This window comes from Cornus florida, unplaced genomic scaffold (genome assembly GCF_030987335.1).
Source record: "Cornus florida cultivar Cherokee Brave unplaced genomic scaffold, ASM3098733v1 CherokeeBrave_3.0.0_Hap2_Chr09, whole genome shotgun sequence".
Classification (NCBI taxonomy): domain Eukaryota; kingdom Viridiplantae; phylum Streptophyta; class Magnoliopsida; order Cornales; family Cornaceae; genus Cornus; species Cornus florida.
Window position 1 is genome coordinate 68,698,071 of NW_026775579.1, and position 72,089 is coordinate 68,770,159.

Sequence of the window (72,089 nt, forward strand, 5' to 3'; positions counted from 1 at the left end):
TCGATCACCTGGAAACTTTTCAAGCTCTTATGCATTTACACGCTGTGCCAGATGAAATCATGTGCCGAGCTTTTTCCACTACACTTAAAGGATCAGCAAGAGTTTGGTTCAACAAGCTGAAGCCAGGAACCATCAACACTTTCGAAGAACTGAGTAAGCAGTTTGTGAGCCACTTCATTGCAGGTCAGAGGCATAGGAAGCCGGCTACCTACCTGTTTACCGTGGAGCAATAAAAGGAAGAGTCGATTCTGGAATACATCACTCGATTCAACGCAGAAATGTTGCAGGTAGAAGAGGTGGACGACAAGGTAGCTTTGACCGCTTTTATTGGAGGACTCTAAACCTCCAGATTCTTGTTCTCCTTATCAAAACAACCTCCCACCAGCATGATAGAGTTGCTGATCAAAGCGCAAAAACACATCAACGCTGAAGATGCCATGAGTGTACGGAAGGAAGGATAGGACAAGAAGAGGCCAGCCCCTCTCGCCAGGGATGAAAATAATACCAAATATAAGAAATCGTTCTTTAGCCAGAGCAATAGCACATATCATGAGAAGGACTCAGATGAGTATACCGACTGGAAATTGTCTCACGGCTGGAATTAGCCTTATTAAGTCATTCACAATAAAGACTAGGGACATCTTAGTTAATCATTTTAAATGAAGGGTAGCTCCCTCACGTATTATCTTGTTTTTAATAAGCCTTGAGGCAATGATGGTCTTTAAAAAAATTCATTTCAGTTGCCTTGACTCTTGGTCAATTATCTTTATACGTGCAGTATCCCCGTACTATAAGGGAGATAGTAAATGAGTGTCCTGTATTACAAGGACCTCGGCTGAGTGAATCCCGTAATCCGTATCCCCTTACTATAAGGGATAGTAAATGAGTGTCATGTATTACAGGGACCCGGGCTGAGTGAATTCCGTAATCCGTATCCCCGTACTATAAGGGATAGTAAATGAGTGTCCTGTATTACAAGGACCCGGGCTGAGTGAATACCATAATTCATATCCCCGTACTATAAGGGATAGTAAATGAGTGTCCTGTACTACAAGGATTCGGGCTGAATGAATCCCGTAATCCATATCCCCGGACTATAGGGGATAGTAGATGAGTATCCTGTATTATAAGGACCCGGGCTAAATGAATCCCGTAATCTATATTCCCGTAATATAAGGGATAATAAATGAGTATCATGTACTACAAGGACCCGAGCTGAATGAATCCCGTAATTAATATCTCCTTACGATAAGGGATAGTAAATAAAAATCCCTTACTAAAGGGGTGAGCTGAGTAAAGCTCGTAAAGTTCAATTCCCTTATTAAAGGAGTGATGACCTGAGTAAAGCTTGTACAATTTATTCCCTTACCAAGGGAATATTACCCTAAGGTACTAAAAATAGTACCCAAGGGCAGAGCACTCCAGTGGAAGATTACCCAAATGGTACTAAAAATAGTACCCGGGGTAGAATACCCAAGGGTACTAAAAATAGTACCCAAGGGAAGATTACCCAAGGGTACTAAAAATAGTACGCAGGGGCAGAGCACCCCAGGAGAAGATTACCAAAAGGTACTAAAAATAGTACCCAAGGGTACCAAAAATAGTACCCAGGGGCAGAGTACCCAAGGGTACCAAAAATAGTACCCAGGGGCAGAGTACCCAAGGGTACCAAAAATAGAACCCAAGGGAATAGTACCTAGAAAATATATATATATATATATATATATGTGTGTGTGTGTGTGTGTGTGTGTTACTGTTCATATGAACAGTACCTGCGGGAACTGTTCCTATGTAAGAAAAAAAAAAAAAAATTCTTCTGTTCATATGAACAGTACTCGCTGGAACTGTTCCCAAGGAAAAAAAAAAAAAAGAAACAGAAAAAAAAAAGAAAAAATATTCTACTGAACAGTACCCGCGGGCATTGTCGAGAACAGTGCCGAGGGCAAAAAAAAAAAAAAAAATCTTACATTCCCAAAGTTAAACGAGCAAGCTTAGGAATGGGGGGCAACTAATAGGGAAAAATAAACCTATCTTGACCTAACGATAGATGCAACCAAGTGTTGACCAGCCGCCAGATTTTTTCGGTGATCAACAATCATATTTTGGTATTAGGGGTAACGATTTCCATGTATAAGAATGATGACAAATCTTATGCAAGATAAGATTTCCATGGATAAGTTCCATAGGATGAGAATGATGAAATTCCCTTATCGAGAATAAGGGAAGCGACGATAAATAGGACGACGACTCGGGAATAAGGTACGATAAAAAACTATAATTAAATTCCTGCCTTCTTTTTAGACCTCCGGTGACTAACTTGACCGTCGGAGAGCTCTTGGCAGGCACCACACCGGTGCCGTCAAGGTTCATCGATCTTCTTCTCTCTTCCTTGCAGGAAAACGCTATCGTATCGGGCCGCGTGAATTTCACCCTCAACAGACATGATATATTGTTTAGCTTTTTTTTTTAGGGGCATGCCACAGTCTTTCAAGTTTTGACCCAAGGGGTTAGATAACGAAACTATCCTTGGTGCTGACCGAATTCATAATCGACCCTTTTGTGAATCAGGCGACTGCTAGAAGGCAAATATAACCCCTTCCTTCAGGTTCTTCATCGCCTCAATAAAGAGGACTTTCAGCCCTATAAGTAGAATGGATGAAATGAGTAAAACAAATTGCACAAGCATTCATCTATTCCAAAAGACTTAGAAAATAAAAGTAGAGGGGATTGAAACCAAGTGTCTAACTTTTATTTCATAAGTAGGATTATCATACAAGTGAAACAAGCATAATAATTGGATTCTAATACTACTCTTAAGCAAAAGAAGTGTAATACAATGAAAAGATTTAAAGTAAATTTGCAGAGAATGAAAGATATCGATAAAATGAAATTGTAGAAGTAGGAAATTTGTTTTGGTCGGTGATCTTTTGCACAAAGCCCCCATGGTGCTATTTATAGATGTATGGAGTAGCAGTTAAAAGAAGTTTACTTTTCAAATTCAAATATTATATCTGAATTAAAAAAATTTCTTTTGTCTTAATTTTATCCACAAACACCCTTTTGGCGCTTATCCAAATGAACATATTTTTTGGAATAAAAAAGACGTATTCTTGACTTTAGACAACAGTTTGAATAAGAGTCATAAGTGTTTGCATCAATCGTAAACAATCCTTTATTATTGCAGCCCATCATAAGAAATCACCTATCAATTAATTAATTCTAATTAATTGGAGTAAGAACTTTTGTCAAATTATTTGATGCCATGTGGCCCAATAAATATTTATTTTTAGTGTGCAAATATATATATATATATATATATATATATATATATATATATATATATATAGAATCTCATTCTAACCCTATTTTTTAATTATAAATTGTACTAATATATATATTTAATTCATTCCTTGTGTGTGTATATATATATATATGCACACACACATTCTACACACACACATGGAACATGAGATTTAGGTCCAGCCCACCCTATTCTTGGGCTACACACACATGGAACATGAGATTTAGGTCCAGCCCACCCTATTCTTGGGCTAGGACTCACTCAATCAAACATTTTCATACCATTGTCCATTTAGGTTCAAGGCCTCAAACCTCCGAGAGCTCAAACCAGGTTTAGCCGTTTAGGGCACACTCTTCATCCATCAGTCAAAACACTCTCAGAACCAGATAGAGAGAGAGAAAGTGATAGAGAGAGAAAGTCGAATCACTTCAAATCTATGAAGTTCCCACTGTATTGGTAAGTACTCATCCCTACACTCTTCGCTGTGATTGAAAGCATATATATATATATATATATATATATATATATATATATATATATATATATATATCACTGTGTTTCTTCAAGAAATGAGGACTATATATATTTGCAAAAGTCTTATCTCACTCTCTCTTAAGGACTCTTCACATCTCAACAAAACCCCAATCTCTATTTTCTCTCTCCTCTTCGTCTCCAGAAACCCCCATTGCGGTGGCCGATTACTTGATTGATAGACACAAATTTTCTCCTGAAATTGCTTCGGAAGTCTCTTCCGTCTTAAAGTATGTGAAAAGGCCTGAAGAGACCGATTCGATTCTGTCATTTTCTCCAGGAAAGTGGTTTTTCGGATACTCATCTCGAGCATGTCATCAAACGCGTGCCTCGACTTCTCTCTGCAAATCTTGAGCGCTCCATCAAACCCAAATTCAAGCTTCTTCGAGACTTGGGTTTTTCTTTTAGCGATGTTGTGGAAATCGTTTCGAATGAGCCAAAGTTTCTAACTAGTAGCGTTGATAATCGGCTTGGCCCGTCGATTTTAGCATTGAAGAGTGTTTTGGGTTCGAATATGGATGATGTTTTTAGGTTTTTAAAGAGATATGGGAGGATTTTGACTTATGATTTGGCGAAAACTATGATACCCAATATTGAATTTATTATGAAGAGCTGCGGTATAAAATAATATATATATATATATAATTATATATTCAAAATATAATTACTAGAACCTTGCACATTCATTTTTTTTTAATAAGAAACAGGTATATATAAATACAAAATTGCAAATAAAATAACAACAAATAACATGACCAATTTCAATAATTTCATCTTTGTTATAAGAAAAACATAGACTAGACAAAATAGAAAATAAATGAAAAAATAAAGTTGATCCAAATTCCAAACGAAGTTGTGCAGAAGAGACACAGTTATAATAGGCTAAATATGTGTATGAATAAATATATATACTTTCAGTCTTTCACAAAGTCTTGTTCATGTAACTTTAAAAAAAAAAAAAAATTTCATGTACAGAGATAATTAAAGAAGAGGAGAGGAAGTGAGATAAAATAAATTTACTGTGTAGTACTCTTGTCTGTAGTTCTTATTTTATTTTTTCAAAATTTTACTTTTAAACTTCTAAAAATTACATTAGTTACCCCATTTATCTTTAAAAAAAATTACAAAATATACCCCACCGTGTCTGAGCCGTGTCCCCCGCGTGTCCGAACTGTATCCACCCGTGTTTGAGCCATGTCCACCCCGTGTCCAATATTTCTGGACACTTCACAGAAGTGTCGGACACGTGTCCGGGCCTCGGACACGTGTCCGTGTCCGAAAAGTGTCCAACACCTGTACGAGACCCCTAGGAAGAGTGTCCATGCTTCATAGGTAGGCTGTAACGGTAAATTTCCTCTGTTTTTTGCTATAAATTCTTCTCTTTACAAAATTAATTTTTCACTAAAAGACTCAAATGGAATTGAACTTTCTTCTTCTTTTTTTTTTTGGATTATAAACCATTGTTGAAGCATAACAGAGAAAAATTTCACTCCAAGAATAAAAAAATTGAGAATAGTTTGAAGGGCGTGTTAACCGTGTTATGGCTATAGGTTGTTTAAGAGCTAACATTTAGGATAATATGTTTCAATTGAATTTAGTGGATTATGAAAAAAAAAAAAAAAAAGAGAGGAAGTTTTTGAGAGAGAAAAATGGTGACTTCTACCGATGAGTTTTCACAATTCTTTTTAATTTTTTTTGAGATTTTGTATTCGAATTTCGGACCGGAGAATGTTGATTGTGACCTTTTATATGGGATTTGTTGATGTGGATCAGATTTCGCATTGGAAACTATTTAATGTTCTTATTTTTCTCATAAACCAAACATAGGTAAGGTTTATTCATTCATAATTATTCAAAGTTCACTATTTTTCCCCTTTCAAGAGAGAAATCCTGCCCTGGGATTCTACTCTGTTCAATACAATAATTTTTATTGAACCTTCCAAACTATAGACGATTTTATTAAATTTAAGACGGGTCCCACTCTACTCCAAACGTAGACAGCCACATGGAGTCGTTACATGACTCAGTGTTTTTTTTCAGTGGAGTAAATAGCATTACTCATAAAGTTGAGTGTATGCTTTTGTGAAGTGAGACGGGAATGGAGTGTTTGGATAAAAGAATAAAAAATGTTTAAATCAATAGATAGGGTAAGGAGTTTCAGAAAAGGTGTTTGGTTAAGCCTACATGGGAAAAGGATAAAAAAGGTAGATTAGTCATTTTCTTTACTTATTTGGTATGGTCAGCGGACAATGTTTGACATGGAGTCTAATTGAATTTTTATAAATGTGGGGTCTTCTTAAAGTATTGACAAATCACAGGGGGTTTAAATGAATTAAACCCATGAAAATTTTGGTCAATTTTTCGGTCACAAAATTTTTAGAATTCTAGAAAGGGATGTGATATTAGCATTTCTTATTTTTTCAATTGTATTTACATTTTTTTTTTAAATAATAAGAAAATTTCCAAACTCATAATTATATTTTTTATTTTATAATACCATAACTATTCTTTTTAGTCAGCAAACTCATGTTGATTGTATAGCATGCATATAACATAAAGTTGATTGGTTTTATCAACATGCTCAACAATACAATACATAATAAAGAAAACAAAAGTAAAATAAAATAAAACTGTATTATAAAATAAAACCGTATTTAAAAATAAAAAATCATTCACTAACTAATTAATTATCAGAAACGAGCGTTTACCTTAACTTGAATTGTACAACCTCTATTTTTTTAAAAGAGAGGTGGAGTGTTTTAAGTTGCTAGAAAAATAAAATGAATATACATAAAAAAAATATATAATAAAAAAAATTGTAAGAACAATTTCAATAGTTTATGAACATTGTCTAAATTGTTATATTTTGCATTTATGAAGTACTTAGATTGATGGTGATGGTTGATTAATAGGGAGGAAACAATACATTGAATACTGAACACTATATATACACGAAAAAGTCCCAGCTGAAAACATAGGGAGCTCAGTTGCCTTGGCATGGCAACATTGCCATTCCAATAAAAATAAAAATAATAATAATAATAGAGGATTCAATGACACTTGGCTTATTAACAGATTCACAATTTGAGGAGTTATGTGTTTAATTTATCTTACCTAGCTACCCATATATAGAATTATTTCTGGGTATTAAATTGTTGAATGAGGGTGGATTCGAGCTACAGGATATGGTTTCATGAAATTACACGATTTTCTTAACTTAAATCAAGTTGATTTTACTTGAAAAAAAATTGACTCAACATATTACATTTGATACAAGCAGGAGAAGAACCCGACTCAGTATTTCAAAAGCAAGAAGGGAAAAGAGACTTGGAAAATTTGCGAAAGCAATGAAGAGAATTTTGGAAGGCATCAGTAAAAATCTAGAAAAGAACATGACACTCGTATTTATTGTTGAGATATTTTTTCAATCTTACAAAATAGAAGGATTTAAGTTCTGGTGACAAAAAATTATATGTATTATTTGTCGGGACAATGCATATATTACATCTTATCAAAATTTTGAGTATGGCCTTGAACGATTATATGATCTAAATAAAAAATATTAAAATCTTTTCCCTTTATCAAGTTTGCACAAGCTTGACCCTTAAAACACAATAACCAATCAATGCTCTACAAAGAGTAAAAAAAAAAAAAAGTCAAATAAAAAAACAACCACCTTTGACATTAGAATAATGTTTATATAATACATTTGTTTGGAGTTCACTTAATCACACATTTTTCTTATTTTTCCTCTTATCTAGGTTATATCGTTTGGGTTTCTAAAAATGCATAATTAATCATTTTTCTTAAGCTTAAAATTTTCAAGAGTAGTCAAATGAACTAGTATATTATTAATCAATGGATCTAATTTCGATGATATAAGCTCTTCTCAACTTTTGAAGGTCGAAAATTTGAACTTTGGTGGAGTTTTAAAAATATAATGGGTGCTTGTTTGCTTAAAGTTGAAAGGGAAGAAACAATAAACTAATATATTATTATTATTTTGGATAAGAGTTAAAAACTTTATAACACAATGAAAAAAGCTTCTATCTATATTTTTGCTAAGGAACACTGAGTGTAATTTGACTCTACTTACCCACTTTTCAAAGTAAAAGGTCAATAATTCACGTGAGCATGGATGTGTGAGCCCTCCCCCAAAACCATCTGACTTAGCGCTCTCTCTCTCTCTCTCTCTCTCTCTCTCTCTCTCTCAAAGTATCAAACATAAATCCTAACTGAATCCCACCAAAGTTCCAATTCTCTGCAATAAAGCATCGGTCCTCACTAACAAAAATTGTGGAATAATACCTAGGCCCTTATTAGTGAAGATGTATACTGTTCTCACTGTTGATGTGGATCAATAGTAAATGGAAACTTCCTATTTAATTATTAAATTAAGGATGGTGAGATGATGTATATATATACCACCATCTCTAATGTATGTTGTCCTCACTGCTGATGTGAACCAATAATACATGAATACTTCCTATTTAATTATTAAATAAAAGATGGTGAGATGATGTATATATACACCACCATCTTTGATTTAGTAATGAAAAAAAATATATTCATTTTTTTATTGGTGCACATCAGAGGTGAGGACGGTATATATCTTCACTAGTGAGGACCTAAGTATTATCCAAAATTGTAAATAGATGTTAGGGAGGTTTTTTTTAATTAATCATGGCATTACACCATAGGTTGCGGTTGGACACTTCCTCAACTTGATCTTTACTTGTATATATATATACACATATACAATACTTATACAACCTAATTTCCCTATAGGTCAAACATGATCTTAAAAGTTTTTTATTTATTTTTTTCCTTCCTTCCTATCCTATCAAAGACAGCAAAACAAAACAACAACAAAACCATTACATGGAGCACAAAGACAAATCCTTCAAAGCCAACTCAGTAATGTGATAAGGGAGAAAGGAAAGAAGACAATTAGAATTTAAATGCCCACGGGACAAAACTACAAGAGCATGAGCCACACAATTTGCAGTGCATCGAATATGAGTCATTGTAGCCGACAGAAAAAACTTCAACACTGTAACAATATCAAAAACCAAGGACGCAACTTCCATTGCAGCACCACCCTCACCCTTCATAACCATTACAAGCACTTTAGCATCAGATTCAAAGCATAAATGTGTCAGTTGAAGCAATTGAGCCCAAAAAATAGCACGGCGAAAACATACAGCTTTTGCCACCAAAGCCGAAGCAACCGGAAAAGACTGAAACACCATACTGAAAAGGATTGAGCCATTCGAGTTTCTAAACACTGCTCCGCCACTACCCATGGAGGAAACGACTGAAAAGCAAGCATCCACATTAGACTTAATATGGCCAGGTAAAGGAGGACTCCCAACAGAAGAGGAAGAAAGATTAGAAGTTGGACCACCCGTAATCCTCCTACACCTTATTCACAATTCAGCGAATTCCCAATATTGTTCCACTGCAATATGCAAAACTTGTAAAGGACTCCATTAGATCCTAAAAGTTGTTAATCAATCAAAAGCCTATATATATTTATCAATCGCAGTTTGCTTTTACATTACAATGGGCTGCCAATTCACATGTCACATCATTAACGATATTTTATCGTGAAAATTATTCATGACATTTAGGGTCGCGAGCAAAAAACACCTCTATAGTATAACCCTTATACGTTCTGAAAATCCATAACATTCAATTTTTGAGCAAATAAAGACTTGAATGCTGAAAAGACTGAAATGTCCGTCATAACTGAATCAAAAAATAGTAATGATTAAGGGTGCCCACGGTTTGGTTATGTAAGGTTCCTATTAGAACCGGTCACAACGGTTCCTTAAAAATGAAACCGGAACTGGAACCGTCATGTATGTAACTGAACCGAAATCGAACCGTGAGTACCGGTTCTGTTCCACGGTTCCTCACCTAGTTACTTTTTCCCTATTGTTCCCTTATTGACCGGAGAAGGTTGAGAAGCCGACTGACCGGAGAAGGCCGAGAAGCCGTCTCAGAAACAGAGTTACAGAGAACAGTTCGATTCTCACGGTCTTATGGTTCTTTTGTGCATCTCTAGTAATGATACTCTGACCGGCCCAAACGGCCAAAAAATATCCCAATCAGATGTGACGCCACGTTGGATACAGGTATGCATGATCTCTCTCTCCTCGATTCACTCTCTCCTCTATTGCGATTTCCGTTTCTACTCTCTCTATCTGCAAATTTGTGTAACCATGTTGAAAGAAAGATCTTTCAAGTGATGGTGTTCCTCCAAAATCAAAGAGCATTGTTAGGGCAAAAATAGTATATATATATATATATTTGCATCTGACTGTATGTTTCACTTTTGAAGGGTGAGAGTTTGTATTGATGGTGATGAGTTTACTATATATATATATATATATATATATATATATATATATATATCAACTATTACGATCTATTTCCACCTGCCGTAAAACTAAACAGAAGCGACTGAGCGACTTGTTGCTGCAATTTCTTGAACACCGTCGACTTCTCTAGCTTAATGACCTGATTACAATGATTACTCTTTTCCTTCTTTGATTACTCTCCGTCCAAAATCAGATGAAAAAAATGGAATTTTTAGAAATGAGTGTCGATCTTCAAGGGGATTTTGCAACGTCTTGTTTGCTTTCCAACCAAAACCCGCAAAAGCATCCAAAACCCACAAAATCTGGGATTCCGACTCCCAAGAGCTCAGCTTGGGTTATATCTGTGATTATTTCAAGTTTGGTTTTCTAGAAAAAAAAAAAAAAAAAGGTTTCTAGAAAAAATTTACTAAATTCATTTGACAAAGTGAACAAAGGCAGAGAATAAATTCAGTTGCTCAGAAAAAAAAAAAAAAAGAAAAAAAAAAAAGATAACGACGGATAGAGATTGATCTAAATGAGATAAATCACAGAGAAGAATGGAGGAGAGAGAATTGAAGAGGGTGAGGGAGCCACATCATCGGAGTAGTTAATTTTAGAATGACCTGGCAGTTTACACGTTGGATTCAGACCAGCTGTCGGCCTTAAGGGTCCGAAGATAAAAAAATAATTAAGTGTGAAATAATTAAAGTATTTTTTTATTTTATATTATTTTATTTTTTGGATAAAGTGATAAAAACACTCATGATATTTAAATTTTAGGCAAATATTACCCATAACCTTCTCTTTTTGAAGTATGTAAGTTCGTTAAGATTGAAAAAAAAAAACAAGAAAGAAAAAAAAAGAAGAAGCTTAATTGGTATAATATATATCAAAAAATCAATATAATATATATCAGAAGGCTTAATTAGTATAATATATATCAGAAAATCAGTTTAATATATATCAAAAAGTCACATTTAAGAAGTCACGTGCATGACTATATTAAGTAACAAACTCCCTATAATACCCTTTTGCTCTCCCCAAAATATTCTATATCATATTACATATAAACACTATTTTTCTTTTATTTTGGATAGGGCACTTTGGTCATTTTATTATTATTTTATTTTTTACTTTTTTTTTTTTTCTAAATATATAAGGGCACTTTAGTTTTTTAATTGCTCCATTGACAAAAGGCCCTTGATTTTTTATTTTTTTCATCTTCTTATATATAAGGGTATTATTAAAATAAAAAAAAATAAAAAATCATATTTTTAGAATTTTATATCTTAAAAATGTCATGTGCAATGCACATGATTAAATTTGTAGCAAAATAGTGATCTTAAGAGCTTATTTGATCATTTTGCACATGATTAAATTTGTAGCAAAACAGTAATCTCAAGAGCTTATTTGATCATTTTTTCAAACTTAATGCACTAATATATCACCAAAAAAAAAAAAAAAAAAAAAAAAAAAAAAAAAATTGAGTGATATTTACCCACCAAAATTTAAACATTGTGTTTTTTTTTCACTTTACCCCTAATGCTTATCATTTCACTTTTGTATATAACCGTTAATTTAATTTAATTTATTTTTTGTACGTAACCCAATATATATACACGTTAAGAAGTTGGAACTTAGGTCCAGTCCACCTTAATTCTTAGGCAGGGGCTCGCTCAATCAAACATTTCCATGTCACTGTCGATTTGGGTTTAGGGCCTCAAACCTCTTAGAACTCAAACTGGTTTAAGGCACTCTCTTTAGACCTGTCAATGGATCGGATTCGGATCGGATCAATCAAATCCATATCCTATTTGTTAAGCAAATGAATTATCGGATTTGGATCACTAATGGATGCTCGGACTGAATGTCCCAATCTATATCCTATTTAGCTCGGATTCGAAATCGGATTAAATTAATATTTACTAACATATATAAGTATAAAGAGTATGATTTTATTAGTATGTGTACTAAGAGATTTATTAGCATGTGGATGAAAACACCACAATATTTTTATATAACATTATTATAATTTTGGATTTTTGTTACCTTTAATACAATTCTAATAGGAGTATTGATATATATATGTGTAAAATTATTGATAAATAATTATATATATAATTATTTATATATATAATTTCAATCAGATCGGATCGGATTTTTATTAGATCAGATCAACATAATCCATATCCGATTTGTTAAGCTAACGGATTATTAGATTCGCATCGTAACCGGGTTATCGGATTTTTTGTTCAATCTATATCCAATTAATCGGATCGGATCCGGATTAGGATCCGCTCCATTGACAGGTCTAACTCTCTTCATCATTCAAACACTTTCAGAGAACCAGAGAGAGAGAGCGCGTGGGCAATGGAGATTGAGAAAGAGAGAGCGCGCGATAGAGAGAAAATTGAATCACTTCAAATCTGTGAAGATCCCCACTTTACAGGCATGTACTTATTCCTACACTCTTTTCTGTGATTGAAAACATATTATATTATATTACATCCCTTCGTTTCTTCAAGAAATGAGGACTATATATCTCTGCAAAAGTCTCATCTCACCCTCTATTAAGAACTCTTCAAATCTCAATAAAACCCCAATCTCTCTTTTCTCTCTCCTCTTCTTCTCTTCCTCTCCCAAAACCCCCATTGCAGTGGCCGATTACTCGATTGATAGACACAAATTTTCTCATGAAACTGCTTCGGAAGTCTCTTCCGTCGTAAAGTATGTGAAAAGGCCTGAAGACCGATTCGATTCTTTCATTTCTCCAGGAAAGTGGTTTTGCGGATACCCATTTCGAGCGTGTTATCAAACGCATGCCTAAAGTTCTCTCTGCAAATCTTGAGCGCACCATCAAACCCAAATTCAAGCTTTTTCGAGACTTGGGTTTTTTTTCTAGCGATGTTGTGGAAATCGTTTCGTCTGACCCAAAGACTTTAACTAGTTGCATTGATAATTGGCTTGGCCCGTCGATTTTAGCATTGAAGAGTGTTTTGGATTCGAATATGGATGATGTGTCTAGTGTTTTAAAGAGATCTGGGTGGTTTTCGAGGTCTGATTTGGCGAAAACTATGACACCAAATATTGAATTTATTATGAAGAGTTGTGGTTTGAGTTCGATACAAATTACCCAGTATGTGTATAAATGGCCAAGATTATTCATGTATAAACTGACGCAGATTAGAGAACATGTGAAGGGGGTTGATAAGATGGGCATTGTTAGGAAGTCTAAGATGTTTCTTTCTGGGATTCAGGCTATTTGTTCGATGTCTACAGAGAATTGGGAATTGAAATTGGAGGTGTTTAAGAGTTTGGGATTTTCGGAAGACGACATTCTTTCCGTTTTTAGGAGGGCGCCTCAATTATTTGCTCTTTCAGAGAGGAAAATTAAGGCGACAACGCAACTTTTACTTGGCACAGGCAAATGTGATATCTCATATGTTGCCTTGGCATGGCAACATTACCATTCCAATAAAAAAATGAAAAGAAAAAAATAATAAATAAAATATGAGTATTCAATGACACTTTGGAATTGGAATTGGGAGCTCCAATCCCAAATCTGTTGTTTGGATATTACAAAACAATTTGGGATGGAATTGCATTGTAATCCCAAGCATATCAAATCGTCAATTTGAATCCCACGGTTCAACAAAAAAATTTACAATACCAAAACAAACCCCAACACAACACCTCTCTCCCCCATGCTCACTTGACCCCACACTCCTGCAATATTAGAATTAGATAAATGAAAATTTTAATTATAAAATTTAATAGTATCTCGTTCTCTTGCTGGTATATACATGTGTATTATATATATATATATAGTATATATACACACATGTATAGTATTATAGAAAGTTGTTGGCAGCTTTTTTTTTTTTGGTCGCTGGCGGCCTATTTTTTTCACGCTGAATTTTTTAATACTGTACATATGTGTTTATATATATATACATACATACATACATACATACAGATGTACACATGTTTATATCTATATACCCTATAAAAGTGTATTCAATTTTGATTTTTTATATTCACTTATAATAATTTCTTTAATTAACAAAAATATTATATGCATTTCTTTTTTACACACTGTTTGTTTGTTTTTTTTTTTTTTTTTTTTCCAAAGAGTTCTTGTTTTAAACAATTTTTTAATTTTAATTTAAATCAATTTTACACGAATTCTGGATTTCTATAATAAAAAATCAACTTTAATTATATACCATACATTGAAAAAAATGGTAATTTCTATTTATTAAAAAAAAAATTGGTAATTTCTTGCAACGTAATTTCCAAAAGGCATCAACAGTTAAGATTCCTATTGTGAAGGGTTGTCTATCGCTTATATATACTTACGAGTCATATGATCTCAGGAAAAAAAAAAAAAACTCTTACATATTGTCTTCTTCTCTGCAAAGACCTTATTTTATTTTATTTTCAGGACTATATCGTAAGTTGTAATACCCCTAATTTTAAAAAGGATATAACTGGAATTTCTTTATTTATTTTATGTGCATTTTATTGATTTATTGATTAGTTGATTTATGTGCATTTTAAATATGATTTATCTGGCTATGTGTTTAAGGGTTTTTATTTGCTTAATTGATAATTGTGTTTGTTTAAATTCATTGTAATTGTTTTTAATTTAATTATTGGTTAATTTAAAGCATTTAATTATTTATTGACTTGAAATTTGGTATGTGTTTTGAGTGATTTATTTTATATTTATTTATTTATTTTCCAGTATTTGTTTTAAGTATAATTAATTAGTTGGTTATTTAATACAGATATAGTTATTATGAACGTGATTGTGTTGGGCACTTATTTAATACTAGGTTTGGGTGATATTTAAGTTAGGGTTTAATTTGTAGATATATAAGTGGTAGCCGATATAATGAGTGGTGGAATTAGGATTAGGGTTTGATAGAGCCTATATATATAGAACAATTTATATCTACAAGGGTTTTGAGAAAACCCTATTCACGTTATATCTGGAGAGGGGAAAACAGAGGTTCTGGAATTTGTTTTGAGAATAAACAGATGGGGGGATTTGAGAGATGAAGTAAGGGAATTGCTCGTGGTGAGCCAAGAAGTAACAGAGGTAAAAGGCCATGACCAGAGGAGGAAGGGAAGGTCTTGAGTTTGCCGGAATTTGCAGACGGAGGTTGAAAGGTTTCAAACCGAAACCTAAAGGCAAGTTTCAGACTATCTCTTTCCTGTAAACTTGTGTTCTGTGCATTCTTTATAGTCTCTAGGGTTAATTCAACTTTAAAACTAATGGTTGATGCATGTGTAACAGACTGTAATTTGTTGTGTTTAAAGAACTGGAGTCAGTTTTCTGCATACTGTGTTTGTGTATGAATGAGACTTTTGTAAATTAATTTATAGTGGAAGATGAAGAGTTTAAAGGACTTTAGGAACTTAGACGGAACGCTAGGAATGTAATTAAACTTTAAAACGATTATTTATGCATAAAGAACCAAGCTGAAATATGTTTTTACGTTTTTGTGTTTCTGAAATTGTTCTTTGCTTCAACTGCTGCGACAAGGATTTAAATTTCTGTAAATCAAATCCTAAGGGGATGTGAGGAGGTTCTAGGACTGTGTGGATGTAAATTGAACTCTAGGAAGTTTAAAAATCTGTATCAAAGGTGGGACGGATGGCTGGAATGGCACCGGAACCGAAGACGAAGGTCAGAGACGAAGGAGCAGGCTCTCAAGGAGAGAGAGCCGGCTCCCATGGGGGGGAGCCGGCTTCTTTGAACAGATACCCCTTTGGGGGTATTTTCGGCATTTTTCTGCCTTTCGGGCCTTAAACGAAATTTCTGGAAAATAAAGGGGGTTCTAAATACTTAAAAATTTACCTATTGGAATCTTTAAACAGTTGGTTTATGCTAGGGTTTAATTCTAAGGGGCATCATGAACATAAACATTATTAATATGTATGCTGTCTGGAAGAAAGGAAGGGAGATGGAAAGGCTGGTTGTTTACGCTAATTTAATGAACTGATATAACGGATATTGTTGGGATTTTATAGCAATGATATCTAGGATATATATGAGTCTCAAGAGGGTTGGTTGGGTTGTGATTGTGGTTGACATGCAATTTTAAATATATATAGTTGTATGCTGTAAGGAGTGGAGGAAGTTCTAACTACTGGGTTGTTTTCACCAGTTAAATGGGTTAGTATATTGTACCATTAGGGACTTATATGAGGTACAGTTTGACTTCTCTGTGTTATACTGTATCAAGCATAGGTTTTAAGTTGGAGGATTAAAAGACGTTATATGATGCAAACATAAATTTTTATGCCGTCAGGGGGTTAAGGAGGTTTGCATTACTAGTCTTTGTTTTAATGATTTAAATGAACTGGTATGGGGGTATGGTTTGGGTTGAATGGTATATTGTGCTCAGTTCATAAGTCTGATAATCATTATACTCTGCTATGGTTGTTAATTGATGAACTGATTTAGTTTCTGTTTTGTCAGTTGGATGGATGTGGATAATTTAAATTGTTTAACAGTAATATAACAATTTAACAGGAGTTTTATGATTATAATCATATACTGGATGCATAATAGGATTTTAATAATACCTGTTTTCTATTATGCTGGTTCATGGATATACTTAATGTTCTAATGAATGTGCATCACTGGTGGATCATTTGCATTATATGTACCGGTATGGGACGGTGACACATCAGGGATGGATTAGATCAAAAAGCTAAGTCCTATCCCTTCATACATAAGGAATGGATTAACTAAAACAGTTAAATCCTACATGGATGCATGTCCTGTCAACTAAAACAGTTGAACGACATAATGGATATTTGTTTTATCTTTCTGCACTAGGAATGAATTTATATATATATTTATGGTACCGTGATACGAGCTTGAGTCTCCTGATCACGGTTAGGGTGCGTATATTGCAAAGGTTGGGTAGCTAGATATAGCTAATGTTCCCTGGTAGGTCTAGGTACTTGGCCGCTGAAAAGCGTGTTTTATATGTCACCTTCTACTCAGGCTGAACTATGTTATAGGCTAGTGAGCATCATATAATGTGTATATATATATATGGACTATTGTAGATATTGCCGAGTTATCAAAGATGTATCTGCGTATTGGGTTTATGTACGGATTGTAGTAGATTGGAACTTGCATGTGGGCCTGACCCACTTCTATTTTTCAGGTATTCGCCAGTACCAGGCTGAGAGTTTGATCGTATTGATGCAGATACAGACACTCACTCATCCGGTTACATAGGATTTCCTTTCTATTTTGGTTTTGAATTTTAATTCTGTAAATTTATGTAAAGTTTTGGAATTAGAGGTCCACTAGGTGGATTCCCGAGTTGTACGGATTTAAATTATATTAAATTATTATTTAAGGTTTGAGGATTTTCATTTTAGTTTCTTTCAGCGCATTATTATTTTATTCTTAATTCAGTTTTATTCTTGCTTGGTTACATATTAATTGTTTGGTATCCCTCGGATCTGTGCTCGGACTTGATCACCCGTGACTCTAGAAACGAGGGGTATCTCATAAGTGCACTATACTTTTATATATATATATATATATATATATATATATAGAGAGAGAGAGAGAGAGGTTGCAATTCTTCTCTCCTCTAAAAACTTTTTATGTGTCCATGTATTTCTGATCTTTATTTACATCTACTTCTATATCACATTCTTATTGAAATATTTTAAAGTTCCTTTTACATATAACTTTTATTCAATATACTATAATTATTACATGAAAGAGTTTCTTTGTAAAACTATCTCTATCTTTCTATGTATATGCATTTTAGTCCAAGTCATTGTTTCATTAAATGGTGGTAGATTGTGCAGGTGTTCAATAAAGATGAAGCATATTAAGGCTTACACGGACATGACAGAGCGATTGTTAGTTAAAGTTATTATATATAAGAGTTATTTGATTTTTTGGGCATTATTTTTTGTGATGATATTCGTTTTTTTATTAATTAAGAATTAAAGTTACAATCAAACATGAAATTTAAGACGTGTCTAGGGTTTTAAAGTCATCTGGGTGTATTTTGACGCATGATTTGGTGAAAACTATGATACCCAATATTGAATTTGTAAAGAGTTGTGGTATTAGTTCGTTGCAAATAACTAAATTTGTCTATAATTACCTAAGATTTTTCTTGTATAAATTGACACGTTTTAGAGAATATGTCAATAGGGTTGATGAGATGGGTTTTGACATGAAGTCTAAGATGTTTCTTCATGCTATTCGGGTTTTTAGTTTGATGACTATTGGTGGTTAGAGGGAGGACCAAACGTTTAAAAATGCACTAAGAGTGTGAGTGTGTAATGTGGCTAAGTTTTAAATTTATAAAAGCCACTACTACCTCTAACTAAATATATAGTTAGGGTGAGTAGGGATCGTCCCAATGGATTATGGGCGTGTTTGCAATGGAAATAATGTATAGGGTTAGTAGGTCGAATGATCAAAAGATAGTTTGTTTGGTTGATTAAACTACAATGCAATTAGAATCAAAGCAAGTAAAAGTAACAATTTAGAAAGTAGGGAAAAAGATATAGATGAGAGGACTTGGAGTACTAGAGCTCACCACTAAGCTTGACTTCACTAGACACTAGCAATTGTATATTAATAGGGAAATTGAATTGTAACTTGTGTGTGTGTGTAGCATTAATTGAAACTAGGCATGGATGACAAATAAGTATAGATTGTCGAGCCAATTCAAATGGAAAGCACAATCTATCAAATGAGACCAAAATCCATTCAATGAAATCACAATTTATGCGCATACAACTATCTAGAAGCATACACCCTTTGTATTCATAAGTATGGAACACCAAGAAACAAGAATAGATTGCCCACCTATCTATGAATTTATAGCAACTACCCTACATCTACACTAAAGACATGGAAATTAAACTAAGTAAGCTAAATGTGTGGCACAATCCATTAAGAAACAAGAGTGAACCATTAAATAAAATACAAAAGTGTTCAATTAGGCACTATGTTTTGATCATCACTAGAATAGCTTCATCTATACACATAGACATGCATAAATTCCATTAAATCTAGAGAAAAGCACATGAATCATCCATTCTAGCATACATAAACATATGGTTAGAAATAGACAATTAATTGAAAGTATTAATCCATACACATCAAGTAGAAACCACAAGATATATATATAAATCCAAGATCAAAATATTTGTTACAAGTAAATCCCCAAAAATATACAAAGCACTAAGTCTAGGAAGCAAACTTAGGGGTTACTCTAGCCCCAAGTAGATGTCTAGCCACTCATTGAAGTAGTCATCCAACCCTCAATGGCTATCTCCATGGTAGGAATGACCTTCTTCTTGATGGAAACTCTAGAAGAATGGAAGAACTCCTAAAATGTGTAAAAGTTCTCTAATCTCTGGCCTCCTCTCCAATATATGAGATATGATATGTGTAGTGAAGATATGTTCTATAAATGGCTCAAAATCCTTATATAGGAGGCTCAAGTGTGACACCCAATGGTCTGGATTCGTGCACTAGGGTCCTTGCAATGATTGCACCACTAGCCAACTTTTAATGAGCTGAAATTTGTTTTATTTCGGACTTGAGAAGGTTCGATCGATCGAACTGTGTTGAGATCGATCGAACTGAGGTGAGATCCATCTAATGCTGCAGAGATCGATCATCCTTGGCGGCGCCTTTTTGAATAAAGACAGAACTCCGAGATATTTTGAAATATTTTGGGAAAAAGACAAGAGTGGTAGGTGGGATGGTAGGTGTGGATAAGATCAAACAATTTCGATCAATCTGAGAAAGGTTGGATCGATCGAAGATGGTAAGATCTTTTGGATAAGGACAATTACTTGGATCCATCTTGATGAGGTCAGATCGATCTTGCTCTGATCGATCGAAGGAATGTTGAGATCGATCGAACTTACTGTTTTTCCACACTTTGCTTCCACTTTACTCTTTTCTTCCATTCAGCTTAAGATTGCTTCTTTTAAGCTCTTATTTGGCTGAATTAACTTATTTTTGAAATAAGTACCTAAAAAGGGCAATAACATAAAATTAGTCTAAGACGAAAAAATAAGATAGATAAAGGTCCTAAAATACCTAAGCTTAAGGAGTTTAATTGCGCACTTTTCAGCGCTCATCAACTATAGAGACATGGTAGTTGAAATTGGAGCTCTTGAAAAGTTTGGGGTGTTTGGAAAATGACATTTTGTCAGTTTTTAGGAGAGGGCCTTATGTTTCTGCTAGGCCAGAGAGGAAAATTAAGGCCATAACACAGTTTTTGCTTAGCACGGGCAAATTTGATATCTCATATGTTGTTGTTAATCACCCAGAATTATTTGGTTTCAGTGTTGCAAATAGGCTTAGGCCACGGCTAAACGTTATGGAGGTTTTGGAAAGCAGGAATTTGCTTCTTAAAATGCCGAGTTTGAAGCATGCATTCCATTTGATTGATAAGTAGTTCTTTGAGAAATATGTACTCCCTTATCGAAGTTGGCGAATTATTTGTGGTTAACAAGGCAGAGATATAAGCTTAAGATCATGACATGCTTTGGGACTTCATGATTTAATACCTAGAGCTAGAGGCAGGCTAAGATGAGACTGAACCTTTTTCAGAAAAGCAATGACTTGGCGGCATAGAATGTTTGGTACTCTTTTGCGCATTCCGATGGTGTACTACTCTCAAAAATAGGGGTGACAAATTACGACACGACAATACGACACGAACACAATACGAGTTAAAAGGGTTTGGATTTAGCATAAACGGGTTTGGGTTATAAAAGAGTTGACACGATTAACCCGTTTAGTTAATCGTGTCGGGTTAGGGTTGAGGGGTTCAACTCGTGTAACCCGTTTATGACCCATTTAACTCAACATATTATTATAATCGTGAATATGACTTATGTAATATGTTACTTGTTTAAATCCAATTACTATAGATAGTTAAATCATTTCATCATAAACCTTGTCTATGCCTTATGATTTTTATTTTTATTTTGAAAATTTGGGTTAATTATAACAATTTTTTCCCATTATTTAGTATTTGATTAAATATTAAATGTCTCGTTTTGACAAACAGGTTATTAAACGGGTTAACACGTTTACCTATTTAATAAACAGGTTGGGTTAGTATTGAAGATTCTTGACACGATTATTAAATGGGTTGAGTTTGAGTTTACCTATTTAGTATAATACCCTTATATTGACACGACATGAATACGACCCACGAACACGAATTGCCACCCCTACTAAAAAAACATTAATTAATTTTTGTTTACAAAGGCTTGGCTTGTTTGCTATTTTGTTTTCTAATTCTATCACTATTATGTTATGAAATCTATTTACTCTGCTGAAAATAAAAACATTCATGTTTTATTGCAACCCCAACTTGGTTCATTTCGCATGTATAGAGCTAATAAATTTGAATTTGTGGCACTTAGTGTGGTTTGTTTCTATGTTGTCATTTTTTTATTTGGTGTCCATCCGAAAACTCCTCAAATCCTTCCCCTCCTCTTTAAGGGTGGGGAGGTACGGGGCTCGAATCCGTCCCCTTCTCTTTGAGGGCGGGGAGGTTATACCACTTGGGGTGAATGCCAAGATTTTTTCATAATTGCTTTTTGATAATTTTGGGAGTGTTCTTCTATTGAGAGTTATTTCAACATTAGATCATTTTAAAATTTGTAATTTATTAAATTTATATTTTATGTGTCATTTCAAAGATTATTATTAGCCTCTTAATTTTTATTTTTATTTATTTATTTTAACGGACCGATTGGATTACAAGAGGAAAGTGCAGAAATACAATCAATTTTCGAAGCCTTAAAAAGATCTGGAGGCCAAGGAGGACCATACAGAGTTATTACCTGCTCGATTTTGCAAGCGTTACTTGGGCCCTACCTTTTACCTGCTTGATTTTCTTTTCTTTCATTTTTACTTTCCATCATTAATTTTTGTCTTAACCAAATGGACCATTAGTGAAATGTATAAAAAGTACAACAATTGGGTACAAATCTTAACCACACTCGATTCGAATTCATTTTCCAATTACTAAATGTAATTCAATTTTGTAGTTGAAACTCATGACATTGAAGACAAGATTGTATCTAAACGGTGTTACTACTTGTGTCCATTTAGTTTTTCCTACTCGCGTCATTAAAATATAGTGACTTCAAAGGCTTGTTGGTAATATAATTTAAATTCTCAATTTAATGATGTTATAAAGTTACAATACGTACGAAATACATATCAGATTGATATTGTAGTTTTTTATATAGACGTGTTGCAAAATCTTGTAAAAATTGTGGGATAGATTCTCAATTTAACAATGTATAAAGTTGCAATACGTATGAACTACATATCACATAAATATTGTATTTTTTATATAGACGTGTTGCATAATCTTGTAAAAATTGTGGGATAGATTCTCAATTTAACGATGTTATAAAGTTGCAATACGTATGAAATACATATCATATAGATATTGAATTTTTTATATAGACGTGTTGCATAATCTTGTAAAAATTGTGGGATAGATGTTGCATTTTATGATATAACTGTATTGCACTGTGTTAGAACTATGTTGCAGGTTTTAAATAGTTTTGTTAAGACTAATATTTGAATTAGGTTAAAATTTTGGAGACTATTAGTGAAATGTATAAAAGTTACAACAATTGGGTACAAATCTTAACCACACTCGGTTCAAATTCATTTATCAATTACTAAATTTAATTCAATTTTGTAGCTGAAATTCATTTACATTGAAGTGAAGGTTGAGTCTAAACGGTGTTACTAGTTGTAAAATAAAGTGACGGTAAAGACTTGCTTTGATTTTTAAGAACATTTTTATTCACAGAAATTTTAAAAAATGGTGAATAGTACGTAAATTTGTTTGGATGCAGTTGAATCTGATGGTCAGAAAGTAGAGGTTCACTGATTTTTGTGGACTGATACATGCATCTGTTTGTTTGGAACTAAAATATTTTTCAAAAAATAATTTTTTTATTTTCTGGTGTTTGATTGTCGTAAATAATAATCTTAAAAATTTTGATAGATAAGGCAACTAAAATATTGAAGCTATTGATTACAATTTTACCGTGTTCTATCATAATCAATAATGTTATGACTAGGAGTACTGAATCGACTATTGAATTTGAAATTGAAATTTTTTTTTTAAATTCAGAACCCAATTCAATACTCCAAACCGAAAAGTAAATTGAAAACAAAATAATTAAGTTATTGTTCTTTTCCTTAATCCGTTTAAAGGGTTACAGTGCTTTTTTGAAAACAAAATAATTTGCAGACCTTTGTTTTTCAACAAAGAGACAAAGAGGGGAGAACGTGAGAAAGAAGCCAAAGAATTCTTTATTTTGTTCTCTAGAGAACTTAACAAGTGTTAAAAAATTATGTGAATATATCTTATCGGCGATAGTACGATGGATTGATGGTTGAATTTCACTGTATGTTAATCAGCCTACTAATTGTGGTTTGTGAACTTGAATGTCTAAACTTTTGCGAAGTAGTGTATAGCATAATGTCACAGGTCCCAATCCCGTAACACATAACCATTACGTCTATGGGTATTTTCAATAATTTCGGCCAACAACTGTTCGAGAATACAAAGCATATCCAATTGTAGGTGACCAAATAATGTGAATAGGTGTTAAGAACTTGATACTTAGGTCCAGCCCACCTAATTCTTGGGCTGGGACTCGCTCAATCAAACATTTTCACACCACTGTCCATTGGGGTTCAATGCCTCAGACCTCTGAGTGCTAAAACCAGGTTTAGGGCACACTCTTCATCATTCAAACACTTCAGAGAACCAGAGAGAGAGAGAGGGAGTGATACAGAGAGAGAGTCGAATCACTTTAAATCTATGAAGATCCCCACTTTACAGGCAAGTTCTCATCCCTACATTCTTTGCTGTGATTGAAAGCATATTATATATATATCTAAAATACATCACCGTGTTTCTTCAAGAAATGACTATATATATCTGCAAAAATCTCGTCTCACTCTCTCTTAAGAACTCTTCACATCTCAACAAAACCGCAATCTCTCTTTTCTCTCTCCTCTTCTTCTCTTCCTCTCCAGAAACCCCTATTGCGGTGGCCGATTACTTGATTGATAGACACAAATTTTCTCCTGAATCTGCTTCGAAAGTCTCTTCCGTCGTAAAGTATGTGAAAAGGCCCGAAGAGACCGATTCCATTCTTTCATTTCTCAAGGAAAGTGGTTTTGCGGAAACCCATCTCGAGCGTGTCATAAAAAACGCGCCTCAGCTTCTCTCTACAAATCTTGAGTGCACCATCAAACCCAAATTCAAGCTTTTTCGAGACTTGGGTTTTTCTTCTAGCGACGTTGTGGAATTTGTTTCGTCTAACCCTCGGATTCTAACTAGTAGCGTTGATAATCGGCTCGGCCCGTCGATTTTAGCATTGAAGAGTGTTTTGGGTTCGAATATGGATGATGTGTCTAGGATTTTAAAGAGATATGGGAGGCTTTTGACGCATGATTTGGCGAAAACTATGATGCCCAATATTGAATTTATTATGAAGAGCTGCAGTATGAGTTCGACACAAATTACCCGGTATGTGTATAAATGGCCAAGATTATTCACGTATAAACCGACGCAGATTAGAGAATATGTGAAGTGGGTTGATGAGATGGGCATTGACAGGAAGTCTAAGATGTTTTTTAAAGCGATTCGGGCTATTAGTTCGATGTCTATAGAGAATTGGGAATTGAAATTGGAGGTGTTTAAGAGTTTGAGATTTTCCGAAGACGACATTCTCTCAGTTTTTAGGAGGGCGCCTCTGGTGTTTACTCTGTCACAGAGGAAAATTAAGGCGAAAACACAGCTTTTGCTTAGCACGGGCAAATGTGATATCTCATATGTTGTTAATCACCCATTCTTACTTACTCTCAGTGTTGAGAATAGGCTTAAGCCACGGCTAAGAGTTCTGGAGGTTTTGGAAAGCAGGAATTTGTTTCTTAAAAAGCCGAGTTTGGCGACTGTATGCCCCCTCACTGATAAGAAGTTCTTTGAGAAATATGTACTCCCTTATTCAGATGAAGTTGGCGAATTATTCTAGGTTAACAAGGCCTAATTGACAGCAGAAATATGTGCTTAAGATCATGACATCCTTTGGGATTTAATACCTAGAGGCAGGCTGAGACTGAAATCTTTTTCCCGAAAAGCAAATCACTTGGCGGCATAGCATGGTAGGTACTCTTTTGCGCTACATATTCACATGTTTTTTTCTTGTATTCCTTTGGTGTACTACTCTGAAAAACATGGATTAATTTTTGTTTACAAGCCTTGGCTTGTTGGCTGTTCTGTTTTCTAATTCTATCTATTTTATCACTATTGTAATATGAAATTTATTTACTCTACTGAATGTAAAAACATTCGAGTTTTATTGGAACCCGAAGTTCGTTTATTTCGCATGTATGGAGCTAGCTAATATATTTGAATTTGTGACACTGTTTTCTAGTGTGGTTTGGGTCTAAGAATAAATGAAATGCTAGCCCACAATTGATTAAGAGCATAACTAGATTATTGCCCTGTTTTTAATCGGTGGCCGATTACTTGATTGATAGACACAAAATTGCGGTGGCCGATTATTTTATTGATAGACAAAATTTCTCCTGAAACTGCTTCGAAAGTCTCTTCCGTCGTAAAGTATGTGAAAAGGCCCGAAGAGACCGATTAGATTCTTTCATTTCTCCATTAAAGTGGTTTTTCAGATACCCATCTCGAGCGGTCATCAAACATGCGCCTTAAGTTCTCTCTGTAAATCTTGAGCGCACCATCAAACCCAAATTCAAGTTTTTACAAGACTACACGAATTGAAATTGGAGGTTTTTAATAGTTTGGGATTTTCTGAAGACGACATTCTTTCTGTTTTTAGGAGGGCGCCTGTGGTGTTTGCTCTGTCAGAGAGGAAAATTAACGAGATAACACAGCTTTTGCTTAGCACAGGCAAATGTGATATTTCATATGTTGTTAATTACCCAACCTTACTTACTTTCAGTGTTGAGAATAGGCTTAAGCCACGCCTAAGAGTTCTGGAGGTTTTGGAAAGCAGGAATTTGATTCTTAAAAGGCGCTTGTTGAGGTTGGAAAGCAGGAATTTGATTCTTAAAAGGTGCTTGTTGAGAATAGGCTTAAGCCACGGCCAAGTTTGACGAAATATGTACTCCCTTATTCAGATGAGGTTGGCGAACTATTCAAGGCGCTTGTTGAAAGCAGAAATATGTGCTTAAGATGATCACATCCTTTGGGACTTGATGATTTAATACCTAGAGGCAGGTTGAGACTGAAATCTTTTTCCCGGAAAGCAAATCACTTGACGGCATAGCATGGTAGGTACTCTTTTGCACTACTCTGAAAAACATGGATTAAATTTTTTCTTGTATTCATACGGTGTACTACTCTGAAAAACATGGATTAATTTTTGTTTACAAGACTTGGCTTATTGACTATTGTGTTATGAAATTTATTTACTCTACTGAAAGTAAAAAACATTCATGTTTGATTGCAACCCCAACTTGGTTCATCTGGCATGTATGGAGCTAATAAATTTCAATTTGTGACACTGTGTGGTTTGTCTATGTTGCCTTTTTTTATTTTGGTATCCACCCGTGAACCCCTGATATTGTTGCACTCATGTTCTAAATGTTTTAAAAGAATTCTAATTTATTTTTGGAATTAGAGGGGTATGCTTCACTTATTTAGTAGTCCTTCCGTTCCAATTTAAGTGTCGTAGTAATTTATAAGGGGACATGTGAGACATGCGTGGTCTACTTAAAAAATTACTAATTTGCCTTTATAAATTTTGATCGTTCAAAGTTTGAAATTTTAAACTCAAATGACATATATATTATTTGAGAAAAGAAAAATAAACATTTATTTTGAAACAGACAAAAGAGAAAAATATGACACTTATTTTGCAACACACAGGGACTCTGACCCTTCCTCTCCTATTTGAAGGTAGGGAGGTTAACAATTTGATGGGTTATATGTTTGATTCATCTTACCTGCCCTACGGTTGGGGCTTCCTATATATAGAATTATTTTTGGGTATTGAATTACACGATTTTCATAAAACTACACGATTTTTCCAATTTAAATCAAGTTGATTTTACAAGAAGAAGATTTGGCTCTTTGTTCAGGCTGTTTTTTTATTTATTTATATCGAATGTTTCTAATTGGTTATTTATGCATAGTACATATAAGTGAAATGTTCACTTTTTTATTTATACGATTTGTTGTAATGAATTGTCAGACCTATTTTTTTTAATCGGTTCATTTATGCATAAATAAAGAAGTGGGGCCCTCCACTTATAAACATTCGGTGTTACAAATCGGTACAAGTATCATTACTCTTATATATATATATATATACACACTTGAGCTCAATATGTCAATAACTTAATGAATGATAAATGGAAAGTTAAAAAATGAATGATAAAGTATATACCTAAATGCATGTTATTTAAAAATTAAAAATTAAATCTATTTTTCTTTCACCTCTTTGTCACAAATTGTTTCTTCTTCCTTACTATTTTATTTTATTTTATTTTTTTTAGATTCTAACTTGGTTATAAACACATTAGAGTATATTAGTGTCATAAGAAGTTGCACAATATTTTGTTTCTAGTTCTATTATAAAAACAAAAATTTATTGACATAATGAGAAGATTCACTACAAAACATTCTTTTATTTTATAAAATTTTATATATTTTTTTATAAATTAGTTATTTTTCTTAATATTTTCTTTAATACTGGTATTATTTTATGATCATCATATATATGTTTTTTGTAAGTAAAAAAGGCATGAAAGGCAGCTAATTATTAATTAATATGTAAAGTTACAGACATCAATCCACCACTATTATTACATGACAGCTCCATTTTGATTTGATCACAAACCAATTGCGGGAGACAACAAATTGAAATTTTTTATCATGGATATTAGGTTTTGAGATACCAGTCATCAACTCTAAACATATGAAGAGAAATGCTTTCAATCATTGGATGAATGTAGGGTTTGAAAGAAAAAAATTGTTTGCTTTTAAAGACTTATTTAAAATTCAATGATCATTTCTTGTCTCCCTCTAGAGGAGAGGTTAACTGAGGACATCTTCAGGCCTTGACTTCTGCAATTTTTTCTTCTCGCTCAAAAAGATTAGACAATGTCAATTTTAGTATTAAGTGATTGATGTAATTTTGTTACACATTTTTTTTTAAAAAAAAAAAAAGAAAACAAAAATTTCGTTTAGTGGTGAGATGTGATTTTCAGAGAACTATTTATATTTTTTTTGGTACTTATCTTTAATTATTGTAATTAGTGGTATTAGCAAATTTGGAAACTAGAAATCGTGACTATGGTTTTGTAATAAAAGGAAAGCATATAGGTGAGTTTGTAATGTAACCATTAGATTTAATATAATGATTGTACGTTGTAGAAAGTGTGAAAGAATTTTCTTATTCCACAAAGAGTAAGAGATCACTGCTTATACATCATATATTGAAACTATATACATTTAAAGAAATAAAATTACTCAAACTTAACTGAAAAAAAAAAAAAAAAAAGACACTCTAACTTGTAGGTTCAAATGTGTCCGAATCATAATTTGGAAAGTACAAAAAAAACTTTATAATTAATTATTATTTTGTTTATAACATCCAATTCTAATAAGGGGCTTTGTAGCCTCCGGTACTTTTTTACTTTTAAAAATAAAAGGTTGAAGTGGGTGTGTGAGTGTTTCTTGTTAATATATATATATATATATATATATATATATATATATATATATTCTAACCTTAACTCTATTTTATATGAATAAAATGTAGTTATAAAGATAAAAAGTTAAAACATTTTCTGTTGAATTTCGATTATTCGAATTCTACTATATTATTTGAATCCAGTTCTGATCTCATAATAATAACTATCTTGTTAATGCTCGGATCCAAGTAGCTTGGGTTAGGTCTACCAAAATCTTACCCCAAACTGAAATATCATATGGTGAAATATAAGTCCACATTGCCTCTTGGAAGAACCCCAACTGGTTCTAGGTCATGACATACTTTGGGACTCCATGATTTATTTACTCTGCTGAAAGTGAAAACATTCATGTTTTATTGCAACCCTAAGTTGGTTCATTTTTCATGTATAGAGCTAATAAATTTGATTTTGTGGCACTTAGTGTGGTTTGTGTCTATATTGTCCTTTTTTGATTTGGTGTTCATCCGTGTAAATTCCGGATATTTGCGTACTGGGCTCGAATCCTTCCCCTTCTCAAAGAGGGCGGGGAGGTTATACCGCTTAGGGTAGATGCCAAGATTTTTTCATTATTGCTTTTTGATATTTTTTGGAGTGTACTTCTATTGAGATTTATTTCGAACATTAAATCATTTTAAAATTTGTAATTTATTAAATTTATATTCTATGTTACATTTCATAGATTATTATTAGCCTCTTAAATTTTTTTATTTTTATTTTGTTTTAACGGACCAATTGGATTATAAGAGGAAAGTGCATAAATACAATGGGTCAGGTACAAAAAACCCTCTACTATGGATATGGTGCAAATAAGTCCATGTGCCCTCTATACTATGGATTTAGTGCAAATACTCCCTCGAGACTTCAAAAGACTATAATGCTCTCGTATCGGTAGAATGAATTAATATATAAAAATATAAGCCATATAAAATGACGGTTTTATCCCATGCTCTCTCCCTTTGAATTTCTCTTTCTAAATTGACTGCGCTATGTGCAGCTTTGAGCTTTGTCTGTGAGATAACTCCAACAAGGTGGTGATGGTTGTTTTGGGCAAAATAAGGATTAATTTGTCGATCTAGGCAGGCCTCCGGCGGTCCTGAAAGGAGCTGATAACTAAACAAAGCAGCTTGAAAGGTGGTTAGGAAAGCAGAGAAGCCATGGAGAAGAACCAACCAATTTTTTATTTTTATTTTTATTTTTTTAATTTCTCTCTCCATTAAGTTCATTAACCCTCAAATCAAACCTCTCTACCAAAGAGGGTGTGCTGAAGACAAGGCAATGCTCACAAGTCAAGCACGCCGGATGCCATTGATTGTACAAATCAACTTCGCCCTCACGCCGCCAGTAAATCAAAGAACACAAATATATATAAACACACACACACACACACATCAAATGTTCAATATTGCTTTAACATATTGCAATGCAAATCATAAATCTGACTTCGAGGATGGCCACCATTGGTTTAACAGACTTGCAAATCTGACTCCGACGATTTTAGATTCCGACGACGAAGTGGTGAAGACTCTGAGGATGATGCAACAACGAACACTCCAACGATGACAGTTGTCGTTGGTTGTGAAGTCGCCGTTTCTGATTGATTTTGTGGTCAGCTTCTACGTTTGTGGCTGATCAATTGGTTTTTTGCTGTTGCGGAGAGAGAGTTATAAAGGTCGCCGTATCCTCGCCGTCGAAGAGCCGCAGGTTGATGACTGCAATTGTGAAGACGGAGAGTGTTTGGTTACAGGAATTAGGTTAGCCCAAGCCTGGTTTACTAAAACCTATTTTACAGAAATCTAGTTCTAGCTTAACCCAGAGTGAGTTTTGTAATCGTTGGCCGCTTCATCGTCGCCGAACCATTTCTTCACTGTCGCCGTGCGCTCGATCTTGTCGCCTTGTGTTGTGGTTGCCATGGCTGTGCCTTATTGTGGCCTGCAGGTGTGCCACAGTTGCTGAAAGTCTTGCCGAATTCGAGAAGGGCCTTATTCAGTTGTGGCGGCACCAAGCGGAGGGAGGTGAAGTACATAAGAGGCTTAGGAGAGAAGAAGGGCAGAATAGGAAGAGGAAATGGCAAATTAGGGTTTTTAAATTTATTTTGTGTTTATTTTAACCAAAAAGCCATGAGAGGGGTTTATTTGCACCTTTTTTTTTTAATTTTTTTATTTTATTTTATAAATTAAAATGCACGTCTCAGAGAAAGAGAGACTATTTGTGTACAAAACCTAGGGGTTTTCTGCACTTAACCCACATACAATCGATCTCCAAAGCCTTACAAAGATCTGGAGGCCAAGGAAGACCATACAAAATTATTAACTGCTCGACCTTGCAAGCATTACTTGGGCCCCACCTTTTACCGATTTTATATACTTTCATTTTTACTTTCTATCATTAATTTTCATCTAATCAAATGAACCATTAGTGAAATGTATAAAAAGTAAAACAAATGAGTACAAATCTCATTTCCAATTACTAAATTTAATTCAATTTTGTAGTTGAAACTCACATTGAAGACGAGATTGAGTCTAAATAGCATTGCTACTTGTGTCAATTGATTTTTCCTACTTGTATCATTAAAATAAAGTGACTTTAAAGGCTTGTTGGTAATACAGTTTAAATTCTCAATTTAAAGATGTTATAAAGTTACAATACATACGAAATACATATCGCATAGATATTATTATTTTTATATTGACTTGTTGCATAATCTTGTAAAAATTGTGGGATAGATGTTGTATTTTGTGATATAACTGTATTGCACTATGATAAAACTATGTTGCACTAAATATGTTTTAAATTGTTTTGTTAAGACTAATATTTGAATTACGTTATTATTTTTAGAGACTATTAGTGAAATGTATAAAAGTTACAACAATTGGGTACAAATCTTAACCATACTCAATTCGAATTCATTTTTCAATTACAAAATTTAATTGAATTTTGTAGCTGAAACTCGTTTACATTAAAGTCAAGATTGAGTCTAAATGGTGTTACTAATTGTGTCATTAAAATCAAGTCATTGTAAAGACTTGCTTTGTTATTTAAGAACATTTTTATTCACTAAAATTTAAGAAATGATAAATAGTACGTAAATTTGTTTGGATGCAATTTTTGAAAAACTGGATTAGAATTGATTCAGTTTACTAATAACAATTTCATTTTTTAAAAAAACAACAAAAGTCTCTAAAAGTTGTTGAAAGTATTAATTGATAGTTTTTATTTATAAAATTCCGTTTTTGGTCTTGTCTTTAAAACTAGGTGAGTTTCAGTTGTCTTTAAAATTAAGTGAACCAAATCCACACAAATATTAAGAACCTGAGACTTAGGTCCAGCCCACCTACTTCTTGGGCTAGTACTGGCTCAATCAAACATTTTCATACCACCGTCCATTTGGGTTCAAGGCCTCAAACCTCTCAAAGCTAAAACCAGGTTTAGGGCACACACTCTTCATCATTCAAACACTTTCAGAGAACCAGAAAGAGAGAGAAAGAGAGTGATAGAGGGAGAAAGTCGAATCAGATCCCCACTTTACAGGCAAGTACTCATCCCTACACTCTTTGCTATGATTGAAAGCATATTATATATATCTATATATATAATACATCACTGTGTTTCTTCAAGAAATGAGGACTATATATATCTGCAAAAGTCTCTTCTCACTCTCTCTTAAGAACTCTTCACATCTCAACAAAACCCCAATCTCTCTTTTCTCTCTTCTCTTCTTCTCTTCTTCTCCAGAAACCCCCATTGCGGTGGTCGATTACTTGATTGATAGACACAAATTTTCTCCTGAAACTACTTCCAAAGTCTCTGAAAAGTATCTGGAAAATCCTGAAGTGGCCCATTCGATTCTTTCATTTCTCCAGGAAAGTGGTTTTTCGGATACCCATCTCGAGCGTGTCATCAAATACGCGCCTCAACTTCTCTCTGCAAATCTTGAGCGCTCCATCAAACCCAAATTCAAGCTTTTTCGAGACTTGGGTTTTTCTTCTAGCGATGTTGTGGAAATTGTTTCGTCTAACCCACGGATTCTAACTAGTAGCGTTGATAATCGGCTTGGCCCGTCGATTTTAGCATTGAAGAGTGTTTTGGGTTCGAGTATGGATGATGTGTCTAGGGTTTTAAAGAAAAGAGGGTGGTTTTCGAGGTATGATTTGGCGAAAACTATGATACCCAATATTGAATTTATTATCAAGAGCTGCGGTATGAGTTCGACACAGTATGTGTATAAATTCCCAAGAGTATTCATGTGTAAACCGACGCAGATTAGAGAATGTGTGAAGAGGGTTGATGAGATGGGGATTGACAGGAAGTCTAAGATGTTCCTTCCTGCGATTCGGGCTATTCGTTCGATGTCTATAGAGAATTGGGAATTGAAATTGGAGGTGTTTAAGAGTTTGGGATTTTCCGAAGATGACATTCTCTCAGTTTTTAGGAGGGCGCCTCAGGTGTTTACTCTGTCAGAGAGGAAAATTAAGGCGAAAACGCAGTTTTTGCTTAGCACGGGCAAATGTGATATCTCATATGTTATTAATAACCCATTCTTACTTACTCTCAGTGTTGAGAATAGGCTTAAGCCACGGCTAAGAGTTCTGGAGGTTTTGGAAAGCAGGAGTTTGCTTCTTAAAAAGTCGAGTTTGTGGACTGTTTGCAGAATGAGTGATGAGAAGTTCTTTGAGAAATATGTACTCCCTTATTCAGATGAAGTTGGCGAATTATTTGTGGTTAACAAGGTCTAATTGACGGGCAGAAATATGTGCTTAAGATGATGACATAATGATTTAATACCTCGAGGCAGCCTGAGACTGAAATCTTTTTCCCGAAAAGCAAATCACTTGGTGTATGTGAAATAATTGTAAAATTGTGATCCAATGCCAATCTTGGTGTATGGAATATTATTTTCAACGTTTTATTCCTAATTTTTATGAAATATATAAAGAAAACCGCCGTTTTTATGATTCAAGTGAAATACTGTTTTGCTAATTTGTTCTGTTTTTGAACCCAACATGTATCTCAGCTTATGTTTTCTTGATTTTCCTTTCTTCAGTTTATTGTTCGTTGTGATTTGTCTTTTCATTCTGTTTTTCTCCTTAATGGTTCAGAATGATCATGTTATATTATCTAAATGAATTTTCCATAAATTGAAACTTTCTGAATTGTTCTATTAAAATTTCATTCTTCATGGTTCTTGTGTATATCTTTGTGCATGTACTGTTTATATGTGCCTTTTTGTGGGTTTTGCTCTTTGCATGATGTGTATGCATACCTTTTTTTGGGTTTCACTCTTTGCGTGTGTTTGAACACCATCTGATCGATGAAATTACAAACTGAATATGTAATACATTCGCAATTATTGAATTGAACATATGAATGCATGATTAGGAATAATGACTGCGAATTGAATAAAGGAGTGATAGCACAATACTAAATTGTTATAGAACGATAATACCTTGTCCTACAAAAATCCTTACCCAATTAAGTGCATAACATTAGTTATAATATAGCAATCGTATCAATTGCATCGCTTTTTCATGTTTATGTGTCACTCAAACCTGTTTGACGTATCAGATCTAACAAGTTCTTGATGTCTAAATAGTTTGCAGTCAATTTAAGATTGAAGAGGGTAGTCTGGTCCATGTTGACAAAGTTGGCATCAAAGGTTTTGAGAGCATCTTCGCTAGCCTTGTCTTCGGACTTAGGAGTCTAGACCTACTTTATGCAGTACTCAATGATCATAGGCAAAATCTTGCTAGTTACATTTGGCTAGGGAATGATGGTATTAGCACAATAGTCTTCGATCAAGTGCTTGATGGTTTGAGACTCCAACGCCACGACCTCTTCCATCTCGAAGATCTCGCCATCTGAACTTCTTAACACGATCGTTGTCCCTAAAGTTAAGGATGATGAAAGGCGCGAGCTTTAGGTTAGAGGGGCCTATTTGCACCTATTTTGTGTGTGGGCCTTTTCATATTTAGTGTTTGATTTCACCTAATACAAAGATAAATGTGGACATGGTTGTAAAAAAAAAAAAAAAATTAATCTTAGAGAGAGAGTTTGTGAGATATATGGAGCTGAGAGCTGAAAATTTTGAATTCACAAAAGTAGAGAATTGCTGGTATTTATAATGACGGAACCTAATACCATAAGGAAACCAACGGGAACTAAAACAAGAATTGTAGTTATATAATCAAATCATCATTAATTTTTAAATTCTTCGCCTCCATTTTTGGTTGTGTTTGGTGGCAACATTGAGACCGTTGATCATAGGTGGAATCAACGTGGGTTTGGTAGGCAAGCCTTGGGTTAAGGTTTACAAGAATAAATCATGTCCGTTGGATTATTTTTGAGGTCCTTATGATCTATACAAGCCCAATCAGCACGGTAGACTGAAGCAGGGGCGGAAGTAGCATATGCCATGCCTGGCCTGGCCCCACCTTATATAATATATATGAATTTTAAAATTATTTTTACACATATATAGAAATTTGTATATCATGTCCTCCTAAAAATATTAAATTCTTAAAAATTTCTTAACTTTTTTCTTTTTTTTTTTGGTCCTCATTTAGTCTTTAAATTTCTTTAATTACCTTTTAAAGAAAAGTCAAATTTTCCTTATTCAATTATACTCAAATTTATTTCTTTCAAAATTCTGTCATTTTTCTTTTCCTATTACTTTTTCTTTGTTTTTTCCCCTTCTTTTACTTCTTAAACTTCTAAGATTTTTTTTTTTGGTACTGTGGCCCCCCTAAATTTAAATCCTGGCTGGACTGAATTATCATCAATTCATCATTAACATTTGGTTTGGTTATTCCAATTAGAGTATTTCATTTGATGACGATTTTTTATTTTGATTTTTAGATATTGTGATTCAAGAATTTTTGATAGTTGTGTATAGAATCTATAGATTGATTAGTGGGAAGATGGAATTTGGTGGGTCTTTTAAAAATATTTTGAGTGAAGGAATTATTTAATTTAAGAAGGATAATTTGATATTTTTGAATAAGAATTTGAAGGGTATTGTGAACTTGAACAATAATTCACAATGCATATATAATTATTTTAATTAATTCAATAAAAATAAAAAAATTTAAAATAGACTATTTTATTATTTAAAAATACAAACTCTATTTAAATGTGATTTTCCCTTTTAAAATTGATAAAAGTTGTGAGTCCCACAACCGGTGGGCTCCAACTCTCTCTTATAAAAGAGTGTTTCTCATATGGTGTCACCAGACCAAAGCTGGAAGAAGGTATAAAGATCATAGGTTTAGAAGTTAGTTTATCACAAAATATGAGTCCAATATGGGTTCTTCTTGTAAGGTTTGTATAGTTTATAAATAGCCTACTTACGACTATAGATTTGAAAGCCCCCTCCACGGCATCAAGAACTTCAATACATTGTCATTTCTTTTCATGGAACTTCAATACAAATTCTTTATTTGCATGCACTTGCTTCTTAGTATTCACTTTAATTCCCTAGTTTAGCATTGTAATTTTATTAAAGTCCTTTCATCGAAGACAAATCAAAAGATTCACAATTGCCAGATCATTTCAAGAGGGTAATTTCCTTTTGTTCGATTCTTTCCAAGTCTTCCGAGACTGTGTCTGCAGTTTCGGTTTTCCAATTTTGTGTAAACAGTTTGTTATGCATTTTTTTTTTTTTTTTTTTTTTTTTTTTTTGTCCTCTAAATACAATGTGAACTACCTACTCATAGGCGCATGCATTTGTACGAAGATTAATACATGAATTCAGGAAAAAACAAAAACAAAAAAGAGAAGAAGATTTATACATTTATTTACCGAAAAAAGAATTAGAAGATTTATAAGTGCAATTATGCAATTGGACAAATGCTTAATTAATTACATGATTAGAAACTACTTTTTCCATTTTACTTAGGTTAGCTAGTTAAAAAAAATGGTTATTTCTCTAGTGCTTCCACATGATTTTCCAACAGAAGCGTTAGTTTATTAGCTTTTAATGTATTACTCCTTTTTTCTTGTATTACTCTGAAAAACATGGATTAATTTTTGTTTACAAGCCTTGGCTTGTTGACTGTTCTGTTTTTCTAATTTTTTCTGTTTTATCACTATTGAAATTTATTTACTCTACTGAATCAGAATGTATGAGCTAGCTAATAAATTTGAATTTGTGACACTGTTTTCTAGTGTGGTTTGTGTCTAAGAATAAATAAAATTCTAGCCCACAATTGATTAAGAGCATAACTAGTATTCACGTTCTTCAGATTATTCCCTTGTTTTGAATCGGTAATTACAATAAAGTAATCTTATTGTTATGTTAAAAACCTGTAATTTGAGAAATCAAAACCTAAAAAAAGGATTTCGACAGTGATATTCAGCAATCGTTTATTGCAGGAATGGGATGAAAAGAGATATTTGTGTTAATCACAATAGAGGACTACATATATTTACATACAATGATGCACTCGAAAGTTTTAGCACAAAATGAACAATTTGATACCTATTCTTAACTCCGCTTGTAGCTCAGTTGAGGTGAAAATATTCAAACTCACTAGCTCTCTCATCCCATGGTTTCTTGCAAGCATTATATTTAATTTCATGATAATATTTTTCTTTCTTCCCTAATCATGCAATCCTCATCTTATCATTTCAAAAATGTTTTAAAATATATGGGTTTTTTTTTTTTAGGTGGTGGTGTTGTGGTGTATCATTCTATTTACATTCTTTAGTTCTTGTCAGTCAAATCTCTTATTTTATTATTATTATTATTTTTATTATTATTATTTTTACAAGAAAATTACTTGTTCATTTGTGATTTGAATTCTCATCTCCCACTAAGAGATTGAGGAGATGGCACAAAATTTATAAACTCTCTTTTAATCCAATTTGATGATTTTTGTTGAAATATTGGTGTGTCTCGTACCTAGTTGAACAAAAAGTGTGTTGTGTGACCAAGTTTGAATTTATAGAATACCACTATCACTACTAACTATTAATGTAGTTAGAGTAAGTAGGGATCGTCCCAAGGAAAATGGTGCGTACTTTTGTTTGGAAATCAATGTTTAATTAGTAAGTCGAGTGATCAAAAGATGGTTGGTTGTTGAATTATACTACAATTTAAGCTAAATAAATGCAATGTAAAATAACTAAAATAATATGAGGTGTAGAGAATATGAGAGAGGAGTCTTGAGACATAGAGTTCACCACTAAGCGTTACCTTTCTAGACATTCAATATTTGATGGATTAGGGGGATTGTGTGTTGTAAATGAAAGTGTGTACCATTAATTGAATATCAAGAATGGATGGCCAAGTAAGCATACATTGTTTAGTTAATCTAATGAATAACACAACATATTAAATTAAGCTATTAATCCTTTCATAAGTCCACAATTAATGCACACTTATTAAATTAGAGAAATATACTACTTGCATTCATAAGCATGGAATATCAAACAATAAGCATGGATTGTCCTCCTATTTAAGGAAGTAAGGCAATTACACTAAACTAATTAAACTAAGGAGGAGGCATAATCCTACTTACTACTCACTATTAATGTAGCTAGAGTAAGTAGGGATCATCCCAAGGGAAATGGTGCGTACTTTTGTTTGAAAATCAATGTTGGATTAGTAGGTCGAGTGATCAAAAGATAGTTGGTGGTTGAATTATACTACAATTTAAGCTAAATAAATGCAATGTAAAACAACTAAAGTAATATGAGGTGTAGAGAATATGAGAGATGAGTCTTGGGACATAGAGTTTACCACTAAGCGTTACCTTCCTAGACATTCAATATTTGATGGATTAGGGGGATTGTGTGTTGTAAATGAAAGTGTGTGCCTTTAATTGAATATCAAGCATGAATGGCCAAGTAAGCATACATTGTCTAGTCAATTTAGTGAATAACACATCATATCAAATTAAGCCATTAATCCTTCCATAAGTCCACAATTAACGCACACTCATTAAATTAGAGAAATATACTACTTGCATTCATAAGCATGGAACATCAAATAACAAGCATTGATTGTCCTCCTATCTAAGGAAGTAAGGCAATTATACTACAACTAAGCTAGTGATATGGAAATTAAACTAATTAAACTAAGGCGGAGACACAATTTATCAAGAAATAAGTATAAACCATCAAACAAACCGCAAGAGTAATCTATTTAAGCACCATGCCTTGACCATTACTAGATTCATAATATTAACACACATAGATGATGAACGCTGAATATTTACATATTTGAGCCCCTAAATATACGTATGTTGTAGCCTAAAGTGATACTTCTATCCATATTTAGACTAATTTATGTTTAATGTGTGTTTGTAGGTACTTTTCTAGAAAAATGGTTAAAACCGGGACTTTAAGATGATATCGAAGCTTACAGAGTCGTTGCCGGTCATCCAGAGCAAGCCGAGAGCTTAAATGGTGAAGCTTATAGAGTCGTTGCAGGTCATCCAGTCCTGAGGCTCGAGCCTTACAAGTCAAAGAAGAAAAAAAATCAACAAGGCATTAAAGCTCGAACCTTGTACCTTCAGGCTCGAGCCTGAACAAAGGGTGTTCAAGCCTGACTATAGTGTGCTTGAGCCTTGACCCTTAAGCTCGAGCACAAGGCGTCGAAATTTGAAGAATTGATTTCCAAGCTCCCAGACCTCGTGCCTCAACCCAAGGATCGAGCACCATCCATTGAAGCTCGAGCCTTGAGAACTAAATGCTCGAGCCTGGTACCTAGTGCTTGAGCCCATGAAGCTTTGATCGAGCAATGTTAAAAGATTTCAATCCCAAGAATATTCTAAATGGTGAAGAAAAAGACGCTTCGAAAACTAATTGAAGAAATTTGGCTAGGTGTCAAAGTGAAGATCGAACACCAATTCTTGAAGCTCGAGCATCAATCCAGAGAAGCTCGAGCCTTGTTCCTAAAGCTCGAGCTTTTGTTCCTGAAGCTCGAGCCTTCCATGACATGTCAGATTAAAGTTACGGGAATGTTCTCTTTGTCAACTGTATCTCATTCCAGATCGGCTAAAAGACCTAAAAGCCCACCAAATCCTAATTTTCTTCTATAAAAAAAGGCTTAAGCCTTGATAGAAGAGGTCCAAAAATTCCAGGTCCTTTTGGTGGTATGATTCAAAAGGCTGATATTGTGGTGGATTTTAGGGTTTCTACAACCTTAGAAAGTGAAAATCCTAAGAAGAGAAGTGTCGTCCGTAACGATGGAGACAACTCCAACACAGATGATATCCGACATCGTTATGAGTAGCTAATTCCTCTCTTAGGGCACTGATGTAACACAATATAGTATTATGGTTTGATTGTTTTAACTCTAGGATTATTTTAATATATTTTGTTTCCTTGATTATATGACTATGAGCAATTGAGACAACTCAATTGGTTTTCTTACTTTAATAGATTACAAACTGTTATTACCTTGTCTTAGATATAATTGTTTGTTTTCTATTGTCAACCTATCTTATTGGACGGTATCTGGTGGAGCCCTGCCGGACATAAAAATAGAGGTCATATAATAGTGTTTCAATGCTTTTTTTATAAAAGAATGTTTTCATAGTCTATGCTTAGGAAGGGTGGATTATTTGCAAAGTAGTTAGAGTAGGTAGGTGGATAGTCCACGCTAACCGCAGATAAATTATAGTTAACTGAATTTTGTAAAACATCTTTCTTTAAAACCCGAATTGAACGAATGTTATTGAGTTCAATTCATTTGAAAAACATAATTGGTTAAATCCCCAGAGTTGATGCAATCAACCATAGTACGATGATTGTGGTGAAGTCAAAGCCCTAAGATTTCTCTCTTTGATCATTTAATTTAATTTAATTTAATAATTTGCTTTAATTTTAGTTTGTTTAATCGTGACAACTAACAAACTTTTCAATCAGTTACCTATAAACCATTAAGATTGAATTAAAGACTGAATACTAATCTCATCTCCTTGTGGGTTCGACACCTCTCTTTATAGCACTATCCTACACGGAATCGTACTCTTGCGAGTGGTAAAATCAGACACATCAATTTTTGGCGCCGTTGCCGAGGAGTTTTGTTTTAGTTTGGTTTTTAATTAGTTTATTTTGGTTTACCAGTCTTTGGACTTTCTGATATCTCACTTTATTTCTTTTTCTTTTCAGGTACAGGAAATTAACAGTGAGGACAAGACGTTTAAGGGATAAAAGTTTCGATTTATTAAACCTTTTGTGAGTTTTTACTGTTTTTCTGATACTTGGAAATTTTATTTTTGTCACTACTTAGGATTAGTGGAATGAATGCATGTTAACTCGCCAAACTAGGTCAAAACCTTTAGTACATGATCCTGAAATAGAGAGAACTCTTAGTCAGTTAAAAAAACTTTAAAAACATTTAAATAATATAGGAATTTCCTCTGAAAACATGGTTGATATTCATGATGCACCGGGTAATGGCAATGGTAATGGTAATGGTAATGGAGGACAGGTTCCACCTGTTCCTCCATAACAACAATTGAGGGATCATTTTATTCCTACCACATACACTTTTCCTTCGTGCTTTGTATTTTCGGACGCTGATGCAACCCATTTTGAGATCAAGCCTGTTATGATCCAAGTGTTTCCTACCTTCTATGGGTATGCAACAGAGGATCCCTATATGCACTTGGATGTATTTTTTGAATTGTGTTCAACTACCAAGTTGACCACTCTTACCAATGATTCATTCAGGATGTGCATTTTCCAATTCTCTCTTAAGGACAAAGCAAGAACTTGGTTGCATTCCCTTCCTCCAAATTCCATATCTACATGGGAGATGTTGCAACCAGAGTTCTTGAAAAAGTACTACACAGTAGGTAAAACTTGTCAAATGAAAAGAGAAATCATGGCATTTTCCCAAATCCTGGAAGAACAGTCCCATGATGCTTGGGAAAGATATACTGATCTTCTAAGAAAGTGTCCACAACATGATATATAGTCTCTCCGATTCTAATAGAAACATGGTTGATGCTTCTAGTAATGGAGCTTTTCTGCGTAAGAGTCCAGCTGACGCTTGGGAACTATTTAAGGCCCTAAGTGAAAATTCAACATAACATACGTCTTCTTCTAGGTCTAGGTCTTTACCTGGAATGCATAAAGTTGAAAAAGTCTTTGAGGTAGACAAATCTAGTGAGTTAGCTGCTCAAATAGAAGCCTTAAACCGTAGGTTCTATCAAATTCTATCATCTGGCTTTGCTCCTGTTGCTAATCCACAAACTGCCTTACCAAAGGAAGTTTGTTCAATCTGTGCTAATCCTTCCCATTTTGCTGATACTTGCCCTATGTTGGGACAATTATCTGAGATCCTACAGGAGCAAGTGAATGCTACATTCTCTAGACCAGCATACAATCCATATTCTTCTTCATATAATCCTTGCTGGAGAGATCATCCTAATTTATCATCGCGTAACTAAAGTCAAGGAACCGCTGCTCCCCAATCTCAGAGACAGTATCAAAATTCATCCAATCTTATGCCACAAAATAATTCTTTTAACCAATCTGGTGTTTACCGTCCACCTCAGTTTAGGAATCAACCCACTCAAGCTCCTAATCTTCCACCTCCTCCTAGAAATTCTACTTTTGGGGAACAAGTACTCAATGCTCTTGTTGATATTAAAGCCAATACCCAACTTCTTAATTCTCATTCTCAAGCTATAGCAAAGCTAGAGGCACAAGTTGGGCAAATAGCGAGTACTCTATCTTGAAGAGAGGATTGAAAGTTGCCTAGTCAGTCAATAGCCAACCCGAAAGGACAGATTTACATGATTGATGAAACCAATTCCTAAGGTATTAATCTTGAGTAAGTTCAGGCTATCACTACATTGAGGAGTGGTAGAGTGGTTGACAATCAAGTTGAAAAAGGACAGGAAGAAAAAGAGAAGCTTGGGATTCCCATTATTCCTATTATCCATAATCCACATCCCAAGGATGTTTCCTCAAGCTCTATTCTATAATCCATTACAGAAGTTGAAGGTGGAGTCACTTCTTTATCTGCTCCTAATCCTGAGACAGCTTATGAGCCAAGAGCCTCTTATCCTGAACGTCTCAAGGAACCCTCCCACTTTGGTAAACAAGGAGAGAAAATTCAAGATATGATGGAGGTCTTTAATTAGGTCAAAATCAATCTTCCTTTGCTTGATGCTATAAAACAAATTCCCACCTACTCCAAATTTTTAAAGGACTTGTGCACTCTAAAAAGAAAATCCAAAAGCCAAGTTCATAAGAAAATTTGTCTCACCGAACATGTCTTTTTGATCTTGGAGCAAGTGTTAATCTTATTCCGTACTCAGTATATGAGAAGTTAGGTCTGGGTGAGTTAAAACCTACGTCGGTTGTTCTACAGCTTGCTAATTGTTCTGTCAGACAACCACGAGGTATTATTGAAGATGTACTCATAAAAGTGGACAAGTTCGTCTTTCCCGTCGATTTCTTAGTGCTTGATACAAAACCAGTCCACGATTCCAAAAAGTATATTCCAGTTATTCTTAGGGGTCCTTTTCTAGCCACATCGAATGCTTGTATTAACTGTAGGACTGGAGCCATGGATTTATCTTTTGGAAATATAAAAGTCAAGCTAAACATCTTCAATGCTATTCATCATCCCCATGATGATAGTGAATGCTTCTTCCTTGATGTTATTGATGAGTTGGTTGAGGAATCACTCCCAACTATTTTATCCAAGGATCCTTTAGAGGCTTGTCTGAGTCACTTCAATTATGAAGATTTCGACATTGAATCTTCAATAGTTGAAGTGAATTCTTTGCTCAACTCTACTCCTATCACAGATTTTCCTCCATGGAAATCAAGATTAGAACCTCTTTCACCACTTTCTAGTACTCCGCCTATTCTTTCCTTAGAGTCTCCACCTAAGCTTGAGCTTAAGCCACTTTCGGACAAGCTCAAGTATGCTTTCTTGGGTTTAATTGACACCCTCCCGGTGATCATTGCTTCCAATCTTACAAGTTCCCAAGAAAGTAGTCTCTTAAAAGTTCTTGAGCAAAATAAAGAGGCTATTGGGTGGAGTGTGGCTGATTTAAAAGGAATTCGTCCCATAATTTGCTTGCATCAGATTCATTTGGAGGAGGATTCCCAAACATCTCGGGAGCTCCAACAAAGATGGAATCCCAATATGAAGGAGGTGGTGTTAAAGGAAGTTGTGAAGTTGCTAGATGAGGGAATAATCTACCCCATCTCAGATAGTAAGTGGGTGAGTCCTATTGAGGTAGTACCTAAAAAGACAGGTATTACAGTAGTTGAGAATTCCGAGGGAGAATTAGTTCCACAACACACCACCACTGGATGGCGTGCGTGTATTGATTGTCGGAACCTCAACTCCGCTACTATAAAAGATCATTTTGTACTTCCATTCATTGATCAGATTCTAGAGCGATTGGCTGGCCAGAGATATTATTGCTTTTTAGACGGATATTTCTGCTATAATCAGGTGGCCATTGATCCTAAGGATCAAGAGAAAACTACTTTTACTTGTTCATTCGGTACATTTGCATATAGACGGATGCCTTTCAGATTGTGTAATGCTCAAGCAACATTCCAAAGGTGTATAATGTCTATCGTTTTGGACATGGTTGAAAAATTTCTCAAAGTCTTTATGGATGACTTCTCTATTTTCGGATCCACATTGTCGTGACCTGGGTTTTTATTCAACCCGGTGGGTTAGTGATGAACCGAAGATTAACCTGATAACGGATCCAGATGCGGAAGCAAGAAACAAGACAATGGTCTTCCAAGGCATACCATACCTCTAAGACACTAAGATGACCCTCTATGAGGTCAAAGAACTCAAGGGAAACAAAAATATGGGAACAAAGGATAAACCTAGGTCTCTAGAGATACGAACCATCCTTAGGACACCATAGTGACCTTCCATGAAGTCACGGAACTCAAGGAAATAATCGGAAGCGAAGACTAGGATAAAAAGGTTAAATGGTACCCTATGGCACCAATGACAACCAAAGGAGCAAGATCTAGTTCAAACTAGACCACGTACGCCATTAAATGGCTTGAACAAAATCAACAAGGTCAAATGGGAACGAATGAAACAAGGTTAACCTGTCTAGGCAACAAACCAAGCAAGACCCATAAGACAGTTTCATTTCGGTCGACCGAAATGGATCATCAGTCTACCAAAATAAGCCAGGAGAAAAAAGAAGAAAGAGCTCCCAATTTGGTCGACTGAAGTGACAAACCGGTCGACCGGTTTGAGGCTCGAGATGAAAAATGGTGCTTCGGTCGACCGAAGTAGAGAACCGGTCGACCGAAATAAGCCTCTACAGTGAAAAAGGCTACTGGAGTTGGAGTTTTTGCAGAACAGTTGAAACCAAAGGAGAATCGGTCGACCGAACTGGCATTTCGGTCAACCAAAATGGCTCGAGAATGTGCATATGAACCTGTTATACACCTAAATTGAAGAAAATACTCCAAGTCTTATTTGAAACCCCCATGGCATGATCAAACTTAATTATATGTTAATGTGTGATGATGTGAACATGCACGCAAGTGTAATATGACATTTTAAACATGTTACAATGGCCTACGGCCTCATTACATTCCATTTACAAGATTTGACATGCCAAACCTCAAAGTTAGGAAAAATTATATTTTTAAACAAAAGGCGGCGCCAAATGAGTATAAGTGCAAATGTGACCATGCTTGGCCCTTGGATTCATGTTATACATGTTGAATATAATGAAAAGAGTGTACTTATGTACATATTACACAAATGGAATCAAAGAATACAAGTGTAACGACCCAAATATACTGGATCCGGATCATTAAACGGGTCCTTACCTAACCTAGAATCATCCGAAGGTAATACGGTACTTTTACGTTAAATTTAAACATTAACGTCTAAAAAGGGCAAGATGGTAATTTGCTACTATTCACATGGTTTGAGACCTAAATGACATATATGTCTTTTACTTGTATCACATAATAAATAAAATAAAGTCCCGGGCAAAGTGGTCTTTTCGGTGGTTAAAATATAATTATTGCATTTTGTTGGGTCATAAAATAAATACTTGTAACATAAATTGGGTGCCAAAATGTAATTTGGGAAACTAAATAGAACTCATATGTGGAACGTGAACCGGTCGACGTATGCACATTATACGTCGACTGGTTTGGGTTATGAACAATGGAAAACCCACTGCCGAGATACCGGTCGACGTATGGAATTTTTAAGTCGACTGGTTTGGGGTCAGGATACCGGTCGACGTATAGGAAGCCATACATCGACTGGTTTACATTGTGTGCAACAATGACCCACACTGTCAAGATACCGGTCGACGTATGGGAAACTATACGTCGACCGGTTCTGGATAATTCTCACTTCCACTTCCCACTGTCCAGTATGCACCATATACACCAACATTTGATAAATAACCACCTACGCCACTGCACTCATGTACGAAATTAAACACATTACAACATCTAATACAATAATACCAACCACGTTGTTAACGTAATTTGTCACACGTTACTTAAAATACACAAACTGATTTAGAGTGAGTAAAACTTAATTACAATTTCTCAATAGCCAAATACAAAATGAACCTCAATACACCACACATTGCAAAAATAATACATCTCGAGTTAGTACTTTACAAAAAATTAGGTCCATTTACAAAAGATAACAAAAGAGACATTTCTCTACTCCAAGTTAAGGCTGAGGTGGATTACCGCCAGCTACTTCTTTTCCATATCTTGAAAAAATGATAATTATAATAGGGTGAGCGAATCGCTCAGTAGGTAGCACTTAAGACACGTCTCTTGTGTCCCCGTGAATCCAAAACAAAGCATAGAACAATGGGAATGGGGATCATATAATGTCGGGACAATACAACATGCTAACCAAATTCAAATATAATCAATGCAATGTCATGGAATGCAATGCATGCCGATGTCATTTCCCATTTCCAACATTCGAAACCATCACTTTCAAACTGTTAATGTACCCCCTTTGGTACCCCCTCAGCGCCGAGAAAATGATTGGCTACTGTTCCTAGACCATTGGTGACTCCGCAGCTTCATCGTGGGGCCTAGATAGCTCAACCACGCTAGGACAATCTCCCTTATTCCCTCTAGGTTAAATTAACCTACCGGCCCCGTTGGTGACTTCGCAGCGACCGGGTTTTCATAAAACCATTTCATAAAAACTCTTTCCCAAAATTCCACTTTTTATTTCAAAGGAAAAATTCTCCCACTTCATGCCCAATGCAAGTGCACGGATGCATCAATACCATGTACATGTCCATTATTCCATAACCAATTCAACTTTAGTAATCGAAGCATAGTTTCACAAGGATTTCTAAAGAAATTACAACATGCTTTTATACCATATAATTTTAGCAAGACGAACATATATAAATCATCCCATAAACATGCTCTTTACATAACTCATTTACCACACATAGTTGCACAATTAATGTATACACATAACAACCAACAATTTACTAAAGTTCTAAACAAATTGATCATGCTAAACAATAATTTAAGAGGGATTAATTCACTAAAGCACAAGACTTCATGGATTAAGAACCCCTACCTTGATTTTGAACAAAACCCTTAAAATGGGTTGAAATTTTCGAAGTCCCTAGGGAGACTCAAAGCTGGAATTCCTGGTACACACGCGTAGAGCTCGTTGTGCTCTTCGTTTTGCCTCAAACGGCACTCAAAAACTCCAAGGATTGAAGATGGAATCAAGCTTCAAAGATTTGAAGTAAAATGAAAAAGAAAAAGCATGAACAAGAGTGAGAGAGAGGAACTTACGGGAGAGAGAAATGAGAAGGCAGAATTGTGGTCTTTAAACCACTTTTGATATAGTGGTGGGCCCCATGAATTTTATTTCTTTTCTGTTTATCTTTTACTTGAAATTTACACCATATAAAATGCATCACCATTTAAATGTCACGCCATCATCTAAATTAAAATGCACCAAATGCAATTGGACCCAACCACAATCCCACACGCAAAACGTGAAAAGACAGAAATACCCTTACTTTGACGAAATTCCAGAAAAATGGAAAGTGCCGAAAATCAGAAACGTCACAACAAGTTTGATACAAAAGGCTTCAACAATGGCACTTCATGCTAACATTTGCATAAAATGGAAACTCGAAGCTATAACCCATCCTAATGGACGACAAGCATCACAAACCAAGTCTTCGTACCTGAATAAATCCCCCAGTAACTTCGAGGTGAGTAAACAAGTTTACTCGTAGAGAATGAGCATGCAACGTCTCGATTTCTTTCAGATTTTTAGACTAACATGAAATAGTTCAAAAGGGATCATGTCACCTAGCGTCTATGTCAAAGTGAGACTCAGGGATTATCCTAAGCTATCCTAGAGCAATATCAACAAGAATCATGATATACATACATATATGAAAGGAATTAAGGTTGGGATAATCCAAAGAACACGACAAGAAGGATGCTTGATTATAGATTAACATAAATTGCATTATCGACATCGTTAAGCAAGATTTGGAATAATCCATACAACACGACAAGAAGTATACTCGGATACAAGTCAATAAGAATTACATCATCAATGCAATTTACATGATTGGAACATTCTAATTTAACAAGACAATAAGTATACATGGATATAAGTTAACAAGAATTACATTATCAATCCAATTAACATGATTGGAGCATTCCAATTAACACGATAGGAGAAATACGCGAAATCAAGAACAAGGCATAATATCTATGCAATTAAATAAGGATGGAACATTCTATGAAACGCGAAAAGAGTTATATATGAAATTAAGAACAAAGTATAATATCTATGCAAGTAAACAAGATTGGAGCATTTCATATACACGACAAGTTTAAATCTTCAAGGAATAGTAACTTGAAATTTAAAGAGTGAAATCAACCAATGTGGAAAACTCGGATATTGCCCGGATTAAAACCATACTCTTGAGATCACTTTTGGGCTACTAACCCATGGGTACCTTTCCCCTAGTGGGCACTATAGTGTAGGAGGACATTCCCCCGTACTAAAACTAAGTCCTAGCCATGTCAATTCTTGATTGATATCCCAAGTCCCAAAATTAACAAGTTGTGCAAGTTAAGATTTTATCAAAATACAAGAAATGCATTAACCATGTTTCATGCACAACTAAGATTTTGGAACACATAAGTCATGCCCTAAGTTCATCAACTATCATGACATGTGAAATGTCAAGAAATCATAGTGTGCATCTATATAGATTACAACCAAAATATATAGCACAAGGAATCCATTGAAGTAAACATACCACAAGTATAAGATACATGATTCAATTACTCACTAAACAACACATGTGTAATTAAACCATTCCAAGACAAATGTGCATGTTTATTAAGTACATTAATGAAACCTAGATACAAGGAGTCACGATGCTTGATAAAAAGATGAAGGTACATGAAATACAAGTCTGATTCATAAGTCAACACGAGTTCAATATCAAAGCATGATTAACGCGATGGAAGCATATAAGGAAATTTAATCTACTTAAGGGATTAAATTGTCAAGATTACAAGACAAGTTAAGGATCATGTCAAGGACAAGTTCAATATCAAGTTACATGTTCATTTCATATAAGACACGACCATGTGAATCAAGTTCCATACAAAGGAAATAATTAAATACAAGTTTCAAAACTTATCCGATTATTCTCGAATTTATACATGTGAGGGAACTTATCAAGGAAAGCATGAATGCTAAGTTAGAAACTTAATCAAGACAAATGAGCCATTGAATGGATTTTAATTAATCATTTTAATTAAAATATCTAAGTTTTGAAATTCATCCAAATGATCTCAATTTAATGTATGTTATACAACATGTCAAGACTTTATTTAAAAACATGATACAAGTGAATTCTAAACAAGACACGGCCATGAGTATTAAACCTTATTATTAGAAAAAAATAATAAATGAAAGGCTTCAAAACCTAATCAAATATTCTAGATTTAATATATGTGAAACTATATGACATGCATACCAAGAATATCAAGTCGGAATTCCAATAGAGTGAATAGTACACTCGGAATAAATTAATTAAATATTCTCTAGATTTTAAAACACCTCCGATTATTCTCAAATTTACCTATGTTGAAGAGCATGCTAGGGCCTAATATAATATGCTAACACATATTGATTTTAAGTTAGTTAAGGTCACATGAATTAATCTTTCACTTAAGATAAATATTTAATAAAAACTTCATTACTTATCCAAAAACTCTCAATTTAATATATGTCAATGATCATGTCAAGGGGTAATATCCTATCATGCCACATGTTTAAAACAAACTATGGACAACCAGGAAAATTAAATCTTACACAAAGAAATAATAAATCAAAGTTTCTAGATTTGATACAAAGACATATAAATGAGTTGTATATGCATCACAAGCATGCAATATAACAAGAAAATAAATTATAACACCCCCTACCTCAATTTGAGATGAAAATCTCAAAAGCCCACCGAAATAAAAATGCTCCGAATCCGACGATATCGAAGGGTTTTGTCAGGGACAACACGATGAACAAGAACCCGAAGGAAGCCCATGAAAATCACAACTTGACCTCAAACCCGAACTCAAAATTTGACTAAAAATGAGTTCTAATAAGGGTGAAAGGTATATCACATTGAGGGGAACAATAAATGTTAATGCCGAAGACTTTTCACTTTAGAAATCAAGTGGAGGAGAAGAAGAAAAGATGGCAGCTCCATGGGCATCCATGGCTGTCGGCCAAGAGAGGAAGAAGAAGAAGAAAATCTGATTTTGCTTCTTTAAGTCCCCTATTTATAAAAAATCTTAAAAAGTGTCCCGAAAGGGCCCCGCCGGGTCTGGAAAAGTGATATTTGAGCAGATGCGCTCAAACGACAAAACTCTGTGAATGAAAAAGATTCAAAATGAGAAAACATGAACAACGGAAGAAACGACGTTAAAAACCGAGTCTCGAGCAGAGAGATATGCCCCGAGAAAACTACTAGAACGGAATTCTAAGAGTACACGACTCAACGAAATATGAAAATGAATCCCGTACGAGGATCCAGGCTCCAGACGAGATATTTTGCAATAACTTTCATTAATTGCACAATGGCCCCTCCAAAAAGTGAAAACTGCACTAATGACCCAGAATGAAAATATCTTTCAAAAATATTTTCTTAAAAACCCTTGAAATAAAATATCTTCAAAAGATATTTACGAAAAACACCCCAAGAAAAGAAAAAGATTCCAAAGAACTATGCATCCATGCCCTTGTGGACACTGGGAGTAACTAGAGTACTTTCTCGCAAAAGTAAAGATACGTATTTCGTGGAAACCACTTCGAATGAAGATACGTGAAGTCAAAAACCAACTCCGAGCATGAAAAGTGAGGTTGTGCCAAAAACTGACAAACGGAGAAAAGACAGAATAGGGAAAAGGACGAAATAGGAAAAATGACAAAAATTGAATAGTGTTCGAAAAGTGAAAATGTGGAAATGACTCGGTCCTCAAGGGAAGTTGTCAATCCAAACAAAAGAATCTCAGAAACTATTTCCGAGCATTCAAGACAACACTATGAGATGAGAAACAAAACTCAGAAAAGAAAATTAGATGGAAAAATTTATCCGTAAAATTTCAGAAAAAGGAAAGGACGAAAAATGACCGGGTCATTACACACATTCGAAAACTGTCTCCAAAATCTGTCCCTAGTACTCTAGCGTTGTAAGGAAACCAATCTTATTCTTAGTTGGGAGAAGAGCCATTTTATGGTTTAAGAAATGATCGTTTTAGGACATATCATTTCAGAGAGAGGTATTGAAGTTGATAGAGCTAAAGTAGATTTGATCTCTAAATTGCCTCTTCCTACCTCCGTAAGGGGAGTGCGATCATTTATTGGGCACTCCGGGTTTTATCGACGCTTCATTAGAGATTTCAGTAAAATTTCTTGTCCTTTGTGTAATCTACTTGCAAAAGACATTCCTTTTATCTTTGATGGGTCATGCCTAGAAGCTTTTCATAAGCTTCGCTCTCTTTTTTCTTCAGCTCCTATCATGAATCCTCCAAATTGGGCTCTTCCATTTGAGATTATGTGTGACGCATCTGATTATGCTGTGGGTGCTGTCTTAGGATAACGAGTAGATAAGCTTCCTCATGTTATTTACTATACTAGTAAAATTCTTTCAGAAGCATAATTGAATTATACCACTACTGAAAAAGAGTTACTTGCAATTGTCTTTGCTTTGGACAAATTCAGATCATATCTGTTAGGTTTTAAAGTCATAGTTTATTTTGATCATTCTGCTTTGAAGCATCTTGTTTCCAAAAAGGAAACCAAACCCCGTTTGATTTGATGGATCCTCTTACTTCAAGAGTTTGATTATGAGATCCGGAATAAGAAATGGTCAGAGAATGTGGTAGCTGACCATCTTTCTAGAATTCTGATTGCAAATACTTCAACTTCACTTCCAGTTTATGATTCCTCTCCGGATGAACAACTGTTTGGGTTCTTATTCGGATTTGCCTTGGTTTGCTGATATTGTGAATTACCTCGCAATAGGCAGAATTCCTTTGTCTTGGTCAAAGCAGGAAAAAGATCAATTCTTCTCTCAGATAAAGATGTATTATTGGGAAGATCCTTAGGTCTTTAAATATTGTATTGATCAAATCATTCGTAGATGTGTTCCTAAAAGTGAGTTTTATAGTATTATGACCTTTTGTCACAGCTTAGCTTGTGGAGGTCATTTCAGTATAAAGAAAACTGCAACTAAAATTCTTCAATGCGGTTTCTTTTGGCCATCACTCTTTAGGGATACGTATTTGTTCTGTAGGTTATGCTTTAGATGTCAGCAGTTATGATCAATTTCTAGAATAAATATGATGCCCTTAACTCCAATCTTAATTATTGAGGTTTTTTATGTTTGGTGTATTGATTTCATGAGTCCTTTTGTTCAGTTTAATAAAAATGAATACGTTCTTGTGGCTGTTGATTATGTATTTAAATGGGTTGAAACAGTAGCTACTAAAACTGCTGATCACACAGTCGTGATTGAGTTCATTCAAACGAACATTTTTAGTCGGTTTAATATGCCACGAGCTATTATTAGTGATGGGAGTGTTCACTTCTATAATAGGTATTTTCGTCCTTTAGAACAAAGATACTTCGTCACTCATAAAGTTATTTCTCCATATCATCCCCAAACAATTGGCCACGTTGAATTATCCAATCGTGAAATTAAGAATATTCTTGAGAAAACGGTTAAGCCAGATCGTAAAGATTGGTCTTCAAGACTGAATGATGCTTTATGAGCTTACCGAACAGCTTATAAGACTCCGATTGGCATGTCACCTTACCGTCTCGTTTATGGTAAAGGGTGTCATTTTCCTGTATAATTAGAACACAGAGCTTTCTGGCCATAAAAAAGCTCAATTTCGATATGAACTCTGCTAGATCTAATAAGAAGCTCCAATTAACAGAGCTTGAAGAATTACGTAATGATGCTTATGAGAGTGCTAAATTTTATAAATCAAAGACTAAGGCATTTCATGACAAACATATTTTGCGTAAGACTTTTGAGCCTGGGAAGAAAGTTTGGTTGTTTAACACAAGACTGAAACTTTTTCCTGGCAAATTGAAGTCACATTGGGAAGGTCCATATATGGTTATTTTGTTTATACCTTACAGTGCAATTGAGATACAATATTGCAATATTGGAGAACTGTCTAAGGTCAAAGGACAGAGACTGAAGCCCTACATAGAGGGTAGTGTGTAGAGAGGAACAGTGGAGTCAGTAGAACTTCATGATCTTATTTACTTAGACTAGAGAGGTCAGGTTTTCGTTGAGCTATCGACATTAAACTTAGCATTTGTAAGTTGTACCGTAGTTTATTTTGATTTGTATTTAGTTATTTTAGTTTTTAATTTAAGTATTTTCTTTTCTAGGTTTTAGGTTAATTTTAGGTTCAGGATAATTTAGGTTTAAATAAAATAGAAAAAGAAAATGAAAATTAAAAAATTGAGAAAAATCTAAAAATTTGTCTCAATACTTGAGCCTGATCTTTAGGGCTCGAGCATCAGTACCTCAAGCTTGAGCCTTCCATCATCGTGAATTGTAAGGATTTGTGTCAGCAAGCTCGCGCTCGACTCCTTCATGCTTGAGCCTTAGAATCTAAAAGTTTAAAATCAGGAAACTAAGTACTCCGACTCCTAGCACATGAAGGTCAGACATCCCTTATAAAATCTTTCCAAGTTCTCTCCATATTCATATTCGGTGAAGCTTCACATTCTCTTCTCAGATTTACAGGAAACATACATAGAGGTAAAGTTCTTCTTCATCCTCTTTCCATTGTCTCTTCCATGAATGCATAAATTTCTAGATCTAGAGAGAATAACATGAGTCACTACTTGGATACATGATTAGTTGTTTGAATCGATTGTTGATTGATAGGTGCACTAATTTCTGACGATCGTCACAACTGATTCGCCTCCACCATAGATAGATTAGCTGACTAGGGCTTTTCGATAATTATTTTTGTTGACTAGGCAGTCTTTTGATGTATTTATTTCATTATGATGTATATTTTCCCTAAGTTTATTATTTTGAAAAGCATTATACTCATCTTTCTGATATATATACATGCTTTCTGCTTATTATTTCCTTGTGTTGATATTTGAGTTTGTTGTGGTATTTATCTCTTATTACTACCTATGCTTAATACTCTGATATGTTTTGAGTTGGTCAATTTTGCCAGATGCTACAGATTAAGTTTGGGGGTAATGTTTACCTTCTGCGTTTTAGTTTTGTCTCTCTTTGCTGGTTTGCGTTTTTGGTAATATCTTTTTAATCTCTCTTTTGTTCTCACACATTGAGGACAATGTGCAAAATAATTTTGGGGGTAAGGTAACTTGAGATTAATTTGAGAACTGAAAATTTTTGAATATTTTGAAAATTTGATACCAAAGATATGATATTTGATGTTACTAGCATGAGTTTGAGTTTGTTGATTGTTATATACTCCGTTTGCAGTATGATGTTGGTTAGATATGGTTTGTATGCTAAAATATTATGAAAATGGATTCTTGAAAATTTTGAAATCGGTTGGTGGCCTGTGGTCCACTCTGTTAGTATGATCCTTGTTTAATGAAATTAATTTCTAGAATATTACACTTTGCACATATTCACACTTGCATGAATCCTGTGGGATAAATACTAGAAGTCTTATTTTGTTTTGAGTTAAACTGAGATGAGCAGATGGATTTGATGATTTTGATAACCAAGGTATAAAAAAAAGCTATAGAAAAAAAAAAAGTTGAAAAAAGAAGAAGAAAAGATTGGTATGTATGCAATAAAAAAAAAACTCTTCACCAATGTGAATGAAAGAAAAAAAACAAAGAAAAAAAGTAGAAAATGATCAAGTTCAGGTTTGTACTTAGATTGCTTGAGTGATTAAGTTCTTTGGGGTGTGTTTTGACACCTAATGCCTTAAGACCATCTGGTCTGAGAGTCGTTAGCTGAAAGCTTGTTACATAAGGGGTTTAGGTTGCCTATATTAGTTTAATAATTAAGTCCTGAGGGGTGCTTTATCACTTAATGCCCTAAGATCATCTAGTCTGGGAGTCATTGGCTGAAAGTTCGTTATAAGGGTGATTTAAAAAGTTTAATAGACCTAAACATTGCACAGAATCCTTGTTGAAACAATGCATAGCTTGAAAATAAATAAATAAATAAATGCCTTGGGAGTTGGAATTTGAAAAATTTGCCTGTGAATTGAGGAATAGCTAGGAATGAATGCAAGTATGGATAGTAAGTCACACGTTGAATTGTAGGGTCACTTTCAAAAAGTGTTTTGGAGATTAAGTTTATTGAATGAAAGATTAAACTGATATATGGGGACCATGGCTGTTAAATTGAAATTAGAAGTTGAAAGTTTTCCTGATTACATGATTGGCTGTACTTGCTATATTTGATTGATTAATGAATTGCAAGGATAATATGATTTGAAAATAGGCTTGAATAAGCTTACTGTGCACTTAAGACATTGATCGGAGAAGTTTGTAAGTATCTTCACTGGAAACCTCACGTGACTACAACTCGTCCACTAGGGGTAACCTAGGGGTTTAAAGGCTTGTTGCATAAGATAAATGCAACCGTGATTCCCACGAAAGCGGCTTTAGTTCTGTATTGCTAAGGGACTAGCAATATGTAAGTTTGGGGGTGTGATGAGCGCTGAATATTTACATATTCGAGCTCCTAAATATACGTATGTTGCAACCTAAAGTGATACTTCTATCCATATTTAGACTACTTTATGTTTAATGTGTGTTTGTAGGTACTTTTCTAGAAAAATGGTTAAAACCGGGACTTTAAAATGTTATTGAAGCTTTCAGAGTCGTTGCCGGTCATCCAGAGTAAGCCGAGAACTTGAATGGTGAAGTTTGGAAGAATTCAAATTTCAAAGCTCGAGCCCAAGTCCTGAGGCTCGAGCCCTACAAGTCAAAGAAGAAAAAAATCAACAATGCATTAAAGCTCGAGCCTTGTACCTTCAGGCTCGAGCCTGAACAAAGGGTGCTCGAGCCTTACTATAGGGTGCTCGAGCCTTGACCCTTAAGCTCAAGCACAAGGCGTCGGAATTTGAAGAGTTGATTTCCAAGCTCCCAGACCTCGTGCCTCAACCCATGGATCGAGCACCATCCATTGAAGTTCAAGCCTTGAGAACCAAATGCTCGAGCCTGGTACCTAGTGCTCGAGCCCATGAAGCTTTGATTGAGCAATGTTAAAAGATTTCAATCGCAAGAATATTCTAAGTGGTGAAGAAAAAGACACTTCGAAAAATAATTGAAGAAATTTGGTTAAGTGTCAAAGTGAAGATCGAACAACAATTCTTGAAGCTCGAGCATCAATCCAGAAAAGCTCGAGCCTTGTTCCTAAAGCTCGAGCTTGAACCTTAAAACTCGAGCTTGAACCTTAAAGCTCGAGCCTTTGTTCCTGAAGCTCGAGCCTTCCATGACATGTCAGATTAAAGTTACGGGAATGTTCTCTTTGGCAACTGTATCTCATTCCAAATGGGCCAGAAGACCTAAAAGCCCACCAAATCCTTATTTTCTTCTATAAAAGAAGGCTTAAGCCTTGATAGAAGAGGTCCGAAAATTCCAAGTCCTTTTGGTGGTGTGATTCAGAAGGCTGATACTGTGGTGGCTTTTAGGGTTTCCACAACCTTAGAAAGTAAAGATCCTAAGAAGAGAAATGTCGTCCGTGACAATGGAAACAACTCCAACATAGATGATATCCGACATCGTCATGAGTAGCTAATTCCTCTCTTAGGGCACTGATGTAACCCAATTTAGTATTATGGTTTGATTATTTTAGCTCTCGGATTATTTTAATATATTTTCTTTCCTCGATTATATGACTATGAGCAATTGAGACAACTCAATTGGTTTTCATGCTTTAATAGATTACAAACTGTTATTACCTTATCTTAGATATAATTGTTTATTTTTTTATTCCCAACCTATCTTATTGGACGGTATCTGGCAGAGCCTTGCCGAATATGAGAATAGAGGTCATATAATGGTGCTCCAATGGTTTTTATAAAAGAATGTTTTCATAGTCTATGCTTTGGAAAGGTGGATTATTTACAGAGTAGTTAAAGTAGTTAGGGTAGGTAGGTGGATAGTCACATATAGGTTATAGTTAACTGAATTTTGTAAAACATCTTTCTTTAAAACCCGAATTGAACGAATGTTATTGAGTTCAATTCATTTGAAAAACATAATTGGTTAAATCCCCAGAGTTGATGCAATTAACCATAGTACGATGATTGTGGTAAAGTCAAAGCCCTAAGATTTATCTCTCTGATCATTTAATTTAATTTAGTTTAATATTTTGCTTTAATTTTAGTTTGTTTAATCGTGACAACTAACAAACTTTCCAATCAGTTACCTGTAAACCATTAAGATTGAATTAAAGACTGAATACCAATCTCATTTCCCTATGGGTTTGACACCTCTCTTTATAGCATTGTCCTACACGGAATCGTACTATTACGAGTGGTAAAATTAGACACATCAATAGACATGCATCAATGTCACAAAATCTAGAGATACACACATGAACATTCAGTCTAACATACATAGACATATGGATAGAACTAAATGATCAATTGGAAGTATTAAACTACACAAATCATTGTAGAAACAAGATTCATATATATAAGATGTCAAGACAACAATTACAACACAAATCCCTATTAATTACAAAACATCAAAGTCTAGGAGGCATGCTTAGGGCTATCTCTAGCCCCAAGAGAATGGTTTAGCCACTCATTGATGTTGTCATCCAACCCTCAAGGTTATCTCCATGGTAGAAATCATCCTCCTCTTCTTAGTAGAAATCGTAGATGAGTATAAGAACTTTCCCCAAATGTGTATTTCTCTTTCTATTCTCTAGCCTCTAATCAACCTTAATGTTGTATATCTACTCAAAGTAGCCAAAATCCTTATCTAGATAGCTCAAAATGTCACAAACAATGGTTAGACCTCGTGCACTAGGACCTCCAAATGATTGCACCACGAGTACACCTTTAAGTTGGATGTAATTCTATTTTTCACGCACTTGAGGCAGTTCAATCGATCACAAGGTTGCTTGGATCGATCGAACTATGGCGGCGCACTTTTTGGATAATGACAAGGCTGAGATATTTTTGGGAAAAGGACAAAAATGGTAGGTGAGGATGAGATCAAAAGTGTTCGATCGATCGAAGGAAAGGTTGGATCCATCGAAAGGGAAATTTTCCTAAAGATAAGGACAAAAGGCTCGATCCATCATGGCATGGTTGGAAAGATCACTGTGTGATTGATCGGAGCTTGGTTCGATCGATCGAATAGGGCTTCTTTTCACCACTTTGTTTCCATTTTGCTCATTTCTTCCACTAAGCTTGAGATTGCTTCTTTAAATGCTCTAATTTAGCTGAATTGACTTATTTTGGGATAAGTGTCTAAAAAGGAAAATAACATGAAATTAGACTAAAACGGAAAAATAAGATAGAATAAGGTCTAGAACGTTCAAGCTTAAGGGGTTTAAATGCGCACTTTTCAACGCTTATCAGACCCCCAAACTTAAATATTGCTAGTTCTTAGTAATAAACTACAAAGAAAATAAAGAAATGAACAACTATACAACTATGAACTAGAAAGTAATAAATGGGTAACGCCACTTTCGTAGAGAACACGATTACATTTAACATATGCAACAAGCCTTTTAAACTCCTAGGTTACCCCTAGTGGACGAGTGAAGTCTCGTGAGGGTTTTCATAAATGATACCCACAAACATTAAGCTCATTCTCACTAAAGAGGTACCAATATTCCAAACAAGCATTGGGAGAAAACTACCTCAAGTATGCAATTTTTCAACAATTTCCAAGTAATCTCCCAAAATCTTAACATCAAGCAAGCAAGTATGGTCATCCACACATCAAGACAATGATCATGCAAATCAAAACAGTTCTAGAATCATTTTTAAGTGACCGGCATCAAATATGTTGCCATCTTAGCCATCTAAAGAAATGATCACATCCGGCCTCAAGGTAGCACACAAATCTAGTACCGATCATCAAGACAAAGAATTGACCTTTTATTAAAGTTTTATAAGGATCAAAGATAGAAACATAGTGCAATGTTTTGATCTATTAAGCTTTTTAGCCATCCATGAGGTCGAGCTTTAGGTCAATGACTCCCAAACTGGACGGCTTTAGGGCATAGGTGTTTAAACACCCCTAACGACTTACAAGCTAAAATTAACTAGGCTACAAATCAAAACAATCTCCGTCTAATCATTTCCCACTTCTTATCTTTTGGGAGAAGTCTTCACTTTTTTATTTGCTTTTGCAATTTTTATTTTTTTATTTTTTATTTTTTTATTTTTATTAACTTAGAGTTTGGGCCCTTCACCTTTTGGCGCAAGAAATTCAGTGCTTGATGAGGCTAGAATCCCGGCTACTCAATGAAAAGGGGTTGTTATCCACCTTTATCAAGAATGAAAGCTTTCAATGCACTACTAGCTCAATTGGGATATAACCAAATCAATAATCAACAAAGCATGTACCCCACAAATGAATGCTAATATGCGCCTATGCTAATGTAGAATCCTAGAGTGAATCTCAAAACAATCACAAAATTAAGATGATGTAGACCACAAGTGCAAGTAAGATATCAATCTTTAAAAAAATTTACTCCTAAATGACATCCACAAGGCATATAAGGAGTATTGAATTTTCAAGTTAAGCAATTTTTAAATTCTAAGCAATATAGTCCTCAAAAGATCAAAATCATCGCAAACATCAATCTCAAATCTCAATCATGCAATTAAGGCTCCAACTTAAATAGAATGCAACAAAGTCACCTTGCCCCCAAACTTAAACCACACATTGTCCTCAATGTGGAATGAGAACAATGGAAAAGATGGAAAGAATATACCATGGTGGAAAAGACATGAAGCCCGGTAGTGATCCCCTGGGAAAAAGTGCACCCCAAAACTTGGAATCAACAACCTACTTGAATAACCACGCTAGCAAACTTTCATCGAATATAAAATGGGATAAAGATAACCAAGTCAAGCATTTTGAGACAATATAGCACAATATGAAAGATATATATGAGATGAAACCCAATATAAATCATAAAGTATGCATGACTACACAAAAGGGCACAATGGTGAAACAAATTTTTGGTTTTTATTTTTTTAAATGTAGAAACATGTAAAGAAAAATGAAAAATGCAAGAAATATGCAAAATTGGTGCTAAGTTTAACGTCTCTAGCAAGACGGAATGCTACTTTGAAAGATTATTATTATTATTTTTTTTAATTTGAATCTTGAAATTTGAAGAAGTCAAACTCAAAGGAAGGAACACAGATCGATCGAAGGATGATCGATCTTGATCGATCCAAGATGTGAAGACCTGCAGACAATTTCGAACGATACATAGAGAGGTGATTTTTTTAGAAAAGGGGAAACTAGATCAATTGAGGGATTCTTTGAACGATCGGAGAGAAAATTCGAACGATATATGGAGAGATGAAATATGCAGAGAATATTCGAATGATGGGACAGAGAGATGATTCTCTACTTGCAGAGAGGTTTGATCGATCGAGAGACCCTTGTGATCGATTGAACAGGCAAGAAACCTTATATTTTCCAATGCATAACTAATGTAAGCAAGTTTATGATGATAGAGACAAAAAGAATGAATGAGACTCTAGGAAAAACAAATTGAACATCCTTTGATGAAATCGAGTGTATCACTAAATCTCTTTATATATAGGATCCATTAAGAGAACGGCTTCTATATGTCTTTGAAAAACTTACCCTTCAATGTAGGGCTTCAACCTTTGCCCATTGACTTTGAATGTAGTTCCATCTTTCAAGCTTTGTATTTCAACGCTCCATGAGGCGTAACAGAAATGATCTCATATGGGCCTTCCCATTTGGTGCGCAACTTCCCGGATTAAAGCTTAAGCCTAGAGTTGAAAAACCATGCTTTTTTTACCAGGTTCAAAAGATTTTTTCACAATATGTTTGTCATGAAAAGCTTTAGTTCTTTTTTTTTGTAGAGTTTGGCATTTATAAGCATTGTGTCTCAATTCTTCTAACTCATTCAGTTAAAGTAAGCGATTCTCTCCGACTTTGTCAAGGTCAAGATTGAGCTTTTTAATTGCCCATATAGCTTTGTGTTCTAGCTCAACCGAAAGATGCAAGGCTTTTCATATACAAGTCTATAAGGAGACATGTCAATGGGAGTCTTATATGCCATTCGGTAAGCCCACAAAACATCATTCAACTTGCGTGACCAATCTTTTCGGGTTGTGTTAACTGTTTTCTCAAGAATGTGTTTAATTTTACGGTTTGAAAGTTCTACTTGCCCACTTGTTTGGGGATGGTAAGGGGTGGCAACTTTATGAGTAACAGAGTACTTGAGCTCGAGCATCAGCTTTGAGGCTCAAGCACGAATCAAAAGGATTGAGCACCAATACTTCAAGCTCGAGCATGGTTGAAAACTCTAAACCCACTTCAGTATTTTGCTTATAACTTTTGACTCAGAACTTTAAATTGAGAAAACTTAGTGGCTCTGGAACTTAACATTTTTGTCTCTAATAGAAATCTCCAGATTCGCACTCTAAATGGGTCAAAATCACATTGCAAAGTTGGATAAAGTTACTAACAGATGATGCTCTAGCCTAACACCTAATGCTCGACTCTTATGCTCGAGCATGGACATTCTGGAAGTCGTAAATAAATGCAGGAATGACCAAAAATCATCTTTCTTTGTTTCCTTATAGGCCCAGATTACCCTAGAAGACTTAAAAGCCCATCCAATCCTTATTAGAAGTTAATTCTTCTATAAAAGGAGGCACAAGGCCATCATATCTTGGAATCTATTATCTCTCTCATCGATTGTTTCATATTTTTCTCCCACGACGGCTTTTAGGGTTTTGAAGAAGAAGATCCAAAAGGAGTTTTGGCTGTCCATGGCAATGAAGACCACAACAATGAAGATGATATCTTGCGTCGTCATGAGTAGCTAATTCCTATCTTAGGGTGTTGATGTAGCCCGAATTCGAATATTATGGTTTGATTGTTCTATACTTTGGGAATTTAATATTTTATGCATTTTGATTGCATGATTATGGGTAATTGTTTAATTCAATTGGTTTTGAATGATTACATAGTTTTTGAATGATTAATACCTTGTCTTAGATTTAATTATTCTTAAATTATATTCAACCCATTCTTACGAACGATATCTAGCGGAGCCCTGTCGGACATAAGAATGGAGATCATGCAATGGTGTTCAAACATTTTTCTTGAATGAATGTTTTCATAATCTATGCCTAGAGAAAACGAGTTATACTGCAAAATTAGTTAGAAGTAGGTAGGTCGATAATTTGTGCCAACCGAAGATAGGTTATTATTAACTGAAATTCATGAAATATCTTTCTTTAATCTGAATTAAATTAATGTTATTGAGTTTAATTTCTTATGATATATAATTATTGAAATCCCAAGGTTGAACAGTTGACCATAGTATGAGGTTCGTGGTGAAGTCAATCCCTAAGTAGTTCTTTTCTTGATCTCAATCATTTTATTTCGTTTCTTTTCTTTTCCTTTATTTATTTTCTGTTTATATTATTGCACAACACAATAAATCAAATCTCCTTCTAAATTAAAATAGTAATTAATTGAAGACTCGATGAACCACCACAGTCCTTGAGGTTCGACACCCTCAACATATTCCTTGAGATTCGTTCTATTACGAGTGGTTAATTTATTATTGACACACATCAATTTTTGGCGCCGTTGCTGGGGACTGTGTCATGGATTTATTTAGTTCGAGATTAATTCTAGTTTAATTTATAGTTTAGGACTTTGTATATATTTTTCGTTTGATTTCTTTTTATTTTTAGGTGTAAGATTTTAGGCGTGGGAGCGACAAAGCAGAGGGAATAGAATTTTCTAAACCTTTTGTGAGTTTTTCTTACTCTTATCCTTACACTTATTTTTGTTGTATATTATTATTTTTATTATTATTTTTTTTATGTTGAAGAGAATTGAGCGTGAATAGAGAAATTTTTAGATCCAGGTTATAGGGACCATTACATCCCTTCTACTTATAACCCTCCATCATGTTTGATGAGCGCTGAAAAGTGTGTATTTAAACCCCTTAAGCTTAGGTATTCTAGAACCTTTATCTATCTTATTTTACCGTTTTTTATTAATTTCGTGTTATTTTCATTTTCAGGTACTTATCCCCAAAACAAGCTAACTCAGCCAAATAAGAGCATAATTGAAGCAATTCTGGGATGATTCAAAGAAAGGAGCAAAATAGAGCAAAAGAAAGCAAATGGTGGAATTTCAGCAACTTCGATCGATCTTAAGAAAAGTTCGATTGATCCAACTTTCATCGATCTCAGCACTTCAAGTTAGATCTGAGCCATGTTTATCCCTGTTCAAAGATCTTAAAAGTTCGATCGATCCAACTTCCTGTCCGATCGATCGAACATTTTTGTCCTTATCCAAATGATTGATCTTATCCAGTTGTACCACTCTACCAACCGCTTTTGTCCTTTTCCCAAAAATATCTTCAAAATATCTCAGATTTGTTTTTATCCAAAAAGGTGCCGCCATTGAGGATCGATCCAGCCCAAGTTCGATAGATCTCAGCCATGTTCGATCGATCTAAGTCCAAGGTTCGATCGATCGAACTTCCTCCAGTGCGAAAAAATTAAATTTCCACCTCACAACAAGTTGTCCTTGATCCAATCATTGGGGAATATTTACTGTACAACCCCAGCTCATTTTGGGTGTCATTTGACCTACCTATATAAGGATAAGGATTACTTTTTGTAACATATCATAGAATATCATATCATACCTTGTAGAACTCTTAGGAAGGAAGCAAAGAAGAGGAGAAGGCTAGAGACACCCTTGGAGACTCTTCATCAACCAAGGAGCAGATTTCTTCCATGGAGCTTGCCCTTGAGGGTTGAAGGACACCATCCATGAGTGGCTAGACATCCTCTTGGGGCTAGAGTTAGCCCTAAGCATGCTTTCTACTTCTTGATTTATGTATTTTTGAGGGGATTTGTATTGTGATTCATGTCTTGATACTTATATATATATAGATCTTGTTTATTCAATGATTTATGTGGTTTAATGCTTCCAATTGATCATTTCATTCTATCCATATATCTATGTATGCTATAATAGAAGTTCATGTGTTTGTCTCTATTTCTTGTGTTATTGATGCATGTCCATGTGTGTTGATGCTATAGATCTAGATATTGTCAAGACATAGTGTTTAATGTCATGTTCTTGTGGTTTATTTGATGGTTCATACTCATTGCTTGATGGATTGTACCTCTCCCTTAGTTTAATTAGTTTAATTTCATGTCATTAGCTTAGTTGTAGTGTAGTTGTTAAATGGGAGGACAATCCATGCTTGTTGTTAATGTTCCATACTTATGAAAGCAAGTAACATGTATCTCTAACCTTGTGATGTGTTTGGATTGTGAGCTTAAAGAAATGATTAATTGCTTAATTTGATATGTTGTGCTGTCCACCATATTGTTTAGACAATATATGCTTAATTTGTCATCCATGCTTGTTGAAACAACCACACACACACACACACACACCTTGTTGTAATACATGTTCTTCCCCTCATTAATCATTCATTAAAGGTATATAAAAGCTATGCTTAGTGGTGATCTCTAAACCCCAAGATTTCTCTCTATTTTATTCTCTCTATTGCATTATTGTTTACCTTAGTTTAATTTGCATCTAGTTTAATTCAACCAACCAACCCTAATTTTGATTCATCAACCTAGTACGACACTCAATCTCTTGGGACGATCCCTACTCACCCTAACTATATTTTTAGTGAAAGGTAGTAGTGGCAATTTCTAAATCTAAAACTTGGCCACATTAGCATAAACTTTTGGAGTGCGACGACCGACACCACCAATGTTTTGTTCCTTATGAAATTGAGTCCAATTCGCTACAAGCATCACCATCTTTCTATGGACTTGATTACTCTTTTTATCCTCCTTATAACCACTACCCTCCCCAACAATTTTATGTAGAACCAACTCCATCACCATCTAGGTATTCGCCTAGGTTTGAAGATACATAATTAAATGCTCTTGCTGAACTTAATGCTCAAACCCAACTTCTCCATTCTCATTCTCAAGCCCTAGTCAAGCTAGAAGTTCATGTTGAGCAAATAGAAGTTGATGTTAGGCAAATAATGAATATTTTGTTTTGTTAAGAGAAGGAAGAAGTTCCTAGTCTGCCAATGGCCAGTCCAATAGAGCACAACATGATTTATGAGGATATTCCTTATAATTTGGATCATGAAGTCATTGATGCCACCTTAGAGAGTGAGGAGAAGGTGAATCATTTAGATCAATAGAAAAAGGATGAAGAGAGTGTGTTTCCTAAAGATCCAATTGAGTCTTTGAAAGATACTGTCTTGCTAAATAACAAAGGAAGTAATTATTTGAATATACTTCAAGAGCACAACAATGATGTAAGGCAGACCACTGTTGATTTTGTTTTCAAGACCGTGGATGAAGGGAACAATATTAAATCTTCAATTTATTTTCAAGTTATTCCTTTGGAAGATGATTTCCCTATTGTGAGTGAAGAGGTAATGGGAAAAATTGATAAGAAGTTAAACGTGGATGTTCTGTATCCTGTTTTTGATAGTTTTGATTAGCGAGTCACCCCCTTGTCTGCTAGAGACGTTAAACTTAGCACTTGCAGATTAGTTTTTTTTATTTTTATTTTTATTTTTTTTCTTTTATTTTATTTTTTATTTTTTTTTATAGGTTTCTTTTAGTTATTATTATTATTTTTAGATTAGTTTATTTTTCTTTTTCTTTTTATTCTTTTTAGTTTTTCTAGGTTTTTAGTTTATTTTTGTATTTTTCTTTTATTTTTCAATTAGGTTAGTTTAGGTTTGTTTTTTTTTTACCAAAAAAAAAAAAAAAAAGCTTAGTTTCTTTGTGTATTTTTCCTTTATTTTTATATTAGGTTAGTTTTGTTTTGATTAAAAAAAAAAAAATTGACTTGTGCATCATGATATATATTTTTTACTCCATATACTTGCTACTCTGATGTGTGCTGTGGAGTGTGATTATTTTGTCAGGTACAAAGGACTAAGTTTGGGGGTGAGGTGATGATTTAATTCCTCTGAGTTATCAATTCTTGATCCTTGCTAGTTCTGCGTATTTGGTAATATCTTTCTAACTCTACATCTGTTTTCACACATTGAGGACAATGTGCATCTTAAGTTTGGGGGTAAGGCAGTGCCTTTTAAAATTTTTGTTGTTGATATATTGTGCACAAGAGGATACACTTTAATTGTTTTAGCATAATTTTGAGTCTGTTGATTGTTGTGGTGTCCATATGTAGTCTGGTATTGGTTTAAGATGGCTTGTATGCTGAATTCATGCTAAATAGGAATTTTTGAAAATTTTTTATATCAGTTTATGGCATGTGGTCCACTTTGTCAGAATAATTACAATTTGATGATTTTGATTCCTAGATTACTTCACTTTGCACATGTTCACACTTGCATGAATTCTGTGGGGTATAAACTTGAAGTCTTATTCTGATTTGTGTTAAACTAAAACGAGCAGGTGAACTTGATGATTTTGAGAACCAAGGTATAAATAAAAAAAAAAAAAAAGATGAAAGAAATAAAATGGTATGTATGTCAGAAAAAAAAAAAAAAGGTTCTTCACCAATGTGAAAGAAACAAATAAAAAGAGAGAAAAATGGTCAAGTTTGGGTCTGTACCTAGATTGCTTGAACAATTAAGTCATTAGGGGCGTTTTAACACCTAATGCCCTAAAACCAACTGGTTTTGGAGTCATTGGCTGAAAGTTCGTTACATAAAAAGTTTAGGTTGCCTAGATTACTTGAGCAATTAGGTCTGTAGGGGTGTTTTAACACCTAATGCCCTAAAGACATCTGGTTTGGGAGTCATTGGCTGAAAACTCGTTACATGAGTGATTTAGAAAGCTTAATATCCCTGAGCATTGCATAGTACCCTTTTGAAAAAAAAAAAAAAAAAGGTTGAAAAAAAAATGAGTGATGAATAAAAAATGCATACCTGTAGAAAATTAGGAAAAATACCTTGGGGATCATAATTTGAAAGGCTTACCTGTGAATTGAGGGATAGCATGAGCTAGATGTAAGTATGGATGGTAAGCCACATGTTTAATTTTGTAAATTCACTATTAAAAAGGATTTTAGGGATCGAGATTGTTAAACATGTGATTAAACTGACATATGGGGACCATGGCTGCTGATATGATATTGAGAGTTAGATATTTTTCCTGTTTAATATAGTTCCTTATACTTGTTGTAGTTGACTGATTGATGCATTATTGGAACATTATGATATGAAAACAGGTTTGAATAAGCTTATCGTGCAATAAAGGCACTGATTTGAAGTTTGTGGGTATCTTCACTGGAAACCCTCATGAGACTATAACTCGTCCACTAAGGGTAACCTAGGGGTTTAAAGGCTTGTTGCATAGGCTAAATGCAACCGTGATTCCCACGAAAGAGGCTTTTAGCTCTGTATTGCTAGGGGACTAGCAATGTGTAAGTTTGGGGGTGTGATGAGCGCTGAATATTGCATATTCAAGCCTCTAAATATACGTATGTTAAGACCTAAAGTGATACTTCTATCCATCGTTAGACTGATTTCTATATATTTCATGTTTTTAGGTACTTTCCCAAAGAAGCAGTTAAAACTGGGCTTTTATGATGAAAAGATTGATAATGAAGTTTACCGCGTCGTTACCGGTCATTCAGAGCAAGCCGAGAGCTTAAATGGTGAAGTTTGGAGGAATTTAGAATCTAAAGCTTGAGCCTCAGGCTTGGTGCTCGAGCCTCAGGCTTGATGCTCGAGCCTTGCACCTTCAGGCTCGAGCCTTAACAAAGGATATGCTCGAGCATGACCATAGGGTGCTCGAGCCTTGACCCTTAAGCTTGAGCACAAGGCGTCGGAATTTGAAAGAATTGATTTCCAAGCTCCCAGACCTCGTTCCAAGCCTCAAGGATCGAGCACTAACACCTAAAGCTCGAGCCTACAGCCCCAAAGCTCGAGCCCAACACCTTGGGATAGAGCACCATGAAGAGATGATCGAGCTCCATCAATAAAAAGACGTTCTGGACAATTTTTGCTCCCAGAGCTCAAGCATCAGCTTTGAGGCTCGAGCACGAATCAAAAGGATCGAACACCAACACTTCAGGCTCCAGCATGGTTGAAAACTCTGAACCCGCTTCAGTATTTTAGCCATAACTTTTGACTCAAAACTCTAAATTGATCAAACTCAGCGGCTCGGTAATAAGACTCGAAGTTTAACATTGTTGTCTCTAATAGCAATATCCAGATTCACACTCTAAATGGGTGAAAATCACATTGCAAAGTAGGATAAAGTTGTTGACAAGCAATGCTCTAGCCTAACACCTAATGCTCGAGCCTGGGACTTTGATGTTCGAGCATGGGCGTCCTAGAAGTCGTAAATATATGCAGGAATGACCAAAAATCATCTTTCTTTATTTCCTTATGGGCCCAGATTACCCTAGAAGACCTAAAAGCCCATCCAACCCTTATTAGAAGTTAATTTTTTCTTTAAAAAGGAGGCACAAGGCCATCATATCTCGGAATCCATTATCTCTCTCATCGATTGTTTCATATTTCTCTCCCACGACGGCTTTTAGGGTTTTAAAGATGAAGATCCAAAAAGAGTTTTGGCGGTCTATGGCGATGAAGACCACAACAACGAAGATGATATCTTGCATCGTCATGAGTAGCTAATTCCTATCTTAGGGTGTTGATGTAGCCCGAATCCGAATATTATGGTTTGATTGTTCTATACTTTGGAAATTTAATATATTATGTATTTTGATTGCATAATTATGGGTAATTGTTTAATTAAATTGGTTTTAAATGATTACATAGTTTTTAAATGATTAATACCTTATCTTAGATTTAATTATTCTTAAATTATATTCAACCCATTCTTACGAACGATATCTGGCGGAGCCCTGTCGGACATAAGAATAAAGTGTTAGACACGTATATTTATAACACGTGCGTGGCCTATGTTGCCACAATACATTTATATTCTAATCCACTTCGTCTGACACAACGTTACACATTGTGGGAAGTTATAGCAGCGTGGTTGTGGGAAGTTGATGGTGGTTATCATCTGATTAGTTTAAAACAAGGGTTTGTACGATGGATTGCTCTCTCTCGTTTCATTCATACAGAATCCTTACAGAGGTCCCATGCCTAACAAAAGCAGTCTGTGTTGTCTCCATCAAGTACACGGATAAAAATTTGTATAGGCGTGAACATCATTAGGATTTCCAAATTTGTTTTTGAAGGCATTAACCAAACTGATTTCATGGCTGGAGGTAATGCGATCTATTTGGACTTGATAGTTTCTTTCATTTGGTATCAGAGTGATACCTTTTGGCTATGTTATCCTTCGGTTTGTATGCCTGTAATATTTGTTCAGCGATTGTGTTGCCGTTCTTTTTCTGGCCGGTAATATTTGTTTAACGGCTATGTCGCCGTTGTCTTTTTGGCCAGTAATATTTCTTTTGTGTTCTATTTGTTATGTATTATTTTTTATGGGTGTGTTTCTATCTGTAATATTTTTTCGGTACTATTTTATCGTTTGGTTACGTTGGCCGGAATGAAGTGGTAGAATACTACACCCATAAGGATTGCAATGAATAAAGTGTTCAGACCCGAGCGGTTTAACAATTGCTTTAAATATGGGAGCATGTCATCGTGTATTGATACACTGGGAACAACGTTAGCCTTTTTTATGGTAAAAGTGATTCAGACCCGAGCGGTTTCATGACTGCTTTAAAAAAGGGTGAATCTCATCATAAGACCATAAAGATTTGTTTTATAATGAATTTTTATGTATGCAGAATACTTTGGAGTTGTATAGTTTTGAAAATTTCTATACAAATGAAGAATACTCCAGAGTTGTACAGTTACTGCATATTAAAAAATTCAAGTCCAATATATTCTCATACATGCAGTTTATTAAAGTATAAGTATTACTACTATTTTAATGTGTATTTTTAACCAGAGAGTAGCCACAACATCTTTGGTTGTTGGTTTTGTGATATAAAATAAAAAAATAAAAATAAAAAGGTTTTAATATATGATATTTATATCACGTAAAGATTATGCATTAAAAGGTTATAGTTCATTCATAAAAAGTGTTTTATTCTGCCCTACAGGGAAATAATCATTGTTTATGAATGAACGTGGATAAAAAAAAAAGGGGATATGAAATTAAACTGGTAATGAATACAAATGCCCACAGGACTGTATCATTATTAGTTTAATGCCAGTAAAGAATATTTGATCCTATTATGGTTATATTTTCAAAACTTTACTGTATTAAAATCTCTGCCCACAGGAAGGTTATAATGACACATTATTTTGATATGAAATTTTTTAACGTGGGTTAAGAATTTTAATAAAGTTTATTGTATAGTAAAGTAATGTTTGACATGTTTTCTTTTTGCAGTAATTTCATCTGGTTCTGTCAATATTGGTTCATCTCATATCTCATTTTTAACTGGTGATAATTATTCGGATTGGAAGGAGAAAATCTTTCTAACATTGGGGTGTATGGACATTGATTTGGCACTTCGTGTGGATGAACCACCCATCCCCACGGAATCAAGTACGCCAAGTGAAAGGGCTTCTTATGAGAGGTGGGAGCGATCAAATCACTTAAGTATATGTCTCATTAAAAGTCATGTTGGGAAAAACATAAGGAGTTCAATTCCTGAATGTACTAAGGCAAAAGAATACATGACAGCAATTGAACAATAGTTTGTAAGTTCTGATAAAACATTGGCAAGCACCCTAATGACCAAATTATCATTAATGAAACATATGGATGATAAAGGGGTCCGTGAACATATTATGGAAATGAGAGATATATCTGCCCAAATGAACTCATTGGAGTTTACATTTTCAGAGACATTCCTTGTCCAATTTATACTCAACTCCCTGTTTGCTGAATATGGGCCATTCAAGATTTCTTATAACACACATAAGGAAAAATGGTTAGTTAATGAATTGTTTACCATGTGTGTTTAAGAGGAGGGAAGATTGAATCAGGAGAAGCTAGAAAGTGCTCATCTAGCGACACATGGAAAAAGGGACATATCAAAAAGGGTGTGCAATTTAAGAAGAAGGGAATGCATCAACTAGCAAAGTTGACGATAAGGGTACCATTAAATGCTTATTCTGCAAAAAGAAAGGGCACATGAAAAAGGAATGTCCAAAGTATAAGGCTTGGCTGCTTAAAAAGGGTAATCTATTTTCCTTTGTGTGTTATGAATCAAATGTAGTTAATACATTTAATGATACTTGGTGGATTGATTCTGGTTCTACAATTCACATTGCCAATACCATGCAGGGTTTAATCAACCTAAAGAGACCAACAAAAAGTGAACGTTTCATCTATTCGGGAA

The 72,089-nt window shown here is 34.6% G+C and overlaps 3 protein-coding genes across 3 annotated transcripts; all 3 read left to right on the plus strand.

Annotated features, from left to right (window-relative positions):
- Window positions 1-13,016: 13,016 nt before the first annotated feature.
- LOC132272783 (uncharacterized) lies at window positions 13,017-20,675 on the plus strand. Its single transcript, XM_059773876.1, has 2 exons — window positions 13,017-13,620; window positions 20,431-20,675. The coding sequence occupies exons 1-2, from the start codon at window positions 13,017-13,019 to the stop codon at window positions 20,673-20,675; spliced, it is 849 nt and encodes a 282-aa protein (XP_059629859.1).
- A 3,324-nt stretch (window positions 20,676-23,999) lies between these two features.
- On the plus strand, window positions 24,000-26,779 carry LOC132274240 (uncharacterized). Its single transcript, XM_059775481.1, has 2 exons — window positions 24,000-25,438; window positions 26,128-26,779. Exon 1 carries the CDS (start codon window positions 24,196-24,198, stop codon window positions 25,306-25,308), a length of 1,113 nt encoding a protein of 370 aa, XP_059631464.1. The 5' UTR covers window positions 24,000-24,195; the 3' UTR covers window positions 25,309-25,438; window positions 26,128-26,779.
- LOC132272784 (transcription termination factor MTERF6, chloroplastic/mitochondrial-like) lies at window positions 25,990-33,741 on the plus strand. Its single transcript, XM_059773877.1, has 4 exons — window positions 25,990-26,009; window positions 26,128-26,364; window positions 30,944-31,020; window positions 32,741-33,741. The coding sequence occupies exons 1-4, from the start codon at window positions 25,990-25,992 to the stop codon at window positions 33,739-33,741; spliced, it is 1,335 nt and encodes a 444-aa protein (XP_059629860.1).
- The last annotated feature ends 38,348 nt before the right edge of the window (window positions 33,742-72,089 follow it).

What these genes read in the sequence shown, in the direction of transcription:
- LOC132272783 (XM_059773876.1), top strand. Translation starts at nt 13,017, where the DNA reads ATGCCTAAAGTTCTCTCTGCAAATCTTGAGCGCACCATCAAACCCAAA. An exon ending in GCAACTTTTACTTGGCACAG is followed by an intron (nt 13,621 to 20,430) that starts GCAAATGTGATA and finishes ACATTTTGTCAG; the next exon opens with TTTTTAGGAGAGGGCCTTAT.
- LOC132274240 (XM_059775481.1), top strand. Translation starts at nt 24,196, where the DNA reads ATGACTATATATATCTGCAAAAATCTCGTCTCACTCTCTCTTAAGAAC.
- LOC132272784 (XM_059773877.1), top strand. Translation starts at nt 25,990, where the DNA reads ATGCGCCTTAAGTTCTCTCT. An exon ending in AGGAATTTGATTCTTAAAAG is followed by an intron (nt 26,365 to 30,943) that starts GTGCTTGTTGAG and finishes TGTGGCCTGCAG; the next exon opens with GTGTGCCACAGTTGCTGAAA. An exon ending in GCGGCACCAAGCGGAGGGAG is followed by an intron (nt 31,021 to 32,740) that starts GTGAAGTACATA and finishes CTTCTTCTCCAG; the next exon opens with AAACCCCCATTGCGGTGGTC.